At 48.2% G+C, this 68,392-nt stretch overlaps 6 protein-coding genes and 2 non-coding genes across 20 annotated transcripts; 5 read left to right on the top strand and 3 right to left on the bottom strand.

Annotated features, from left to right (window-relative positions):
* Window positions 1-15,709: 15,709 nt before the first annotated feature.
* LOC120712585 (homeobox-leucine zipper protein HOX27-like) lies at window positions 15,710-17,629 on the top strand. The gene is made up of 4 exons (XM_039998419.1): window positions 15,710-16,173; window positions 16,274-16,629; window positions 16,734-16,813; window positions 16,898-17,629. The coding sequence occupies exons 1-4, from the start codon at window positions 15,918-15,920 to the stop codon at window positions 17,322-17,324; spliced, it is 1,119 nt and encodes a 372-aa protein (XP_039854353.1). The 5' UTR covers window positions 15,710-15,917; the 3' UTR covers window positions 17,325-17,629.
* An 8,590-nt stretch (window positions 17,630-26,219) lies between these two features.
* LOC120712582 (E3 ubiquitin-protein ligase SIRP1-like) lies at window positions 26,220-29,674 on the bottom strand. The gene is made up of 2 exons (XM_039998412.1): window positions 28,356-29,674; window positions 26,220-26,490 (listed from the first exon to the last, which is right to left on the bottom strand). Exon 1 carries the CDS (start codon window positions 29,595-29,597, stop codon window positions 28,377-28,379), a length of 1,221 nt encoding a protein of 406 aa, XP_039854346.1. The 5' UTR covers window positions 29,598-29,674; the 3' UTR covers window positions 26,220-26,490; window positions 28,356-28,376.
* Window positions 29,675-29,844: 170 nt separating this feature from the next.
* On the top strand, window positions 29,845-32,994 carry LOC120712583 (probable protein phosphatase 2C 1). Of its 5 annotated transcripts, none has more exons than XM_039998414.1 (12): window positions 29,845-30,016; window positions 30,673-30,724; window positions 30,817-30,896; window positions 31,077-31,158; window positions 31,252-31,322; window positions 31,429-31,508; window positions 31,596-31,693; window positions 32,039-32,162; window positions 32,267-32,349; window positions 32,439-32,487; window positions 32,579-32,646; window positions 32,737-32,989. In XM_039998414.1, exons 1-12 carry the CDS (start codon window positions 29,901-29,903, stop codon window positions 32,815-32,817), a joined length of 984 nt encoding a protein of 327 aa, XP_039854348.1. In that variant the 5' UTR covers window positions 29,845-29,900; the 3' UTR covers window positions 32,818-32,989. The 5 variants fall into 5 exon arrangements, with proteins under 5 accessions (XP_039854348.1, XP_039854347.1, XP_039854349.1 ...); XM_039998413.1 differs by having other exon boundaries at window positions 31,246-31,322; XM_039998417.1 differs by having other exon boundaries at window positions 29,885-30,016; window positions 31,055-31,158; window positions 32,737-32,994.
* Window positions 32,995-34,258: 1,264 nt separating this feature from the next.
* TRNAS-GCU lies at window positions 34,259-34,340 on the top strand. The gene has a single exon. It is a non-coding gene; the product is annotated as a tRNA-Ser (tRNA).
* Window positions 34,341-34,892: 552 nt separating this feature from the next.
* LOC120712581 (activator of 90 kDa heat shock protein ATPase homolog 1-like) lies at window positions 34,893-39,018 on the top strand. Its single transcript, XM_039998411.1, has 3 exons — window positions 34,893-35,903; window positions 38,407-38,486; window positions 38,632-39,018. The coding sequence occupies exons 1-3, from the start codon at window positions 35,007-35,009 to the stop codon at window positions 38,723-38,725; spliced, it is 1,071 nt and encodes a 356-aa protein (XP_039854345.1). The 5' UTR covers window positions 34,893-35,006; the 3' UTR covers window positions 38,726-39,018.
* Window positions 39,019-41,349: 2,331 nt separating this feature from the next.
* On the top strand, window positions 41,350-41,425 carry LOC120639375. Its single transcript, XR_005661380.1, has one exon. It is a non-coding gene; the product is annotated as a small nucleolar RNA snoR117 (small nucleolar RNA).
* Window positions 41,426-41,819: 394 nt separating this feature from the next.
* LOC120712580 (protein PHOTOSYSTEM I ASSEMBLY 2, chloroplastic-like) lies at window positions 41,820-44,357 on the bottom strand. Of its 3 annotated transcripts, XM_039998408.1 has the most exons (6): window positions 44,125-44,357; window positions 43,820-43,893; window positions 43,020-43,197; window positions 42,462-42,554; window positions 42,032-42,200; window positions 41,820-41,928 (listed from the first exon to the last, which is right to left on the bottom strand). In XM_039998408.1, the coding sequence occupies exons 1-5, from the start codon at window positions 44,237-44,239 to the stop codon at window positions 42,070-42,072; spliced, it is 591 nt and encodes a 196-aa protein (XP_039854342.1). In that variant the 5' UTR covers window positions 44,240-44,357; the 3' UTR covers window positions 41,820-41,928; window positions 42,032-42,069. The 3 variants fall into 3 exon arrangements, with proteins under 3 accessions (XP_039854342.1, XP_039854341.1, XP_039854344.1); XM_039998407.1 differs by having other exon boundaries at window positions 41,843-42,200; XM_039998410.1 differs by having other exon boundaries at window positions 41,843-42,200; window positions 43,823-43,893.
* Window positions 44,358-47,308: 2,951 nt separating this feature from the next.
* On the bottom strand, window positions 47,309-64,410 carry LOC120712579 (putative receptor-like protein kinase At3g47110). Of its 7 annotated transcripts, none has more exons than XM_039998401.1 (6): window positions 64,051-64,410; window positions 57,146-57,978; window positions 56,833-57,056; window positions 54,987-56,730; window positions 47,927-49,561; window positions 47,309-47,801 (listed from the first exon to the last, which is right to left on the bottom strand). In XM_039998401.1, the coding sequence occupies exons 4-6, from the start codon at window positions 56,335-56,337 to the stop codon at window positions 47,428-47,430; spliced, it is 3,360 nt and encodes a 1,119-aa protein (XP_039854335.1). In that variant the 5' UTR covers window positions 56,338-56,730; window positions 56,833-57,056; window positions 57,146-57,978; window positions 64,051-64,410; the 3' UTR covers window positions 47,309-47,427. The 7 variants fall into 7 exon arrangements, 6 of the variants coding, with proteins under 6 accessions (XP_039854335.1, XP_039854339.1, XP_039854334.1 ...); XM_039998405.1 differs by having other exon boundaries at window positions 57,146-57,198; XM_039998400.1 differs by having other exon boundaries at window positions 56,833-57,978.
* Between the last annotated feature and the right edge of the window lie 3,982 nt (window positions 64,411-68,392).

Below are 68,392 nucleotides of genomic sequence, written 5' to 3'. Positions count from 1 at the left end.
CGGACACGTGGCGGCTCCGGACCCCCTTAGGTGGGGTGTCTGTTCCCTCCCCGCTGAGGGGTTCGGATAGTATATGGGGGTCCGGGACCCCGTGAGAGGTCCGGGGCCCCGGCTGTTTTGGCTCAGTGCTCCCCTCTCCGGGACACGTGGTGACACCGGACCCGTTCCCGTGCGGGAATCGGGTCCGGGACTGTTGGTCCGGTGTGGTGGAGGCAGACCCCAGGGGTCCGGTTGTTCAGCTCCTTAGAGCGTAGTTATAGATAACTACGCGAGTCTTGACATAGCACGAGGGGGTACCCTAGTCCAGAGGTACCGACAGTGGCCCCCGGGCCTATCTTGGGGGAGGTACGAACCTGCAGGTGGGGCCATTATCGTGACGCAACCCTGATTGCGTTGTCTTGCTCATGTTGAGAGCGGGTGCTCCGGACCCCTTCAAGGCCGTAGCACTTGTTGCCAGGTTCAGGTACTAGAGCTCTCTCCACAGGGCGGCGAAGGTGCAGGCTTAGGGTACGGAACCAAGCTAAGCGGCTACACGGACCTCGATCCGACTAGAGAGCGAGCACCACTTCCCCGGACCCGGCTCTAGGCGACCGTGGCGAGCGGTCTCCGCCGAAGCTGGCCACCGGAGTGGACTTCGAGCGACCATGGCGAGCGGTCTCCGCCGGAGCGGGCCACCGGAGTGGACTTTGAGCGACCGTGGCGAGCGGTCTCCGCCGGAGCGGGCCACCGGAGTGGACTTCGAGCGACCGTGACGAGCGGTCTCCGCCGGAGCGGGCCACCGGAGTGGACTTTGGGCGACCGTGGCGAGCGGTCTCCGCCGGAGCGGGCCACCGGAGTGGACTTCGAGCGACCGTGGCGAGCGGTCTCCGCCGGAGCGGGCCACATGAGTGGACTTTGGGTGACCGTGGCGAGCGGTCTCCGCTGGAGCGGGCCACTGGAGTGGACTTTGGGCGACCGTGGCGAGCGGTCTCCGCCGGAACGGGCCACCGGAGTGGACTTGAGTTGTCACCAACGATCAACGAGATACGTCACCGGTCCTCGTGGCAAGCCATAGGAAACCATGCCTTATACTAGAAAGGAGTCCGGACCCCTAGGTACAGCAGCCTCAGATACTAGGGCACTCGTAATAGGGTAGTGAAGTGCATAGGCTTCGGGTACATTACCTGGCTAAGCGGCTACGCAGAACTTCTCCACCCCAGGGTACAAGCACTACTTCTCCGGTGCAGATCCCTAGGAGTTTGGACCGCCTCCCAGCTAGAAGGGGTGTCCCAACCTGTCCACAAGCCAGTAACTAAACTTGGATTGTTAGCGACAATAAAAGACTCCGTACGGAAGAAGGAAACGTGCAAGCTGAATGGACAAGTGCCTTTTAAGTTAATGTAAAGATAGGACTGAGAAAGCAAATCTCCTTCATTACTTGATTCGTGGTGTACATCAGAGGTCGGGATTACGAGGGCGGATCTCTACCGCTCTGGACCACTTGCTGGTGTCGCCTGTTTGTGCGATGAAGCCAGAGATCGGGTTTACAAGGGCGGACCTTTACCGCACTGGACCACACGTAGGCACCATATCATTACAAAAGGAGAAACACACTCAATCCTATCTAGTGGTAACCTACAGCTGTCATTCGTAAGGCATGCACTTTCCAGCCGGAGTGGAACTGCCATCTTGGAGATTCCTCAGTTGTTGGGGGCAGGGGCGCCCTGGACGTGCTTATACAGCATCATCCAGCATCACCTCGGGAGCTTGAAGGGCCCTCCTTTGCTCAAGCGCTGTTTCATGCTTAGTTTACATGAGAACAACTTCTTTGGCTTTGAATGGGAGTGGCCCTGCCGTTGCCTCTGCCGTCGAAAGCCAGCCCGATGGCCGCTCATAGTGAGCTGAAGCCAGCTTGACACCCTGGCGCAGCGGATGGACGAGTGCTCGTTTGGACGAGCACGGAGCGTGGAGAAGGGCAGTCGTTCGCCAGCTCCACCTTGGTGCTGGCACAGGGCCCCCGCGCCTTACGGTGGAGGTTGATGCCTGTCTGCAGCAGCTCCATGGAAGGCTTGAGCCAGGCGAGGGAGAAGGCGACAGACATCCTTACCGAGCCACAGCCATCGGCTCCAGCTCCATCTTGAGAGGAAACCTTGAGCCGACGTCGTGCCGACGGAGGGGGCTCCCGGTGGATGCTTGAGAGAAAACCTTGAGCCGACGCTGGGGTGTCGCAGGGTGACACGCAGCAGGTGTCGCCCCTGCGCGCCACCGTGCCGGCACTGAGGTGTCGTAGTAGCGACGCACAGCAGGCGCCGCTGCCGTGCGCCACCGCTCCGAGGACACTGCTGCCTCGGTGTCAGGGCATGCGGCGTAGGTGACGCCGTGCCACTCTTCATCTTCTCGTCGTCGTTGCAGAGGATGAGCTCAACCTTAGAAACAAGGAGGTGAGCGGAGATCTGGCCAACGCTTGCGTGTTCCCCACGGACGGCGCCAGATGTCGTGGCTCAAGGAGGAGGGCCACAGCCGGGTGGCGTAGTGCACTCTCCTAATCTCGGAGGGTGGTTTCTCGGGGAAGTGCAAGCTATTCCTCAGATCTACTCATGAAGCAAGAACACAAGAACACACAAGGATTTAGAATGGTTCGGGCCGCCGGGGCGTAATACCCTGCGTCCACTGAGAGTTCTATTGTTCTAGAGTTCGTGGATGAGTCTATCCTCTGCCTCTAAGCCCCTTTTGAGCCTTGAGTCATTCTCTAGCGGGCGTCCCCCTTTTATAGCGCAGGGAGGACGCGTACACAGGCGTTGGACCCCGACAGGTGGGCCCAACAAGGATGTATATTTTACTATCAAAAAGACACTCATGGTACTACAGTTGTTGAGAATCTCTTCCTGGATACGCTTCATTGCACTGTAGACTTCTCTGACCGAAGGGAGTCTTCACTTGTCCCATCGGCGAGGCGCCTGTTGAGGCAGTGTAGGTTGCGGTGTAGACTGTTGGGCCTACCGCGTAGGCATTATGCTACTCCGTTGCTGAGCTATCGTGTTTAACTGGCGTAGCAGACTGACGCGCGTGGCGTGGGTGGTGCCAGTGGCTGTATTGTGCATCTTGGTAACGCGCGATCAGCAGTACAGCCTGGCAAATGTCTCCTCGGGCTCTGCTGTGGTCCGGGAAGCGGGAAGCGGGTCCGGGACTGTTGGTCCGGTAAGATGGAGTCGGACCCCAGGGGTCCGGCTGCTCAGCTCCTTAGGGCATAGTTACGGATAACTACGCGAGTCTTGGCACAGTAGGAGTGGGTACCCCAGCTGCAGGGTACCGACAGAGGCCCCCGGGCCCGCCTCGGGAAAGGCAACGCACCCGCAGGTGGGGCCACTACTGTGAGCAACTTGGCTGCTTCTGACGCCCAGCGGTGCGCGCCGCAAGGGTTTTATCCTGCGTCATCCATCCTTTGGGTCACCTGCTGCATCATCATGTTTGGACCTGTACATGACTCAAGGTAGATGCTTAGTAGCGTGCCCACGGGTCCCAAATGCTGTTGGCTGTGATCCTTTGAGATAGACAGCTAGGCTCAGTGAATGGAGCTCAAGGGGCCGGCCTTTAGGTCAAGAGAAAGCCCGGACCTCCAGGTTCCCAGTCCTAGGTACTACGGCACTCATTCACGGGAGGTGGTGCGTGTAGGCTTAGGGTACGGAACCAGGCTAAGCGGCTACATGGCTCCGGACCTCCCCGGAGAATGAGTGCGCTTCCCTGAACCTGCAGGTTCCCAGGGGTTCGAACCCCTCTCTTCCATAAGGGGTCTCGAGCTAAGTCATTAACTAGCCAACTCAATTCGGACCATAATCACCGCACAAGAGTAAGAAGCCATGTAGGGGTTAGCGCAAACAGAATGCGTAGATTAAAATTGGAATGTAACATCCTTAAAGGCGAACTGAGAATAAACTTTTCCTTTATAACTAGATGTACATGAGATGTGCGATGTAAGCCAGAACACGGGTTTCTGAGGCCGGAGCTATTCGGACCTCCGGGCCCCCAGTTTTAGGTACTACGGTACTCGCCCTAGGGAGGTAGAGCATGCAGGCTTAGGGTATGGAACCTGGCTAAGCGGCTACATGGCTACAGACCTCCCCGGAGGGTGAGTACGCTTCCCTGAACCTGGTTCGCAGAGGTCCGGACCCCTCCATGGGGGAGGCTCACCGGACTGGACCACACGGAAGTACTACTTAGTTACAAAGAAAAAGGTTTATTTCCTGCTGGGCCTCTAAGGGTAGGACTTACAGAGATGTAGAGTTGGGGGTGCGACCGGAGTCGGCTTAACATTGGAGAAAGCCACCAGAGTCAGCTTAGTGCGACCGGAGTGGGCTTTCCGCCGGAGCGGGTTTGGTGCGACCGGAGTCGGCTTTCCGCCGGATCGGGCTTGGTGCGACCGGAGTCGGCTTTCCGCAGGAGCGGCTTGGTGCGACCGGAGTCGGCTTTCCGCCGGAGCGGGCTTGGTGCGACCAGAGTCGGTTTTGCACCGGAGCGGGCTTCCTCGCATGAGTGAGGTTTGCTGCGAGCTGGGATTTGTTGATCCGCCGCTCGCAGCTTGTGAGGGGGCCCTTGACGGGCACCCTGACTCTCACTGACGTGCAGCGTGCGCCGCCGCCGACGGTGGCTGCTCCACGGGCACGGTTGCCCCTGGCGCAAGAAGGCGAGAGGTGCGTGGCGCGGATGACGGCACACCCTCCGTCATCTCCACGTCGTCGTCGTGGTGGGAGTGCTCAACCATCCGAACCATGGAGATGAGCAAGAGATGAGCTAAAACTAGCTAAAGCCTCCCCTACCTGGCGCGCCAAATGTCGTGGTGTGGCAAACCACAACCGGGTGGCGGAATGCACCCGCCTAAGCCCAGAGGGTGAGTACTCGGGGGTTAGCTAGGACTAGTTTGATCTCGCTCAAGAACACGATGAACACAGCAGGTTTAGAGTGGTTCGGGCCGCCGGAGCGTAATACCCTACATCCACTGTGTGTTGTATTGCCTTGCCTCGAGAGAGTCTGTGAGAGCTTGGTGCTGAGTCCAGCGTGTGTCTGTGTGTGCTCTAGTGAGCCTGTGTTCTAGCGGGCGTGCTCTCCCTTTTATATGTCCAAGGAGAGCACGTACACTGAACGGGGCTCCGACATGTGGACCCGGCGATGTATTATAACTACACTTTGGCCTTCAATGCCTCTGATCCGGAGATCTTGTCGTCGGCTTCCGTGCGTAGCTTCTGACCAGGGGCGGTCTTGAGTTGTCCTGTCAGAGTAGAGTCTAGCCTCTGCAGCCGCATGTCGAGGTCATGATGAAGCGCCGAACTACTGACTCAGTCCACTGTAGCAGCGTGCACTGTTGCTTCAGTCAGTAGCTGGTCATCATGACTCGTCGCCTATGCGCGCGCTGAGTCTTTAATGCTTGTCTTGGTAACTGACGAGCCGCCTCGGTAACTTGCGATCCACAGTGTGGACTGACAAAAGCTGCTCCGTGCCAAGAGGCAGCAGAGCCTGCCTCAACCACTCGCACTTAATGCGGGTGGGTGAGGGAGCTTCCAGCGGAAGGCTTGCGCCCACGCCCGCGTCTGCGTGACACGTGGCGGCTCCGGACCCCTCCCGAGCAGCTAGCTGAGCCGAGAGCTCATGGGGGGTCCGGATAGGCACGTGGAGATCCCGGACCCACCTGCGGGGGTCCGGGTCCACGGTCACAGGTGCTGAGCATTTTTCACCTCTGGGACATGTGGTGACACCGGACCCGTCCCCGAGCGGCAAGTGGGTCCGGGACCGTTGGTCCGGTGAGATGGAGTCGGACCCTAGGGGTCCGGCTGCTCAGCTCCTTAGGGCGTAGTTACGGATAACTACGCGAGTCTTGGCACAATAGGAGTGGGTACCCCAGCTGCAGGGTACCGACAATGCCCAAACAGGGAGCATGAACAGTATGAAAATGACAATGAAAGTAGACACTTGATTTTCCAGTAATAACCAGAAAATTCAACCCTTTACATTGTGGAGAAAGGGGGCTATTTATACCCCTAGCCCTCGGCCAGGTTTTCCTGAATTGCCCCCTTCCAACCCATTTACAGCTCACTTACAGCCGGTTTCGGGGTAAAATTATAAGGTGAGAGGTGCACAAATCCGACCTTCTCACGTATTCACGTTTTACACGCATGTCCTCTACCGATGAAGGTCCTGATGTCCTTCGTTTGGGTTGCATTATGTCCCCAATGTCCTTCGGGTGCAGGGATCCTTCGCAGATCCTGGTCCTCAAGCTCGTGCTTCTGAGTGACCATTCGTCACCTTCGGTCACCCGAAGGTGAGCTCCTTCATTCACCGCAGGTCTTGGTCTTCAAGCTCGTGCTTCTGAGTGACCATTCGTCACCTTTGGCCACCCAAAGGTGAGCTCTTCATTCATCGCAGGTCTTGGTCTTCAAGCTTGTGCTTCTGAGTGACCATTCGTCACCTTCGGCCAACCGAAGGTGAGCTCCCTGGCCTGGGACGATCTCGCGAGCGACCGTCGCCCTTCGGGTGTGCTCGCCTTCCTTTGTTGGAGCCCTGCAAACGAGTTAGGGAGCATTTCCGAGGGTGGGATCTACCTCCGGGAGACTATCCGAAGGTCCAATCCCCAACAGTAGCATATTTCATTGTTATTTGACAAATAATATCCAATCATAAACTAATTAGGCTTAAAAGATTCATCTCGTGCTAATTAGTTAGACTGTGTAATTAGTTATTTTTTTCAACTGCATTTAATGCTCCATGCATGTGTCAAAAAATTCGATGCGATGGGTACTGTAGGAAAATTTTTGAGAACTAAACAGGGCCGGTTCATATCTATTTCCTTCATCCCAAAATAAATACAATTCTATGACCGAGCACGCAAACCAATGGTACATGTAAAATTACTAAAATATCTCTTGTCTTTTACGAGGAGTGGATAGGATGTTAGTTGTCTTTTGTGAGAATCTTCCGGAAATTATCTTATCGTTTGTGGTAGGTGGGTCAAAGTTTACATTCTTTGTAGGACAAAATTTAAATTCTAGAATTACATTTATTTTGGGACGGAGGGAGTACGTGTAGAAAAAAATGAAAAGAGAGAAAAGAACGAGCGTCTAGCTACACGCCCGCTGCGACCGGCAAAAGAGGAGCGGCCCATGCTGCTATTGGCTCCATCAGCATGCACCGTTAAATAGTAGCGGACCTGCTACCATTGCGGAGGCGTTGCCGCCGGCTGGCGAGAAGTGGGCGAATCTATTAGACTTGCTCTTAGACTATTAACACTCGTTATATTTTAAATCTATTATTTAAAAAGAATATTTTATTCTAGTCATCGAGATTTTATCATTTGTACTTAATTTTCCTACAACTATTACCCTCTGTACCAACTACCCGCCGTAGGGCCCACAAGTCAAGAGACATGGAAAGAAAGACCTTGCTCGGTGTCCAAGGAAAAACTTAGGCAGTTACAGTGGAATTTCATTGAGAATTTCATGATATTATATATCATTAGTTTTGTTGACATAATAAGAAAAGAGAATGATATAGTTTCATAAAATGTGAGAAAAATTTCATCACTGCTATCTAGTTCTCAGTTTAGATAATTATATCTATAAAATTCTCAATAAAACTTGCCTTAATGAGCGAGTATCCGCTCACTCGAACCATCATTCCGCACTCGATAGGCGCGGCTGGTCCTCTCCTCACACCGGCACACGCTGACACGGCGCACCGTCTACGCCAACGCCGATCATGTGGTGTTGCCCAGCGCGCACATATCGCAGCCCCGCCCGCCCGCGTCACGTCGTCGTCCAAATTAGAGTATATTTGGAGGGATCAAAATTGAATGCTAAACTTTAGCATCCTTCAACGCAAATGTGTTTACTAAAATTTTCACATCTTATGTAAACTTCAGTTGATCTATTAGCACTTCTATTTAAATACACTAGTATTAAAATTTAACACTTTCATCTACTAAAATTTGGATGTAAATCGAATTCTAGACCGGCCCGCCGCCCTTTTCCATCAACCGCAAATCCTTTTGTTTTACCGGAATCCTCCCCGGGGTTCCACGCGGCGTGCATCACTCTAGCGCCGGCGGCAGGGTGAGGGGGAGAGACAATCGAGGCAGAGCCCGCTTGGGTCCTGGCCATAGCTGCCTTTCAATCCGGCATGATCTACCCCGGGCAGAAAGATCTCCGGCGCTGCTGCTACTAAGGCCTCCTCCAACGCCTGACACAATGCCGGCTCATGCAGACTTTTTAACCGACGTGGAAGAGAGAACGCGAGAAAGCAACGCGCTAGCGCGCCTGCAAGAGCTAGCTCGCACAGCTCCCCGTAAAGCCCACTGTCTCTGATAAATACTGTGCAGCCGGTGATTTCTCTTATTTTATTCTCTCTCTCCGCCACGTCGAGTAGCTCATGGCTATAGTTGTTGGAGGCGGCCTAACATCAACCGTGACGTGACCGAACGAGCAGTGCGGCGGCATAGCCCTGCCTCAGGATGTAGGCAGGTGCGGGCCGGCCTGGTTGCCTGCAACCGCCGTCCTGCAAAAAATCCATTCCAAACACCTGCCATAGCTCGGATTTTGCAAATTGGCCTCAAATGTGCAGCCCGCCAAGCCTAGTGGGTTCTGCAGGCCAGCTCTCTTCCTTTACGCTTTCCTATGCATCGGGGGCTCGGGGCGACCAGCAGACCATCGGCATCGCGCCTTGCGCGCCGCTGCCGCCGCCGCCCCCACCCTCCCTCCCGGCTCCTGCAGTCCGTGCCTGTTGTCGGTCGAAACCCACCGACGAGCAGCGACATGCAACACGAAGAGCCGGGAGGTTGCCGGGGCGCTGGCAGGCACTGCTCCCTCGTCGACGGCCCGCAATTCCAGCAACGCGCCGCGGCTTGTGAAGACGCAGGGTGTGCCACCTGACCTATACCCGATCAGGAATGTGCGGACGTGCTTGCGATGATTGACCTGCATACACAAACACGTGGAAACGTAAGTCCGAGCCATAGTCGGCTCCCCGGGACGACTCTTGCATCGGCTTTAAAGAGCCGATCGAGTCCCGGTGTCAGATGTGATCTGTTTGCATCCGGATGTTGACAGATAAAGCAAATAACTATAAAACTGCTTCAATTAAATCTAATTAATCTAATCCACAACGGTAAAAGCTTCACTGCTAGATTGGAACGTCCTACACGTAACTGGGCCTAATAAACGTAACAGATAACTAAACCGTAATCAAAACAGAGGCCTAAGAACTAACAAGAGCCGATTCTCGGATCAATTCCCTGTTAAAGCTAAGAGCAGAGCATCTAATTACGCCACCGGATCGTCCAACCCGTTTGCAAGGCCTAACCTAGCAGATATTACGCCAACTCTCAAGAATAAGAGCAAACCGTAACAGATCAGATCTACTAAACATAAAAGAAGCAGAGTGTTGCATTTACGCAGCTAACTCTATGCAACAAGAGCTAGTATAAGATGATAACATGATTGCGTAAAGACAACATGATATTCGTAGACAATAAGCAACGAAACACGATAGATCTACTAAAAGCCATGCTACGAACATCAGGATAACTAGTACTACTCGCCATAAAAAACGCTTCAGTATGAGTAATACCAAGGTAAAAGCAAGAACAACGCTGCCCTGATCGCAAGAAGCAATCAGGGAAGCATGGCGCTTACTTGGAGAGAACCCTAGGATTAGGGATGGCGGTGCGCCGAGAGTTGTTGTTTGTGAGACGTGATGACATTTTTTTTTCATGAATAACATAGGGTACATATTTATAGTCCGGAGACTTGGGAAACAATCTAAACTAATCTTGTCCCGATCGGACTCTATCTCTAATCTTAAACTAAATCTAAGATACATGGCCCATGTGACCCAAATACTCACGCAGGAGCCGATTTACAAGCCTTATTCAATCTTCTGCTTTAAGCCCATCCTGCTTTCGGCCCATAAATTAATCATGTTAATTTACGGCGATAACAGTGCCGCCTCCTCCCTCCCTCCTGTAGTCCGCGCCGCCCCCTCCCTCACTCCGACGATGCAGAGCTCTACAAAATCCGCGGCGTCGCCCTCCCTTCCTACCTCCCTGCACTGCGCGCCGGCCATGTCCCTCCCTCCCTCCCCTGCAGTCCGCGCGGCTACCCTAGCATCTGTACCCACGCCGTCCCGTGCGCACCAAGCCGAAGCACGGCCGCCTCTGATTCATGGCGCCGCCATGCCCTCCGACCCGCGCCACCATTACCGGTTCAAGAACTGGTAAGTTAGTTTGTGGATGCGTGGGTTCTTAGATGGGTGGATTCTTTCTCTAGATTTTTGAGATCCTAGATTTAATTTATATATATATATATATGACAATACGCAGTTTACTGAATTTTTGAGGATCCATTGGAAGCATGATAGGTTAGTTTTCTGTGGTCCTGTGCAACTGGCCAAGAATCATTACTTAGGGCCTGCTTGGTCCAGCTCCAAAATTTACCTTGCCAACATGAGGGCATGCCAAATTTTTTTGCCAAATCTTTGACAAGATTTTTTGGATGGCACTTGGTTTGGTGCCAAAATGTGTCAGCCAATATTTTGGCCACTGATTGGTTTGTTGTTAACATACAATTGCCAATGCCCATGATTTATGCTATCATATAATATTAAAACATGCAGCTTGCATAACAACAGTTCATTACTGATAATATTTTTACATATAATACAAATGAGTTCATCAAGTGCAGCCAACATTCATCTGAGATCAGCACAAAATAATATCCCTTATGTTAGGAGTACATGTTTCTTGACCACCTTCGACAGTTCTACACTAGCACAAGTTATAGCAACATGTTCCTACCGTCATCTGACAACACATGCAAAATAGCTTAAGCAAAAGCATGGATATGCTGTCCACTTAGAGCACCTCCAAAATACCACATGCTTCAGGATCCATACTCACTCAGAGCTGCCATATTCACCTTCATACTCACTCATTTATGTATATAAGTTGTTAAAAAAATGTCCATGCAGTGCTGAGAGTTACCTCAAAATGGATGGGATTGCTTCAGTCATGCTACCAATGCAAGTACTAATAACTGAATTTTCCCTCGTAAGTTACTACCCTGTTTTTGCCAGTGGTGGCACATTATTAATTGCTAGCTATTAGGTCAGGTTAGTGCCACTGATCCACTCTAAATTGATCTGGATATTACATAATTGCTGTAAGAGTTTGCTGATAATAAAAGCCTGCAAGACTGCTAGATACAATAAATGAGCTTTTAGATTGTTCTCCCTAGCTGATGGTAATGTTGCATTTTCTTCTTTGCAGATGGAGTTGGCATCACAATCTGTACGTGAAGAAGTTGGGGGCTCAGGTGGCGCACCTTTGATCAGCTCTTCAGCAAAGAAGCATAAAAAGCCTCCTGCTATGGGAAATCAGAAAAGGCACCTGGTTGCAAAGCGGGCAGAAACGAGTCAAAAGAAGCAATCGGCTTAAAAACGAGTGAATTCTCCTGCAATGGGAAATCAACAAAAGTATCCTACAAGCTCTCCATTAAAGAGGCATGCAGAAATAAGTAAACAGAGGCCTGCAAAGCGGTTCAAGCCTCCAATGGTGGGAAACAAATCTCCGCTGGTGATAAGGTATCCGCTAGTGACTGGTTCTCCAATGATGAGGTTGGTTGTGTCACCTGTGGTGATGGGGCCAAGGTCGACATCACGCAGCCCGACGAGTCCTGTATTGGCACCACATGCTCCAGAGAGGTCCCCATCCCGTTCCACATCGCCATCGCCAAACTTGGATGATCAAACAATATCAGTGGATAATCCTGGTAATAATAACTAGACTAGCTTTCCATGCCATGCTTTATCACTATCTAATCAATGTGATTGTCTAGCTTCCATCCCATGCTTTCCACTGACATCTCTCTTACACCAATGCTACAGATAATTCCACTTCCTCTAGAAGCAAACCACGCAAATTGAGATCTGAAATATGGAATGATATGGATCCTATTTACAATGGTGGAAAACTTATGCAAGTCTTATCTAGCTTGCGGTTGCGGCGGTTGAGTGCCAAGCCTTATCTAGCTTGCGGCGGTTGCGGCAGCCTGCAGGTGTCCGGCAAGGCCTAGCGGGTCAACGCAGGATGAAAGTTTTTAGCACACGGGCTCCTGCAGAGCAAACTGCATGTGCGCGCGGCAGTTGCGGGTTGCGGCGGCCTGCAGGCCCTCTGCAGACCGGCCCGCTTACATCCTGAGCCCTGCCGCGCACCCACCGCTACGGCCTGCCCCTCCTCTCGCCCCAGCGCGACCGCGGCCGCACGATCGGCGGATCCAGCGATCGACGGGCGGATGATACGGTGGGGTTCCGGCTCCGGCTCCGGCCCCGGCCCAGCGGCGAGCATTGGCAGGCAGGCATGGTGCACGCCGTGCTGTAGGGCTCCCCCGTGGGGCCCCCGCGCGTCACCTGTGCTCCCCAGCCGGGCCAGGCCCCTCCCCGCCGCGCCGCTGCCTGCCTGCCTGTCTCGGGTCTCGACCGAGCGGCGCGCTGCCCGGCCGCCGTCTGAACGGCCTCCGGAGCGCTTGATTGCTCTGCGTGGCTTCTTTTTTTTTAATAGACTCTGCGTGGCTTCAATAATTGCCGCGGCCGGCCTTGGCCGCCTTGCATTGCCCCCGGTTGGGGGGGGGGCGCCTGCCCTGCTGAGCGTAACGCGCGTGGCGCGGCGTGAAATGAAAGCTCGAGCACGAGTATTTTGGTTTGGGAACTAAACGGCCCCCACGTCCAACAAACAAGATAAGGCCAGACGACTGACACGGCCGAGTAACTGCACGCTCTTCTCTTGCATGCACCCACGTCCATCCGTCTATATCTGTCCGTGTTAACGTCTACTACAGTAGTACCACAGTAGCTGCTGCTGCTGAGCATGGAGGTGGAACAACCAACCAGTCGGGACAGCACAGGCGCACAGCAACGCGCTGCCGCACATGCCGTGGCCCTGGTGTCCGGCCCGGCCGCATGCATGCATCCATCCATGATCCACCCCGCGCTGCTGGTCCGCGGCAGCGCGGCGGGGCCCCGAGGCCGAGGGGGGCAAAGCAGAAGGAAAGAGTGGCACCACCCACAGGGGCGCGCGCATTGCCGCATGGACCACCGCGCGAGCTGCAGCCTACCCTGCAGCTAGGAGCTCAGGGCTCGGGCAGCAGCAGCTCGCATCGCACGGCGCGGCGCGGCGCGGCGCGGCGCAGACAGGGGCGCGTCCAGCCATCCGTGCATGGCGCCGCGTTAAATGCGCGGCGACAGACGGGGTTGAGCAGGGTCGCCGCAGCAGGCGAGCGGCCAGGCGCGAGCCCGCGCGGTGGATCGGCACGCCCGGCGAGCCGGCAGCAGGGGGGTCCCGCACCGGCCGAGCATTTACGCGGGGCCGCGTCGTCCGTGCCCCCACGCCACGCCACGCCACACCACACCCTGCCGTGCCCCCCGCGCGTGATCCCGTCACGTAGCGCGGCCGTGGTGGGGGACGCCCCGACGACGGCGACCGCCGTGGGCCGTGGCCCGCGAGGTGTGCTGTGCGGCGACGGCAGCGCGTGCCCCGGATAGCCGGATGGGCCCACTGCTGTACGCAGCGGCGCGCTTGCTAGTTGCTACGCGCCCTTGCGCTTCAACATTGCTATGATCTGCCATCGGCCGCTAGCCTAGTTGGTGGCACCCTGCCGCAGTTCGACATTGTTTGCTGGAGGTGGTTTAGTTTATCTGCGCGTTGAAATAAAAACATCTCATCTCCTCCACTTTAAAGCACAAGTCTAAGGCCGGTTCAGTCTCACTCGACTGCGGTACCGTTGTGTATGAGTGGAGTGAGAGTTTGGAGATTTTATCAACCTATATGAGAGATTGTCTTCTACATTAATCATAACGCTTTCGCGAATTTCTTACCCCGCGGGTCGAGTTTTTTTTTTCTTTTTTTAACATTGCTATGACGTGCTGCTAAGTTTAGCCGCTTCTCTCGGCTCTCGCGATGAAAATCAGGCGCGGCGTCTCTTTCGCCCGGAAGTGTCTGTCTCACCTAGCACCTCCTGACAACACACAAGTGTCTCTTCTGCCACGGGCAATAACAGCTTATCGACAGGGGTACTCCTCCTACGTACAGTACATGCGCGCAACAAACGCTAGCTCCCCATACGCAAAATTAAGGAGTAGCACGCCTACGCCTACGTATTCTTTGCACGCACGCAGCAGCAACCACTGGCAAGGCGGCAAACAACACTTCTCTTAGCAGTAGTACTAGCATCAAGTGAATGCGATCCATCATCCATAATGATCCATTGCGCATGATTGTGTTTTTTGAGTTTAATTCATAAATTCCGTCACATCGTATGTTTAAACATCAATTAGTAGTACTGAACATAAAATTATTACAAAACTAATTTCATAAGTCCTGAAGTAATCACGAGACTAATATATTAAGCATAATGAATCCATAATTTCACCACTAATTACTACAGTATTTATACGATAATCATATATTAATTATATTTAACAGATTCGTCTCAAGCTTCTGCAAGTATTTTATATTAAAACGTAATTATATTAATTATATTTAACAGATTCGTCTCAAGCTTCATCAAGTATTTTATATTAAAATGTAATTCCAACATTCAAATTGATTCGATGTGACGTCTACTTGCACAACCAAACGAGGTCTGATATGCCACGGCCACAGGCGACCACCATCGTACCCGCCCCGCGTCTGGCCGCGCGCCCGACCACGGCGAGCACGGGCGCGTCCGCACGCAGCGCCCGCCGGCGCGGCGACACCATGATGATTGGGGCGAGCCAGCTGACGCGTCGGCTTGTCTTTGTCCCCAGCGCGATTGGATAGCTTGCGTTGCAGCGACCATGATGCATGGGCATGGCGTCGGATGGACACAGGGGGCTGGCTGATGGCCGGCCGTAATCATGGATCCGCGCGCGTCCGTCCGTCCAGGAAACGGTTTTGGCCCGCTCCGTGCTCTTGATTCGTGTTCTCGATCCACTACAGCGCCAGGACTACTAGTAGTACCAGCCCTTGCCCGTTTGGACACTTGAGGAGGGTTAGGGTAGGGCGACATACCTGCGGAATCATTGCGCGCTCAAAGGCAGTGAGTGAGCTATCATTATCAAGCATGCCGTGGGCTACCGGCTACTTACATGCCGACAAAGCTTCATTTGGTGTAACTGTGTAAGTTAGGAAGCCAATGTTTCAGGGTACTCGCACGTTAATACCACCGTGTCTTTGTGGGGAGTAGCAAAAATAGGAGTAGCGAAAAGGAGGGAAAGCTCTGGTACAAGTTGCCCATGGCAGCACCTGGGACAAAAACAATACGCTCCCCAAGAAATACGCGCATCCCGGCCGGGCCGAGCCGAAGCCTCAGCAGCCGAGCACCAGACCACAGCATGCACGCAGGTGCGCGCCTGCGGCCATCAGCTTTCTGGTAAAGATCGTGGGGCGCTACTAACCAAAGGGGAAAGATCCGTCGCCCTCGCCCCGCCCATGATTAACATAATTATTAGCCGCTGCCCGCCGGCCCATGCTGCCGCCGCTGCCGCGCTCGCTCGCCGCTGCCGGCGGCTCTGCTGCTACTGCTGCCCTTGCATGGCCATGCCAACCCGGACCCATCCGGAAAGGAGAGCACGGCTCGGCCGTGCCCATCCAACATCCATGGCCCTGCGCCCCTGCGGTTTTTTTTTTTAATCCTGCCCTCATGATTCGATCCCCGCCCCTGCCTCTGCCTGCTCCCTTTTGCCGGGCCACTCACGTGCGCTCGTCAAACCCATGTCCCGCCGGGTCAAAACCGAGCCCCCCCGCCCGGAGGGACACGGACACCTCCTCTGGACTGGTCCATCCCCGCCTCTCCTCAGCCTCTCCTTGCTCGCTCGTAGCTAGCTCCCTCACTCTCGCTGTCCCTCACTCTTGGTGTGGTGGGATGGAGCTGGGGCTGAGCCTGGGGGAGCCGGACGCCGGGAGGGCGGCGGCGCCGGAGCTGGGGCTGGGGCTCGGGGTCGGCGCCGCAGGGAGGGGTGACGATGCCCGGAGGGGGAGCGGCGCTGCGGCGAGGGCGGGGGCGGGAGCGAGGTGGTGGGCGGCGCCGGTGGCGGAGCCAGAGCCGGCGGTGCGGCTCAGCCTCGTGCCCAGCTCCAGCCTCGGCCTCCACTGGGCGCCGCCGCCTTCGTCGGACTGCGGTGAGCGCCCCGCCGCGTCCTCGCGTGACTTCTCCTATTCGCATGCCCGATGGTGCTGTGCCCTGACGGCGGCGTTCTCCGTTGTGTTCGTTGCGTGCAGGGGGCCGCTCCTCCGAGGCGCCGGCGCGCGGGTTCGACGTGAACCGGGCGCCGTCAGCGGCGGCAAGCGCGTTCGCGGCGCTGGAGGAGGAGGACGACGACGAGGAGGACCCGGGCGCGGGGGCCCTGTCCTCGTCGTCGCCCAACGACAGCGCGGGCTCCTTCCCGCTCGACCTGGGCCGCCGCGCCGCCGCCCACGCCGAGGCCGCCGCGGCGCGGGCCTGCGGGGAGCGCTCGTCGTCCCGCGCCAGCGACGAGGACGAGGGTGCCTCCGCCGCGCGCAAGAAGCTGCGCCTCTCCAAGGAGCAGTCCGCGTTCCTGGAGGAGAGCTTCAAGGAGCACAGCACCCTCAACCCCGTAAGCACCCTTCCATTCCAAAGCTTCAGCATTTCTGATCGCGGCAAACTAGCTATTGGTCTCGACGCTGACGGAGCCTGCCGCCGGCGGCGGGCCGCGTGCAGAAGCAGAAGGCGGCGCTGGCGAAGCAGCTCAACCTCCGGCCGCGCCAGGTGGAGGTCTGGTTCCAGAACCGCCGCGCCAGGTGCGGTGCATGCACAGAAAAAAAAAATCTCTGCGGCTCATCAGGCTCGCTCGGCTAACCTTTGTCTTCTCCGGCAACGGGCAGGACGAAGCTGAAGCAGACGGAGGTGGACTGCGAGTACCTGAAGCGCTGCTGCGAGGCGCTGACGGAGGAGAACCGGCGGCTGCACAAGGAGCTCGCCGAGCTGCGCGCGCTCAAGACGGCGCCGCCCTTCTACATGCACCTCCCGGCCACCACCCTCTCCATGTGCCCCTCCTGCGAGCGCGTCGCCTCCAACCCCACCTCCACCGCCGCCTCCACCTCGGCGCCCGCATCGTCCGCGCCACCGGCTCCAACGGCCGCCGCCACCAGCAGCAGCAGCAGCGCCGCCGCCGTAACGGCAACGGCAACAGCCGCGCGCGGCGAGCCCCGGCCCTCGTCGTTCGCGGCGCTGTTCGCGGCGACCCGCAGCTTCCCGCTGGCCTCCCAGTCGCGGCCGCCGGCGCCGGCGCCGGCGAGCAACTGCTTGTAAATACGCGCCCGCCCCGCGCGGCTCCCGCTGGCTGGTTGGTTCTCGTGAGAATTTTTGGGGTTTCCGAGGCCGTCCGTCGCCGTCGCGTCGACGGCCGGGTTGGATGCGAGGAGCCGAGGTTGTTTCTTCCAAATCCAAGTGCTCTCCTGTTTAAGAACACGGAGTGTTCGTGGTAACCACGAACGGTTCAGGGTTTAAGCTCTGTCCAGGGCGAAGAAATTGGTTCCATTTTTGTTTTCTTGGTTTGCTCGATCGGCAGCTCGGATCGAAGGACGACGGTGTTGCCGTTGCCACTGTTTCATGAAGTGCGTTTGCTTCGCAGTTCGCGGTTCGTACGAGGGGGCTTGCAGATTTGCGAAATTATGGCGCCGCACGGGTCCCGAGGGATGGAAATTTTCTCGAGATTTTGCCCGCGTACTCCACCACCGGCGTGCTGTCCGATCGCTTTATGAGCGCCGGTGGCCTTGCACTACTAGGGCCTTGTTTGCTTTTAAGATTCCAAAATTTTACAAGATTCTTGTCACATTTATTGAATATTTCAATATATGTATAAAGTATTAAATGTAGTTAAATAAAATAATTAATTACACTGTTTATTTATAATTTGCAAGACAAATTTTTTAAGTCTAATTAACCTATAACGAGATAATAATTACCAAATACAAACGAAAGTGCTATATAGTATTTTACACTTAAAAATTTATACATCTAAATAGGACCTAGCTTGTACCGTACTCGTACTCAGTAAGGGTTGGGAGGAATAGGAGGATTTCACGTGGAACGGTACGGTGTAAATATTCAAAAATCAACGGGTGCAATTTGGAATGTTTGGGCTCTCAAGTTGAGGCCTCGTTTGATAGTTTAGTTCAAAGTCATAAGTTTTGTCACATCTCATGCTTTTTATCGACGCGGGGCACCACCCATTTCCATTACAAAAGCGGAAATACAGAGTTTAAGTTTCACAGAGAGCGGAAGAGGGAGGAGAGAAGGGGGGTGGGGGGGGGGGGGAGGTTGCCGAACCCAGAATTCCCAGATCACAACCCGCAGTTATCACAGAGTTATCAGTTTAAGAAGCTTGAACAAGATGGATAGATAAGCCGATGTGCCACAGAAGCCCAGACTTTTTCGCGATCCCTTCCCATACATCTTCAGTTGGGGGCGTTCTTGTCCTGCGCATCATCAGAGGGTGAAAGGAAGTAGCCGCACTGCTGACGAGTTTCTTGGATGAGTCGGCCAGCACCTTGTGAGCACATGCCAGAAGTTGTTGCACACCGTCTAGGATCCTCTCCTGCGTCACTTCATTGTATAGACCTGTCCAATATGTTAAGAAAGAACAAGCACAGATTATAAACTCACTTAGATTTTTTATATGTTTCTTATCAAAGCATGCTTTGTTTCTGCATTTCCAGATTGTCCAACAGACTGAAGCACACCTGTTACTATATATTAGTTCTCCTCCTGGCAGCCACTTGGCTATCCAGATTTTATACTGGTTTAGGTTCCTGAGGATGCCATTAGCCCCAAAGAATCTTCCAATGATCCCCCAGGTAATTCTGGCCATTGGGCATCGAAAGAACAGATGTTCAATTGTTTCATTTTTTGGACAGAAAGGACAAGTCGGGTCCCCGTCACATCTCATGCTTAAATAACAATTTGAAGTACTAAATATAGATTATTACAAAATTAATTTTATAAGTTGTAATTTAATCATGAGATGAATGTATTAAATCTAATTAGTCCATAATTTGACCACTATTTGCTACAATAACTATCCTTTAATTATGTATTAATTATACTTAATGGATTCATCTAGAGCTTTATTGCAACTTATGGAATTAATTTTATATAAAATTGGCATTCGAATATTCGAATTGACATCTGATTTTTTTTATGTGACGACTACTTAAAAACCAAACGAGATGAATTTTGGAAATCTCTAGAGAACTGTACGTTGAATTCTAATCCGGATTAATTTAATTAAATGGCATTTGGGTGGAACTGGAACTAGACAAACGAAAGCTCACATTTTCAGTGGCAGGAGAAGGTTAGGTTACCAATGACATTTGGAGGGAGATCGGACGGCTTGACAGTTAAGGCAATGCCTCGTGAGGTGACGGAGGGATGGAGCGGCTAATCGCTTTGAGCAAGAGAACAAACAAGTTTGATACAGCGACATCTACGGGCGAGGCTTTATATTTTGGATAGGGTTTATGATCTAGATGGCATCCTCTGGTCTTAGAAGGATGAGCAATGAAAGCTTATTGGTGTTTTTTTTTTCAATTTTTTCATGAAATATTTGAGAAATACTACATATGCAAATTTTTTGGTTAAAAACAATGGGTATTCAGTTGAATACCTTCACTTTCACCTGGGCCCGCCCCTGTCGACGCGCCGCCTGACTAATAGCTGTAGTTAGCAGATCATGGACCACTCCAAAACTCATATTTTAGCCGACCAGGTGATTACGCTGAGCGTGACTTGACACTGGAATACAAAAATGAAGCAAGATAATACTGTCGTTAAGCATGTCTGCGCCTTATAATAGATCATGATTATGCTGTGTAGGGCTGACCCGTGACCGGTAGACAGGGCTTTCGCAAGCGTTCCGTTTAATCATTTATTGTTGCTTCCAGATGAGAGAAGCGCGCACAGGCAGGTCCTGTCCTGTCACACCCGGTTTACGAAGGCAAACCGTATGTATCTCTTATGTGCGTCAGGATCAGTTTATACACATATGATTGACTATAAAGCGAATATCATCACAAGTGCAAAGCGAAAAGAGAGTATTAAATAACTTTATTACAAAACCGAATGTCATAAGCAAATAAGTAAACGTCTATAGAGTAGCAACAGAATCTTCTTCAACACAAGCAGATGACTGAGAGACATATGCCTAGAAATCCTCATAGTCTTCAAGATACTCCGGATAATTGTTGTGCTCTGAGCAGCAATTATGTAAGGGTAAGTATACTTATGGTTGTTACTCAACAAGTGGCAGGAAAACAACTATAATACATGCAAGGCTAGAACAAGGAATAGCTGACACGGTTTAACTGCACTCAACACTTTTAATTGATCAAGTTTTATTAGCAAGCATTAATTAAATATAAGTATATACCATTAAACCTACAAGATAAGCATATATGAAGATAAAGAATATACCCATAAGTAAAAGCGTGGATTTAGATCAACTTCAAGTTCAATTATCATGTGAGGGTCCAAGCCGCTCTTGACTGAGCACGGCTGATATATCAGTTTTACATTCTGCAGAGGTTGTACACTTTCACCACAATTCGCGTAAATGTTCAAAGAACTTTAAACCCAAACATGCAAGTGCGGGCCGGACACCATATCACACTTCCTTAGGTATGACTACATAGGGATGCTATGAGCCCTTTACAAAGATTCCCTAACCTATGACAATCTGCTAAGATTTCAAGCTAAAGCGGCCATAACACTTCCTAATAAGAGTGACGCCTTAGCCAGGTCTACACTACTTAAGAGGACAGAGCTATACCCAACGATGCATCCCCTCTTGCTCTTTCGGCAAGATTGTCACAAGCCAGAGTTTCTAATTAATTAGCTAAGATCAGAGCCATGTAATATTGTGGTTGCTCTGTTTTCTTGGGTGGTTCTCCATGTTCCAATTAACACATATGATCTTGATTAACAACATTAAGCCATCATGAACATGAAGTAAAACAAGTATAACATTTGTCTCATCATAAACCAACCATAACCAAGGTATAGCATCTAGCATAACTACCCAACATGAAATTAAACCCAAGTTGATTAAGGAAAAAGGTAAACAACACTAGGCACATCCTTAATTCGGGTCCCATCATATTATAGACACATGCATGCACACAAAAAGTAAATGTGATTTGTTTGGTGTTTCATGGGACAAAAGCATGATCAAGGGTCCACTTGCCTTCCTCAAACTGCTGTTGGTCCGGTCCTTTGAAGCCTTGGTCTTGATGCGGTTCCTTGAACTACGGATCGTCTATCGCACCAAACACGCACATACAAGAAAACAAGTGCAAAAGATAAGAAACAATACACCAAATAATATAAACAGTACAAAAAGATTGCTAAACTATTGTACACGTTGGGATCGGGCGGGCGCAAGATTCGTCGAAAACGGATTAAAAACAAAAAAGTTATGTCTAAAACAAGTTTAAGGGCCAAAACGTAATTAAATCTTAACTCAGGGGTTAGCTCAGAAAAACTAAGGACGGCGGGTTCTATTTCTGAAAAACTGAGGGGTTTATTTGCAAAAAGACACGGTTGACCGCTACATGGCTGAGTTGACTCAGATGGATCTAATCTGGGCCGTCCGATCTGGATCTAACGGCTTCGAGCGGTTCAGGGGGTTTGGGCGGCGGTGCTGGCTGCCGGCGGCGAAGCAGTCGGTGGCGGGATCGCTGGCGTAGGCCGTAAACGGCCGTCCGGGGCTCGTTTCGAGCATGGCTGGCACGAGAAGCACGAGCGTGACTTCGCGAACTCGTCTGGACGGTCCGCGCGGGGTAGAAGCGAGCGGAGCAGAGCTTGCGGCGGCGCATGGCGGAGCGGCGGCGCCGGCGAGCAGTCCCGGGCGAAACAGAGCGAGAGAGAGGAAAACAGATCCCGCGTGCTTCACTACCTCGGCGGGAAGTTCCTGGAGGGCTTGAAGTCGACGGGAAGCGGCGGAAACGGCGGCGTCGCGGAGCTCCGAGCTCCCAACAATGGCGCGACGGAAGCTAGGGTTTGCGAGGGCGAAGGCTGCGGCTTTGATTTGATGGGGTTCTAGGATTCTAGGGGGCGCTTTATATAGGGCGGGGCAGGGCCTCGGCGCTCGCCGTAGATGGAAGGCGGAGGCGTGGGGGCGGGCGGCGCTTGCACTCTACTTGAGTCCGGGCTGCGCACGGGGAGGGGGATGACCCCGACAGGTGGGGCCCGCCTGTCGGTGGCTGAGAGAGAAACGAAGGAGTGGAGCGGGTTGGGCCGGGAGGAGAAAAGAAAACGGGCCGGCGGGGTGGTTTTGGGCCGCAGGGGGGAAAAGGAAAAGGAGGGAGAGGGAGAAAGAGGTGGGCCGGCTGGGCTGAAAGGGATAGGGAAAAAGGGAAAGGTTTTCCATTTTCTGAAAAAGGCTCAAACACAGTCAACTCAAATTCGAATTAAAGAATTCAAATTCAAACTGAACCACAAACAAAATAAGATGCAAAGGCAGCATGAAAATGCAACACAACCTATTTCCCTTATATTTCTTTTTATGGCTAAGTATTTTATTTAATTCCCGATAAATGCTCTAAATTCAAGATAAATTAAATAAAACCTTATCGAACCTACAACAAATCTAATTAAATTTATTTAGGTTCCTAATTTGAAAAATTACGGGTGTTACATGTCCCCTCCCCTCACTAGTCGCCTCTGAACCCTTCAGAATCCTTTGTTTGAGTTGTGGCTTGCCATGAAGGCCCAGTGGTTGCGCATCCTCTGATCCTACTGCACACGGTGCAGGACTGGAGTACACACTGTACACTGTTCTCATCTTCCTACTGTCATTTTGTTTCTCATCATTAGGGATGTAAATAGTACGGATATTTTCCGATCGTATTCGAATTCGATCCGGTCTAGAAGGAGTTTTATCCGTCCGTATCCGATTTCGAGTATCCAATGTCCGTAACTGATCTGTGTCCGAATGCTCAAAAGTTACATTTTTATGATGTCGATATCCATTACAGTTTTATCCGACAAAAACTAACAATATCTATATCTGACTCCATATTCGAACACAAATATGAAAATAAATACGATATCAGTAATATCTGTTCGTATCCGATCCGTTTACATCCCTACTCATCAAGGATGGAAGAGGGTAAAAAAAATGATGGAAGGGCAGTTCTTGGGTGCATCGTCTTTGAAAATGCCTTAATGTCAATCCTTCAAAAAAGGGAAAATTCGATTCGTGCCACCACAACTCCGTGAAATTGGGTGTCACGTTCAAAATCATGCCACTCAATGGCATGGATTTCAACATGAAATCCAACTTCAAGAAATTGTAGTGGCATGGATCAAAATGACCCAAAAAAAATGCCTTAATGTCTTGCACATATGCCTCGTAACTAAAAAGCTTTGCACAGATGCAGATGTCCAAATTTGTTCCCATTAAAGGCGGCAAGGAAGACAAATTTCAGCTATTGCATCTAAAATTTGTCATTTTGCATCTTTTAAAATGACGGAATTTGGACTTAGGGTCTTGACTGTACATAAAGGGGCTGATTGGTTCGTTGCTTCCGGGAGCCTGGCTCGCACCAGCCATCCAGGCCCGCGCTGGCCAGGCTCGTGAGCTGCACCGTACCTTTGTTTGGTTCACGTTTCCACACATTCAGGCCAATAGGAGAAGCTGATTGGTTGCGCCTGGTGCATGAGCTGGCCTTGCATCGGTGCTCTCTGATCGTAGCTCCTGCATGCACACAACTCGCACGCGCCGAGCCAGGCTCCTGAGAAACGCCCGATTTGAGCTTCTTCTCCCGCGAGCCTGGGAGGCCTCTGCTGCATCTCTAGGGCCAGGCTCTACCCCTTAAGCAGGTATCCAAACATAGGGACCCTGCATCCCGGGAGTCTGGTTCCCTCATATGCAGGGAACCAATCACTCAATCAGGCTCAAAATTTTGATGCATCTGTATCTAAGCAAAGTTTATTCGAAAAACACTTTGACTTGTTCTTAAACTAAATTTCACCATTTGTTCTAATATTTATTCCATTTTCACAATCACACGAGATGCCCCGGAGACTACTCAGCCAATGGACGGAAGTGATTCCGCGATTGACATGACACCAGCAACAGCAAGTGCTTCGCCCGGCATGGTGATGAGCAGCGAGGACGACGGCCGAGCAGGAGGGGCCCCCATTGCTGCGCCGGAGGCAGGCTCGCCGTGAGGCTCCATGATTGCTACATCTTGCTGCCTGTCCTCCGGCGTGTTCTGTTCCCCCTAGCTGCCGCCACGACCGATCTCTGACGCCCACTCGCCGCTGCCTGCCTCCAACTGTTTGATTGGATTTGGGATTGAATAAACTGTTTGATTGTCTTCTTGGAGCTGGGCCTGCTGGGTGATGGCCTGATGGACCTGCTTTTCCTACCCACGCTCTTTTCACTCATTCCCTGCCTCTCTCATGGGGTCCAGGAAGCTGCCGCTGTTTTTTCTACCCCTTCAATCTTGGGCTCTTGGCATGGCACGAAGTCTAGTGAGATCAGTCACACACACACACACACACACACACACACACACACACACACACACACACACACACACACACACACACAAAGTCTAGTGAGATCAGTGACCACTGAGCAGCCATGATTCCTAATGCTCTGCAATGTGGTACTGCAGCATCAAGCGTTTGTTGGAGGTTTAGTCAGACACACACATAACTTGTTTTGAACGTTTAGATAGCTATGGAGAAAGGCACATGAATTGGAGTGCGTGTGGCAGTACTGAATCCTGAGGCTCATCAGTCCTTGTGCTACCGTTATGAGTCAGAATATTCAGAGTAAGGGAATGTGCTGCAAAACTCTTACCCGCAGAATGTTCTGCCGATGAAGAAAGTTCAAAGGATTTCACGGGAATAGAATTTTCCTTACAACTACATGGAGACCAAAGCATCCCATTACAAATTGTATGAGCATCCAGGAATTATTATGGCTCTAGGAAAGACAATCAAACCTTCTGTCCCCATCAGCTAGTACAAATCAGGCAACTTGACTAGGCGTCTGGGCCCTTGGACCCTTGTCCTTGTTCACGGCATGGGAATCTTTTTTTAATAATAAAAAATTAAAAGATCAAAAGATTCTTATCACAGCTATGCCCATGATATGCTTGATACGCGCAAAATATGCTCCCAACGTTAAGGCTCCATATGCTTTCAAGCGGAGTGCGACCGGGTATGCGTCTTAAACTTTTTGAGATTCCATTTTCTTGGTCAACTTAACTGGTTCACTAAAATTCTTGCGACCCAAAGGCTTCAGAAGCGTGCTAGAACGCAGTTCACGGCAGTCATTTCCTGCGATCCGGATAGACTCGTTTCTTGTTGGCTCCGGCCATTTGACTCAGGCAATGGCTTCATTCGTTCCTGTTTTTTTCTTGAAGTCGGGCGCACTGATTCTGCCGCATTGACCGGAATGCTGTGCCAAGTTTACAAGTCAGGCAACGACTCAGGTTCACCGACAAATGCTGTGCGCCTGTGCCAAGTCTTCCCTGAAGTCGTGCACACTTACCTGCCGCATTGAAACTGTGAAGCCTGAATCTAGCTCTCGGAACCGGAAGGCTCGTTGATGTTTCTTGGAAACAACTGCATGACTCCGCGAAGCAGTTTCTTCCGGGAACTTGTTTGACTCGAGTTGAGGAGACAAGCTTGCACCTGATGAAACTCCAATAAGCGTATCGAAGCAGTAATGCACTGCTCAAATCAGCTAAATGGAAACAGCCGATTTCCCAGGACAAGCAGGACTTGAGCACGAGCAGTACAACAGAAGAGTTCGAGAATAATTCTTGGATCAGTATCACAGCACGATATTGGCAGGGATATCCTGCTCCCGAATATATGCTCATAAATATGCGACGATCTTTATCACAGTATCCACAAGAACAGTACAATCGAGAGAATCCCACATCCTTTTACTCGAATACATTGAATCACTTGTATTCCTACATTTCTCAAGTGGTCAGACCAGCTCATGTGCCGGCACTCAAATCTGCTTGCAACACTTACAAGTAACCACCAGGCATGTCATTGTATGCCGAAGAATGTGTAGTTAATTTGACCAGATGAAACCTTACCTTCCATCAAACATAGCATCAGAGGCCAAAATTTTCTTGCTACAATGCTACTGTCCCATCCAAACTGAGTATAGTCTAGGCCAAAACATTACCTTCCCATATTTATCTACCAATGCAGGGGAAAGCAAACATCACCAACTGTACATAATTGTATTTATTAATTACGAAATAAGTTTAACCAATATACAACACGCGAAGAACCCATGCAACGAATGCCCTTGGTATCCTCAGGACAACTTAGTTCAGCATGTAACAACATGCTTATCAACAGGAACATGACAATCCGGCATATGATGGACTCCTTTCTACTCTTGTTGGCTGACAGCTAACAGCAGCTACCTTATGACCTGAAAAGGGAAGAAGAATATGAGCACGGCAACAGATAAGACTTTGCAAGCTTTAAGGAATAATAGACAGTAACAGCAAAGTCGTAATACACAAGAATGACTCTTAGGATTGTAAAGTCAAAAAGATGGCGTCGAATGGCCCTTTAAGAAGCAATCGCGGCTCACCCACAACTTTATTCTCTTGAAATGTCAGTTCAGTTCCAGATGAAGGATTATTCATTACGCAAGTTGATAAATGCTGCTACAACATAAGAAGTCCAGCTTTATTGCCTAGCTAGTTTGCCACCACTAACTACATCTCTCATTCACCAAAATGGAAATTAAGATGGACATTTCTTTGTGTCAACTAATTCTAGCGGCACAAAGGTGCTATCTGTGGTGTAAAGTGAAGTACTAGCACACTCATAAAGCACTGCACTTCTGCTTTCTTAATAGCAAGCTCACAGGAGCAACCCAAGTCAAGCAGTCCACCGTTTCTTCAAAAAAACAGCATATGTCTATTGAAGCAGTTGGAACTATAGGCCATGAGTGAATCCTACTCTATCAACCTCTTCGCTGTCGAATGCACAGAATTTCAATAAGCCAGGTACATCTCTATGCTTGCGAATGTGATGGTCAGGTTTTCGTGACCATCAATCAGACAATTAGCTGTTCCAGCATTTTTTTCACAACAAAGCAAGAATGGTGTATATGAGGTTATGACTTATGAGCAAAATTTGTTAATAGCAGAAAGACTTGACGAAGATGTGCTTATGCTATACTAAAACAATTAGCATGAAGCAGGAACAGGAAGCACAATAGAGAAAGAATGGAGGTGTAAACTAACAAACTACCAATAAAAAGAAGATAAGATATTTAGAGCTAAAAGCATGAAAAAGGATTCAGGAATTAAGGCTGTCAAACTACAGCAGCATGAGCTAGTTTCATTCATTTGAAGGATATCAAGGCAGAATCTGCAAAATCTGTTTCCAGCACCTCGTACGAAATTATACTAATCCAAATAATAGGTTCCACAGAAAAAAAATAATTAACCCAGTGAAGTTGATTATAAACATCGCCCGAAATGAACATTCTAGCAGCTTAAACCGGTTTCAAACAATGTGGTAAACAACTTAAGTCCACATCATCTTTCTTAGTTCTGTATTTCTTTCCTTCAATCAAAATTCTGCAGAAAAACATTAGTTTCCTATATTTGTGCACATCTACATCATGAAAACGGAATGCCAAGCATTAAAGTTATCTTCTAGCCTTAGACAAAAGCGACAGGATAATGATACTTCAAAACCATAGATATCCTATTCATTATTGCACAGTAATGACTACCAGCTTAGCTACGACTTAAGATATTATATCTAAGACAGAAGTAACTTGCAGATGCACATCTTAAATGATTAGGATGCTTTAATCCAGTCATGATTTGTAAGCATGCGCTTAAATTAACTGAAGAACACCTAGCCAAATTAACAGAAAGTAACAACAATTGTGTAAGAACACTTAGATGCGCATAACCTTCGACAACACATGGAGCAAGGCTCATAATCAAGAGCAGAAAGTGCCTAAACAAGTCATTGACAATAACTTCAATTTGCAGTGCTCACATAATTCAACTTCATACAATTGATTATTAAAACTCTAACTGAAGCAAATTAGCTACCCAGGCATTTGCCCGATCAACTAGCTGAAAACACACAGCAAATAGAAAACCACAATGTAGCACGACCAACGACATATTATGATCACTATTACAGAGCATGAAAACCACTGAAACTGTTTTGTTCATACAGGCTAAGCAATTCAATTCAAGCTCCAGGGATGCAAAACAAATTCAGTAAGTAAGGTTGAGAGATTTGCTTCGATTTGTTTACCTGATAATTGGAACCTCTGGCTCAATCAAAAAAGCCATCCCCCTCGCGGGCCTCCGACATGACTGCATCGGACTCAGGGTGCGGAGGCCACTCAGACGACACGGTCTCGCCGCTATTGGCAGGTCCACCAGCTCCGTCCCCGGTGACAGCCTGCGCGAGCTGCGTGGGCGAGGCCGAGACCGGAGCAGCCACCGCCGCACCAGCGTGCACGCGGCTGCGGCGGCGGGTGGCGGTCGTTAAGCGGATGGTGATCCGCGTGGGCGCCGAGTCCTGCTCCACCGGCGCGGCCCCCTCCGCGGAGGCGGACGGGATGCGGAAGCGGCAGACGGGGCAGGAGTTGTGCATCTCGAGCCAGGTGACGATGCAGGAGGAGTGGTAGAGGTGGGCGCAGGGGAGCTTCCGCGCCTGGGAGGCGAGGGGCAGGTCCTCCTTGCAGATGGCGCAGGCGGCGGCGGGCTCGGCCACCTCGACCGTGGGCAGCGCGGCGATGGACGCGGCCGGGGCGGGGAGCTCCCCGCCCCTGGCGGCGGCGGGGGCCGGGGGCAGGCCGAGCTGCCGGTGGAGTACGGCGTCGAAGGCGGCCGCCACGTCGGGGCGGTGGGGGTGGGGGTCCCGGAGCGCGGACATGGCGGCGACCGCGGCCAAGTCGCCGACGAAGGCCCCGTCGCGGGGCACGTCTCTGACGTAGCGGCGGAGGAACTCGCGCGCGGACTCGAGGTCGACGTCGTCGTCGTCGTCGTCGGGGTCGTCGGAGAGCTCGGAGGAGGAGGATGAGCCGGAGCCGGAGCCGGGGAAGGGCGGCGGCGGCGGCGGCGGCGACGGAGGGGGGTTCTCCTCGAGGAATCCGCGGCAGCAGCTCGGGCAGACGCGGTGCGGCGAGGAGGGCGGGGCGGGCGGCGGCCCTTGCAGGTCCACCGTGGCCCCGCACTCGTAGCAGTAGAACAGCACGGGCTGGGGCGGCGGCGGCGGCGGCGGAGAAGCAGCAGGAGGAGGAGGGGAAGAGTCCTCGGGGAGTCCGCGGCAGCAGTTCGGGCAGACGCGGTGCGGCGAGGCGGGCTCCGGCGGCCCGTGCAGGTCGGCCGTCCTCCCGCACTCGTAGCAGTAGAACAGCGGCGGGGACGGCGGCTCCCCGGCGGGCGGGGAGGGCGCGGACGCGGACGCGGACATGGTCGGGGCCGGCCCTCCCGCTTGGGCGCCTCCGCCTTCGGGTCCTCCTCCTCCGGGTCGCCGCCTCCTCGGCATCCCCCTTTCCTCTGCTCGGCTCGGGGCTGGGGATTTGTTGCGCCAGCGCCGCGCAGTCCGCGCACTCCCCCAGCCAGCACAGCAGAGCGTGCCGCCCGCGGCGCGCCCTCCCTTTCCGCCGCGCGGGCCCCGCTGGCCGCGTCAGATTCCGTGCCCGGAAAGGCCCTGGTGGGGCCCGCGCCGGCGCCTGCGAAATGTGATATGCCTCGCTGATGTGGCCCGTCTGCCTCCACCCCTCCATCACCCGCCGCCGCCTCGCATTCGCCGCCAGCGAGCGAGGAGGAGGAGGAGAATGAGATTGCCATGGCGGCGGCCTCCACGGCTTCCCGCCTCTCGCCCCCTTCTCGCTCCCACGTCCGTCCCCGGTCTCTCCGTCCTCCACTCCGCCGCTCGCGCTTCTCCCCCGTCCGCGCTGCCAAGTCCGCCCCTTCTCTTATCCACTTCTTTTTTCTTTACCTTTGTTGCAAGTAAACATCATGATAATTCGCAAATGTTTGGTTTCGAGCGGTTCATGGAAAGTTTGGTTAAATTTCAATCTCAGTTAATATTTGGGCGAGTGATTGTTCATGGTTGTAATAGGAATTTAAGTATGGGCAGTATGAGTGAATTCTGGACTCAGGTAGTACTCGTTGAATTTCACCTTTTTGGAGCATTATTTAAGTTCATGGTTGTAATAGGAATTTAAGTAAAGAAAGTTCAAGTCATTAGCTTGAACCAAAGGATGATGGGATGAAGGATGCGGCATAAACTTCAGTTTTTATCTCCGTCTAGTTTATGCACCTTTCCTGCATGCTCTGCCAACATCATCTGCGAGTTTAGCTGTAATTCTCTCCGTATGTCCGGTGACAGTTTATCTACGTGCATTTGCTCTGATGGCCTCTAGTTCTAGTCACTGTCAACTCACATTGTCATCAAGGTGCAAAATTAAGTTGCATGCTCCTGTTCCAGCTTACTAATGGGGCCACTGTTGGTGGCTTGGTGCAACTACTTACGAGATACGATTCTCAAGCTATGCGCAGTGCATTTCATCTGTCAGTATAGCACAGTATTCAGTCATATGAACCTGTGATTGTAGGTTGGAAGCCGTGCTGTCTATTGGAAGTCATCTAATCCCACACCCAAGAAAGGTGCTCGCTGATAACATCACTGTCTGCTTTCTCTTAATCCTTTTTACAATTCAGCTTGCCAAACTTTCATTATGTATTCTCATATTTCCCAGGCTGCTAGTGGCGGAGAAGATGCTTTCTTTGCCAACAGCGATGATAGCGGAGTATTTGCAATTGCAGATGGTGTTTCAGGGTACGCCATTTTTTAAACTGTTTCTCCCCCAAAAGTGCTGCTGTGAACTGCAATCAATGCCTTTACCTCCTCCTACATCGGAGTGTCTGTAGAACTTTCGATAAATATATATGTTGCTTTCAATAATATGCATTAACACATGGTTTTTATCCTGGTAGTCATTCTCTTATCTACTGACAGATGGGCACAAAAGGATGTCAATCCAGCTCTGTTTTCTCGAGAGCTCATGAGAAACAGCTCTAGTTTTCTCAAAGATGAGGAGGTATGCCTTGCTAAACATTAGTACTATTAAATATACACCCATTTCCTTTAGTCTATAGGCCTGCAACAAATTTACATCACATGGAAGTTGCAGGTCAATGGTGATCCTCAGATTCTTCTCATGAAAGCTCATGCTGCAACTTCTTCAATCAGATCCGCAACAGTGTAAGCATTGTTCCTACAGTATTATATATTACAGCCTTACAGTTAACTCTTTGTTCTGTTCTGGCTGATACTTAAAAATCTGTACAATTCATTTCAATGGTAATAGAATCATTGCGGTGCTTGAGAAGACTGGGACTCTGAAAATTGCAAGTGTGGGAGATTGTGGTTTGAAAGTTATTCGCAAAGGCGACCTTGAATAATATATTATATAATTTACTCATTCTGTACAAACTCTAACCTATAATTGTCTTCTCTTCCTCAATGTCATACTAGGCCAAGTAATGTTTTCTATATGCCCTCAAGAACATTACTTTGACTGTCCATACCAGATAAGCTCCGAGGCAGCTGGTCAGACATATCAGGATGCACTGGTATGCACTGTCTTTTACGTTCTAATTAATTTTTCTTTATTATGTTTAGCACCAGCAATATGACATGTCACTGCAAAAGTTTAATCTTAAAGGTGGCTAATTGGTAGAATCAACCTATTATGAAGGCCCACTATCGGATTAATTAAATTAAATTTCATGATGTGAATGATAAAAGTTATCATGCACATGTAAAGATTGTTTTATTGCCTTATTAGTATATATGGACACCTCCTAAGTACTTTCAGTTTAACGAGCTTCGTGACAATGGTCATCACACACATACGTGATCCAGGTGTTCAATTAAGACTTCTGCTTTCCAAGTTTGTAAATTTTTTGGTGTGTCAGGTTTGCAGTGTAAATCTCATGGATGGTGATATGATTGTGAGTGGTTCAGATGGACTTTTTGACAATATCTTTGATCAAGAGATTATTTCCATAATTTCTGAGTCATCGGGAGTAAATGAAGCTGGTAAATTTCTCGCTACTACAAAAGGGACCATCAGACCAAAAAAGGACCACATGTTCCACCCCTTCTAAAACCATGTTAAAGTTTTGCCTAAGCTTTTTACACAGCAAAAGCATTGGCAGAGCTTGCAAGAAAACATTCAGTGGATGTCACATTTGATTCACCCTACTCAATGGAGGCCCGGAGTAGGGTAAGATACAAACCCCTCTTATGATAGTCTCATTTACATGTCACTCTTTACAACATCAATGATGGCACATGTTTCACTCCGGCACGCAGAATTTTGACGTCCCATGGTGGAAGAAGCTTCTTGGAGCGAAACTAATAGGCAGACATCAGCTCTTTACAAGACGCCATGCTCTATATTCTAACATAGCAAGATCAATTAGCTCATTGGTGCCCAAATTTTATTACTGTAGGTGGCAAGATGGATGACATCACAGTTGTCGTCGCGCAAGTGAAAACTGTAGCTGTCCTAGAAGACGAGGTAGACCTACAAAGCCACTAAATTTTGCTACAAAAGCAACACCGATTCATCATTTTATCTTTTCGACAATGGGAATATGTGCTATTTCAGGGTGGTGACATAGAAGAACAGAAAGGGAACGAGCAAAGCATTGCTGTTGCAGTTGCGTCTGCTGAACAAAATGAAGAATGATCAAGAGCTAGCTTGAGTTCTCAACCTGCCAGCATTCCCTCCAATTTTTTTTTTCTGTGATGGACTGATGGTGTATTATACAATTTGTGTGGATAAATTGTGTGTAGTTGGGCATGTATATACATCCAGATTGGGTTTAATATGAACGAAAATATGAAGTCAATTCAGTACATACCAGCATAGGGCCTCGAGTTTACTCCTTCACAGCTCACATAAATACGCCTTCAAAACAAAATAACTGCAATATTAGAATACATATTAGCGCCTGCAGGGGCGTAGCTACGTGTGACACCGACTACTTGCGGCAAAATCAATAAGAAACTAGCTAAGGCAGGCTGCTCGCGTCTCTGTTGTCGTTCTGAATTCAGGAATCTACTGTAGGCCTGAAATAACTGAAAAATTTGGAGGCGTTCTTTGAGAGTTCAGAAGGCCTCGTTCCTGAGACGGCGAAACCTGTTCGATTTTTTGCCTGAAAACGGATGAACGCATTGCTCACTGGTCACTAGTCTTTCTATACAGTTTGCTGCGTTTCATCACCGGTAAAAAGAAATTGGAAAATTTTCTTTCTTATGGTTGGTGATGATGTGAGTTCCGTGACGCGAGTGTGCTTTAGGCCTCTAGCCTTTGTTTACTGCAAGCGTCCGGTACTGACTGAGACCATACCAGAGGTAATTCTAGATTTCACGGCCCCAAAAAATGGGTTCCAAGGTATGACCGGGCATTGCAGATGCGGCACAAGTTTGACTTCGCCTGCTCTGTTTGGAAATTGGAAGGAGGATTAGTCACCAGATGTTGGTCCGATTGCCTTGCTTTTGTCCCGGCCTGATGGATCAGTCTCGTTCGTTCAGACATTCAGATGACTGCATTTGTGAACTGTCCTCCTTTTGTAGAGGAGAAAAGGGAACATGTTAATTGCAACCGCCGCATGGCCACAGATCCACAATGCATAAGAAACGTTGGTAGATAGTCGCAAGTAATTGCTAGTACTGCTGCTGCACCTGAGCTGTGACTGATGCTACACGGTACAACACGGCACTGATGTTTGGGCCTGAGAGTACTGTAATCGTTAAGCCCAAAAACAGAGCAATTTTGGTGGGCTCGGACCTCGGATTGTGGTTGGTTCGTGCTGGCCTAGTTTCAGCCAATGAAGCAATAGAAAATGACAACAACTTAAACAAAAAAATATGAATCACGATGTGATTTAAGCCGTCAATTTTTGGCTGAAAACAAATAAGACACTTTTTTCATGAGGAACGTTTGGACAGACGCGCCGATTCAGCTTGTTGGGTTTGGCCCAATGTGGTCATAGTTTGGGTCATGTAGAAAGCTCCGAACCAAACCCAACGCCTCACATTACAGTGGTATATCCTCTTCGTTTGGGCTATATATGGCCATGAAAATGGTGGTAAAACACTCGCTGATACTCTGCCCTGCCAACAACGACGCTTTGGCCGAGTGGTTAAGGCGTGTGCCTGCTAAGTACATGGGGTTTCCCCGCGAGAGTTCGAATCTCTCAGGCGTCGTCTCTTTTTTTTTTCATTTTGCAGAATCACCCATGAACATCCATCAATTAGGACGCGTTTAGTTCTCAAAATTTTTTAGGAAAGTTACTGTAGCACTTTAATCGTGATTTAATTATAGAACTAATTACATGGATGGACGGGAAATCGCGAGACGAATCTATTAAGCCTAATTAATTCGTCATTAGAGGTTGATTACTGTAGTATAATATTATTTAATCATTACATAATAATTAGGTTCATTAGATTCGTCTCACGATTTTGCTCGGAGGTTGTTAAATGGGTTTTGCGAGTTATCTATATTTAATACTCTAAATTAATAGTCAAACATTATAAGTTAGTGAAAATTTTTGAGAACTAAAGGTCTCTTATTTTTTTCACCGGTGGGTGCTAGCCAAAGGGCCTCTTTATTTTTCCCCATTCCGGCATAGCGGTGGAAGCTACCAGACACCTTCCTCCTTTGCCCCTGGACTTCCAGAGTATTCCGAGCCACCACCGAAGCATCCAGAAGCAGCCGCCCCCCTGCTCTAAAAAAACTGCCCCCCTTCTCCGGCCATCCTCCCCGCACCACACAGGCACACCCACCACGCGCAGATCCAAACGCGACCCGAGCCCGACCAAACCCTAAGCCCCGCCTCCCCCTCCCCCCCCTCCGCCTCCGCGCGAGCCATGGCCAAGTACGGCGAGGGCGACAAGCGGTGGATCGTGGAGGAGCGCGCCGACGGCACCAACGTCCACAACTGGCACTGGGCGGAGCGCGACTGCCTCGAGTGGTCCCGCGCGCGGCTCTCCGCCCTGCTCGCGGGCCTCACCGTCCTCGACGGCGAGGGCGGCCTCACGCTCCGCACCGTCGCGCTCGACAAGCTCGACGGCGAGGCCTACGTCAACATCCGCAAGGGCAAGGTCATCCCGGGGTACGAGCTCTCGCTCACCCTCTCCTGGGAGGCCGAGGCCGCCTCCGAGGCCGGCGCCTCCAAGGTCGCCGGCGCCGCCGAGGTCCCCTACCTCGCCGACGAGAACGCCGACGAGGACCCCGACCTCCGCGTCACCGTCCGCGGCGACGAGACCCCGCTCGCGCGCCGCGCCAGGGACGCCTTCCTCGCCCGCGGCAAGCCCCTCGTCCTCGAGAAGATCCGCGAGTTCGTCGCCGCCATGGCCAAGGGCGGCCCGGCCAAGGACGAGCTCGAGTCCAAGAAGACCTCCGCGAAGGGCGCCGCCCCCGCCGCCGCGCCTGGCGCCGCCCCGGCTGCCAAGAGGGAGGAGGTCCCCGCCCCCGCGCCGGCGGCCAAGGAGAAGAAGGCCAAGGGGAAGGACAAGGAGGGGTTCAAGACGATTGAGATGACGGAGAAGTTCTACTGCCGCGCCAAGGACATATATGAGATCCTGATGGACGAGAACAGATGGAAGGGGTTCACGCAGAGCAATGCGAGGATCAGCAGAGAGGTTGGAGGGGAATTCAGCCTCTTTGATGGCTCCATTACCGGCGTCAATGAGGAGCTGCAGGAAGGGAAGCTGATTGCCCAGAAATGGCGGTTTGGGAGCTGGCCGGATGGCCTGTATTCCTCGGTAAGTTTCTCGCACGATGGATGCCTGATCTATCTATGCCAACAAGTTAGGATGGTACTGCTCGGGTGTGCTCAACCTTATACTGCATATCAAAACTTAGGATGTCGAAAAAAGTAAACGGCGATAAGTTATTCATTCAAGGATTAATATTCGTTTTGTCCAAATCCAAGAATAAATAAAAGTTTGATATGCCTAATAGGGGCTGATGTTTGCTAGGCATGGTAGCTTCCTCCCATCTGAATTCAAATTGCTAAAATCAATAATAGAATGTGAGGATTCATGCCAATCTATTTAAATGTTCACTTTGTTATCCAAATACATTTAACAGCAAATATGTCTCACCTTTAATGGCGCAGTTTTGGCTGTTCAATCTGCGTTGGTGAGTACTGGGTAGTGGGTACACAGTTTCCAAATATATTTAACAGCTAATATGTCTTAGTAATGGAATTATTCAATTTCTATCAGTGAGTGAACACTTGGGGTTGCTGAAATTTCTGCTATGAATAGAGGTTAGGGTCACCAATCCACACCCTTATTTGGCTCTTTGTGAATATATGCAACAGTGCTAGTTAGTACGCCCTATTTTTGTCACGAGTTAATTAGGCCCTGTTTAGTTTCCAAAAAATTTTCTATAGTACTTGTCACATCGAATTTTTGGACACATACATGGAGCATTAACTGCAGTTGAAAAAATAACTAATTACACAGTATAACTGTTTCATAGAATTTTTTAAGCTTAATTAGTGTATGATTGAATATTAATTGTCAAATAACAACGAAATGTACTACAGTATTAAAATCCAAACTTTTTTTGCAAACTAAACGCAGCCTTAGGAACTGAGCATTTTGTTGAAATTTGTGCATGCAACGCCTCCCTACACCGCCTTACATTTGTGGGCACATATAATTTTGAAAGTAAGTATTGTTGGCTTTTGCTTAAGGGGCCGTTTAGTTCCCGAACCAAAAATTTTTGGATGTCAAATCGAGGGTTTGACCAGACGTCGGAAGGGCTTTTTGGACATTAATTAAAAAACTAATTTCAGAACTCACCTGGAAACCGCGAGACGAATTTTTTGAGGCCTTTGACCGCATCATTAGCCTAAGTTGCACGGATACGGATACGTGTATCGGTATCGGAAGGATACGGATACGCGGATACGACAATTTTCTAAAAAACCCGATACGCGGATACGTTTACTATTTAAATAAAATAAAATAATAATAATAATGCAGCGCCACAAAGTATTTCCTCCACCAATAATAATAATGGCTTCTCCAGAATGGAGCCAATTCATGTTAGTACCTAGGTATTTCATAAGAAATATGGCACCAGCATATCAACTACTAACTGCGGGTCCCACATATCATACACTTCATTTTTTATCCACCCACTCCCCCCACCCCGTCGCACTCCACTCTCTCTCTCCTCCCTTCACTCTCCCCAGGCCGGCGGCGGCGCTCCTCCGGCCTCCCTCGCCGGCACCGGGCTAGACGGCGGCAGGCGCGGCAGGTGCGGCGGGCGGCCACCGGATCTGGTCGACGGCGGGGGCGCGGCGGCCCTCCTCCCTCGTCGCGCTGGATCCCCCTCCCTCCTCCCTGCTCCCTCCCTCGGCGGCCATGGCGGCCGCGACGCGGTTCGTGGTGTAGCGGAGGCGCGGGACGGCCCTGCTCCCTCCTCCGCCCTCGATTTGGGGCGGCGGACGGCCCTGCTCCCTCCTCCTCCCTCGATTCGGGGTGGCGGCGGCCGGAGCCCCTCTCTGGCTCTCTCTCCCCGGCGGGCGGCCTCGGCGGGCGACGAGCTCGGCGGCCTCGACGGTCTCGGCGGGCGGCGAGCTCGGCTCGGCTCCGGTGCCCCGCACCTCCATCCTCCCTCCTCCCTCTCCCTCCCGCGGCGGCGGATCTCGAGCTCGCGCGCTCCTCTCTCTGCTCTCCGATACGGCAACAGATACGTATCCAAACCTGAGTTTCAAGGCCCATTGCGGCCCAGTACGCCGATACGCGATGGATACGTATCCCCGGAGTATCCCTGGCGTATCCGTATCCGATACGTATCGGATACGGGATACATGGTCTCCTGGACGTATCGGGGTAATGGAGTCATTAGCACATGTGGGTTACTGTAGCACTTATGGATAATCATGTATTAATTAGGCTCAAAAGATTCGTCTCGTCGTGTACATCAAAACTGTGCAATTAGTTTTGTTGTTTAACTATATTTAGTGCTCCATGCATGTGTCCAAAAGGGGAGGCACAAATTTCGAGGTGAAAATTTTTGGTAACTAAACGCCCCCTAACTTGTGTTTTGTGTGCTTAACAAGCTAAAATGTTCTCACACTGTTCTGAGTGCTGCTGTCTAGCAATTGCTGTATGTCTTTTCTTTGGTAGATAAAATAGTGTGCTTATTGGACAGGATGTCTATAATTGTAACTGTGCATTTGTGGATTACCTTACCCAATTTATTTTCAGTGTCACCTCACTTTGTCGAATGATACTTGAAATGCAGGTGAGGTTGGTCTTCGATGAGCCCGAATCTGGAGTTACAATCATAAAGCTCAAACAAACTGATGTGCCTGAGGAAGACAAGTATGTTTTCATTATTCATTATGTCATTTCCTGTGCATTGAACTTCAAATCTTGCCTCCTGCATGTCTAGAAAAAAATTGAACTTCAAATCTTCTAAAATTGTGTATCTAGTTACTTATAATATCTCGCTCTGGCGGCATTGTAGGTATGGTAATTCAACTGTGGTGGAGAACACGGAGAGGGGCTGGAGAGAACTCATTTTCCAGCGGATACGTGGAGTGTTCGGTTTTGGGATCTAAAGAAGTGATACAGCCTGAGCTGGGTCTCTAATTTTTACGGAGTCGGGCCTTGGATGCCATAGTTATCCATGTTTTACTCACCCAGTTATTCCATGTTGTTAAAAGGCAAAACTCAGCATACCATGGGGGTTAAAAACATCTGTTATTCATCATGCATGCGTACTCTTGTTTGGTTGGTCAACATGATCGTGTTGTGATTGTGTTGTGTCTGCCAGTGTCACAGGATGACACGAGTAAATGGAACGTAGATAAAGAGTGCCGTGAATTGAAGTTAGGTTTACGACTGAAGTATCGCACCAGCTATTTGCTTCTTGTCTCCAGCCTCATTTACGATAAGGTATAAATGTCTGTTGTGTGTTGCGACAGATCGGATCAGAGGTTGAGTACCCACCTCTTGAGTACTGCTGGTACCTGGTAGGGTTTTTGTAAGCGTCCCTCCAGCTTACCGATAAATGGAGTGGTGAAGTGGCGCGTACAGACTTCAACAAAGAACGTGTGAATTGATCGCAATGAATTAACACATGGAGGAGCAAGTTATCTATTGAGGAGTCAGCTAGAGCCTTGATGTCCTTGCAAAACACACTGTATCAGAACACAAAACATACTACTGATGACATTAAGGGGTAGGCAACCATGAACATTTTTACTAGGGGAACATGAGAAAGAAACTACACCGATGAATCTGGTGCTAAAACTTATGTGGCAACCTCTAGAAGATGGTTGGGTTAAAATCAATGTTTGATTGTTGATGGAAGTTTTGCTGAGGCCACGGGACAAGCTTCAGTTGGTATTGCCATCTGGGACCATTTAGGACAAGTGCTATTGGGCAAGTGCTACTCTCTTCCTGGAGGTGTTTGTTACAGCGTTCCTCAGCAGAAGAAACAGAACTTGCTGTGCGCAAAAAAGGCTTGTCATTCAGTGTAGGATGGATACAAAAGCCCAGCAATGTTAGTCAAACTGTTGCACTTGCACTGCAGCTCTTTCCAAGCAAGGAATTGATCGCTCATTACACGCAAGCATTGGGTTGCGGAATGCAAGGCACTCATGAGATTGATGGGAGGTGTTAAACTTTCAAAGGCCAATAGAGAGCAGAACAAAGTAGCACTGCACATGAGTTAGCAGAACATGCTAGACGTGTATGTAGCTTAACTGTTTGGCTAGCAATAGTTGCTTATTGTCGCTCTGTTCTGCTGGCAACCAGCAACAATATTTTTCTCTCACACCAAATTAGCACCAGCCACAGCTAGCCGAACAGAGTGTGTATTGATCGTAATATACTTGAAGATGTAATAATAACCAGAGATAATCAATGAAGTTATATTTTCGCTAGCAAAAAAAAAGAAAAAGAAAGAATGTGTAAGCCATGGGTTCAGCTTGGGTCTCGGGCATTTGGATTGCCACAGTATGTCAGTATCTTCAATGAAATACTAGACAAAACATTGAAAACGACAAAAAACAATTAAACATATTTGCAATTTTAGAGAGACAGAGAGAGAGAGAGAGTAAAACTTGGCGCAACCATACCTCATTGCTTTCTCGCAAAAATTGAGGTTCAAACTCATTCTAGTTTAATTTATAAGAAAACACCAAGTTTTGAGTGCAACTGTGTGATAGACGAGACCTGAAATTCTTCATCTTCGTACGAATTAATTAATCTGGAATGATTTTGAATCTTGCGGTGTCCGAGTTACAAATTTTTTTCAATGCTTCAAAGTACGCTTGTAGTCTGTAGAGATAATTTGTCAATTTTCAGCACATAGGTCTCCTACATCGATAGCAGGGATGCTGGGTTGGCTTGAGAAAGGATGACCGTGTGCACATATATACGTGGCCTCGAGGCTTGCTGCTTCCACGGTTTGAGCTCCATGACACCTTGTTTCCACAAACCACAATTACTCTAGCGTAGTGGAGGAAATGAGGGTCTAGCTGTTGGAACAGGTGTATGGCGCCACCCAACAAACGACTCAACTGGTGTGAGGACCCCAACGAAGCAATGGCTGAGGTCGCAACGGAGGACTATAGCTAGCGTCCAAAGCTACTCTATTAAATGGACTTGTGAAAAGTAAAGGGAAGAATCACAATTTTTTTTGAAAGGAAAAATCGCAATTTCACTTCAAAATAAAAAAGGAAAAGAGAACTCAAAAAGTTAAAATGGTAAAACCACAATTTTACTTCAAAGCAACGGCAAGAACAAAAAAACTAAAATCCAATAGGTAGACAATTGAATTTGGTGGAACAGATGAAATATAATTCAACGGACTCATCAAATTAAATCAAACGGGGTAAAAAAGATAAAACTAGGTGGTCTTTACAATGGGTTATATGGGCTTTCCAATGGGCTATCTGGGCCTAAAGCGCCATAGATCAGGCACTCGGCCCAACAACGAGCGAAGAAAAGAAGAGCCCATTCTGAATGGCACCTAGGGTTAGAAGAGTGCTTGGCTACTATATATATAACGAGACCCATCCCCCACGCCCACCTGCGCCTCTCGACCTCAGGTCCGCCGCCTCGCCACAGCTGTAGCTAGATCGATCGCCGCCGCGTCGACAAGCCGACGAGGCGTCCCCGCCCTTGTCCCCTCATGCCCGTCTCTCTCTCCCTCCCTCTTTCCCTCTCGATGCGGGGCCGATGACTGGAGATCTATTGTCCGTACCATCTGATTTTCTGATGCATCGAATTTGCCAAATTTTCCGAGGCCCCAGATCGATCTCCTCAACCCTGCTCGCTGCGATTTTTCTTCTCGCTGTTTTTGATTTGGTGTCGCCGTGGTTAGGTTAGCCTTCGCTTTTTTTTTTGGTGTCTCCAAAGGCAACAAATTAGAGTCTCTGATGCGCCTCTTGCCGTGGCGCATTCAGCGCTGTACGTTGCCGACAGAGATCTCGGAATAAGTTATCATGCATTGGCCGTCTTCTCGTGCGGCTTGTGCATCCCGATGTCCAACAGTTCTCTCGCTGTCTCGCATCAATGCGATCCTTGCAATCGAAAACCCTCGCATCTTACTTCTGCTGAGTTGTATGCAGGCTCTTGGTTTTTCTGTTACTGGATGAACATCTTTGTCCTGCCCTTCTCGGAGATTCAGAGAACGCAGAGACATTTCTGTGGTGGTGATGCTCTGGTGCACCACGAACGATTTAAAATCACTATATTTGTGCAATAATGTATTTGGAAATGACATTCAGAAGGCTACTTAGTCAACATATCTGTGGTAATCTGAAAGCTAAAATCCAAGCTGTAACTTTTTAACTTGGTACACAAAGTTACACTCTTGAGAGCTACATTTGTCTCGAATGATATTCCTACACGATGGTTGATGCAAAATCCTGTGGCTGCCTGCCTGTGCGCTCTACGACCTTGGCAATATCTTGCCGTTGTACATCTTGTCAAGCAACTGCTTGGCTTCTGGTCGCCGGAGGAGTCCCTTGTTGTTCGGCAGCCCAGTTCCAAGACAGACTGGGCAGACCAGCTTCCCTCGGCCTAATGGTATTAATAAGTAGCATGTTTAATACTTGAAAACAAATGCCCATACAGAAATTTCCGAAATATTCAAAGATATATATGCTTAGAAGATGGAGTGTGTTTTCAAAAATAACAAGACGAAACAGGTGGATTTTGAATGGATGTGCACCTGAAACTGATTAAACTATAGTAGTCTGTATTATCAAACTGCAAATGTTCATATACCACAATGGCAGAGCCACATGCATCCGGAATCGGCAATGCAAGGAAAGAGCATACCATAGCAATTCGGACACTCTGTGAATTCATAAACATCTTTTGCCCTCTTCCTGTTGAGCGCCTTCCATTTTCCTGTGCCACCGCACATGTCACCTGAATCCAGCTTAAAGTGAATTCACTCCAAGAAAAAGAACCACCGTTTGCAGTTTTGCCAGAACTATACTCCATATGAAGTAGAAAAAAAGAGAGGAAAAAACTTGCTACCCAGTGGACCAATATTATTAACTCAGTTGTGCAAAAAATAGCATTCAAACTCGCTCCTTTGTTGGTTGTTGTTATTACTAGAATTTAACCAAACAATTGATGTGGGTACTTGAAGTGAAACGGAAGTGCAAAGCATGACTCGCTGTGTTTGCATCTGAACGACATATGGAAGTTACCTATTCCAGTTAGTCAATAAAACTATTGTTTCCATAATTCTATTATAGAAGGTGGGTACTCTATTGATACGATTGCCAATTTTCAAGAACGCAAATCTTATATGGAGTCTATAACTGATGAAGTCATTCAGCATAAAACAGGAACACGCAAAGCGATTAAGTGATGTGAAACCCTTACATATCACAGCACCGCTGCCGTTGCAATTTCTGCAAACAGCTTTCTGTATCCCAGACTTGTTTGTCATATCTGCGGCGATTACATTTGGTGTACAAATCGTTGGGCCTGTTGCACTGATTAGGGCTACAGCACCTAGGCAGACAAGACACTTTCGTCTTGAAGGTCTAGTTTCTTCATCCTGTATAACAGATGGTGCATTAGAACACTTGGAGAAATTCAGAAAAGGGAATCCGATAAAATGTTGCTGGAAGCCTGGAAGGAACGCCAATTAGCACAAGAAAGGCGCATTCAGTAGTGGGTCTGTTTCATAACTGCTTGAGTGATTAGAACCAGCTCACTCAAAATGTAGCCCGAAGTTGTATATTCCTCAATGGCAAGATTTTGGTTGTCAAATGTCACAAGTCTGGAACCAATATAATGGGCACGGTGTCTAGAGCAATCAAGACAGCTATACCTGGGGCCTTTGATATTTTCGATTTAATGCATCCATAGATGCTTCTTACTAAGCTTGTTACACTAAATGAAACATAATCAATTATGAGAATCTAAAATGCCTAAATTCTAAAGATATGATTATAGTAAGAACCTTCCACTCACTACGACAAACAAATCAGATCAGGCTCTCTATCCTTATTCATGTTTTTTCAACTCTGAATGTAAAAGTTGGAAGAGTGAACCTACTAAGTGTCTAAGGGATGGCATAGCTTGAACATTACAAATATTATACGGGTTACTGCGATCAGATACATGCTTAGCGAACATCGCGAATTGGACATGATGAAGGAGAAGGCAACACTCACAACCTTGCCTCCCTTGCACATGTCCGCACGTCCCTTTGCATCATCACCTGAGCAACACCTGATCTGAGGTCGCACTGAAGCACAAACATGCCAAGAACTGAAAGTTAGCCTCATCAGTCACCACCAAGATCAGAACTCCTCCATTTCTCCAAGAAAACCATTTCCCTTAAAACATGCAGAGTACTACGCGTAGCCCGGTGTTTATGCAGCAGAGCATAGCACGGAAACAATGCTACATCCTGAAAATTAGCTGCCCAAGAAGGCAAGAATGAGCGCCCCGAGAGCACTCTCCCAGGAAGGCTCACCTCTACTCGGCCGGCAGGCTCCGCTGCCGCCGGCGGAGGCTCGACGGCGCGAGAAGAACTCGGGGGAGAGCGGCGAGGCCGGCGAGAGGAGCGAGTGGCAGCCGGCGCCCGCCATTGCCACCCGGCTGGCTCTCTCCGTCGCCTCTGGGTTGCTCGGTGTTTTTTTGGGTTGCTCAGTGTTGTGCGGACGAGAAGAGGAGCGAGCGAGCGGCTGCGCTGCTGGAGATGGGGTCGCAAATATCGTTTTTTTTAAACCAGGATAATATATTACATATGATAAACTTGTTTACATTCTTACAAAGACACCCTTGGGAAATAGAAAAAATACAGCTCAACCCTTGCAAGAACAACCCGGTCCTTCTCGTCACCGGCGAACGGCAGCAGCTTGAGGCCGTTCCCCTTACCGACGAAGAAACATAGTTTTTGATTGCCTCCAAGAGTAGTATATCGAAATCATCGACATACCGTAGGAACGCCGAACGCCCTGGCTGAAGATGACCGTCGGCCATCACCTCGCCGAGAAACCAGAGAGCTGGCGCCACAAGATCCACCCAGAACTCCGGCCCACCAAACGACGAGACAACCCAACAAGGAATTGAACCACCTAAACAGGTGGGAAGCAAAAATCAACCCAGTTTCTCAGTAACAGTTGGTAGGCATACCTCCTAGATCCACCGCCGACGCCGACATCAACGGAGATAAGGGAGGGACAAGCAAACCCAATGAGATCGTAGCACTCCAGCTCTTCGCTTGGACCAAAGCCCGATCCAGCGAGACGAAGAAGAGGCTGGAGAAATTTATTCCATCGCAGTAGCGTCTCCTCCATCCTAGAAACGCTACCTAGATCTAAACTACTCAAACAAAGAAGGAGTATGTACACCGGCCATCGATCCTGCAGCTCCTCTCCACCTCCGACATCGGAACGGACGCCGGATGCGAGGAGGAGCTGGCGGGGTCGACGCCGGGAGTGAGATCGCGTCTCCGCCGCCCTTTTGACTGTAGCAAGGGAACGAGGTGGAGAGGACGAGAAAGTTCTCCCGGGTCGCAAATATCTGGTCCGGTTCGGATCCGACCATGTTTGGGCCACCGGGTCCGGCCCAGAATAGGCCCAGTCCGGCTCAAACTCAACGAGGCCCAGTGCCCGACCCGAACCCATGTGACCGGCGGCGAGACAAGGCCGCAGACGCACTGCTCGCCGGCGGGCGGCGCCGCCGAGCCATGTCGTCCAGGCCACCGGCTTCCGCCTCGGGCGGCGACAGGCTCTAGGAGGAAGCCGGTGGCGCGGACTCTCTACTCGGGATTAGGATGGCTGCTCTGCTTTCAGATCTCGCGGTCGTGCTGGTGCGCAGTCTCCAGTCTCAGCTGGATCTCGATTGGAGATTTCAATCAAATTTAGAGGCTCCTATGTAACTTCTAAAAGATAATTAACCTATGTATCTATAAAGTTTATTAGATCCAAATTAAATTGAGTATTTTTTAAAAATAGTTCAACATTTAAAAATAACAGATTTAATATTTTTTTAGAAACACATTGCAACATTTTAGAAAAATAATACGTTTAACATTTTTACAAACTATCTCAACATCTCAAAAGAATGAATTCAACACTTATCAATACTTATCCAACATTTTAATAAAAAGGATCCTTTACGGCTTCTTCTTCGGCACTTGGGGCGACGGGGGCGGTGGCGCGCAGCCCAAGCAGCAGCGGGGGCATGTAGCCCCAAAAGCACTGCACGGAGGCACGCACAAGCCCCGGCAACGGCGCACGTCTAGCAGCTAACGGCGGCAACTTCGGGATCGAGCGGGAACAGTAGCAATGGCGGCGAAGATTGTGGGCGAGTGCCCTATGGAATTGGATGATGAAGGTAACGAATCGCACGGAGGGAAGTCATCTGCACGAATCTTCAACATTGAAAGATGAATAACAAAAAATCTTGTGGAAGCACCATCAAATCTTAAGAAACTGTAATCTGAAAACCAGTAGCTGTTCCAAAACAAGTATTTCAAAGCTAGTGTCTGCATTGGTGACTTCTTTTCCTTCTTAATGAAAAATGTGCTCAGATATGGTCGCGAAAAGAAAACCAGTAGCTGTTGTGCTTTACAACTGCACGACCGACTCTTCAAATTCAGGTAAGCACAAGCTTTACAAGTTACGATCAGAGTTTTTGAGCTCCAGAGCACATCGATTAACTCCCCATTTCTGTGACACCCCGGCCCAGGGCTTAATAGGATTAATAGGATACTCATACCAACAAGTTGCAACTTCTTTTCCGGAAGCCGGTCTCCAAAGAACTCCGAGGTTAAGCGTGCTTGGCCCGGAGAAATTTGGGGATGAGTGACCGATCGGGAAGTTCTTCCCGGGACTTCCCGGGTGCGCACGAGTGAGGACAAAGTGTGCAGAAAAGACTGGTATTGATCTGTGAGGGCAGTCTATGTCCTAGAAAGCAGCCAGATGTAAGCGGGCCCGGCCTCGGGGAGGCGGGACGTTACAGAATGGTATCAGAGCCGACTCTCGCGGTTTCACGGGCACGTACGGGCGTAAGTGCGGAGGCATGAGCACGGGCGCGTGGGGGCGCAGATGCCACCGGCATGTGCACGGGCGCGTGGCGGGTCAGTGCACGGGCATCTGGGATGCGCCGTTGGCACTGGACGCACGGACGTGGCACAGGGACCGTTGGCACTGGACGCACGAACGTGGCACATGGGCTGCTGGCACTGGACGTACGGGACGTGGCCAAGAGAGGATGTTCCTGGCTTGGGATTGACCGACGAGGACGTCGGTCTCTTAAGGGGGTGAGTATGTGACACCCCGGCCCAGGGCTTAATAGGATTAAGGCTTGGGATTGACCGACGAGGACGTCGGTCTCTTAAGGGGGTGAGTATGTGACACCCCGGCACAAGGCTTAATAGGATTAATAGGATACTCATACCAACAAGTTGCAACTTTTTTTCCGGAAGCCGGTCTGCAAAGAACTCCGAGATTAAACGTGTTTGGCCCGGAGAAATTTGGGGATGGGTGACCGATCGGGAAGTTCTTCCCGGGTGCGCACGAGTGAGCACAAAGTGTGCAGAAAAGACTGGTGTTGGTCTGTGAGGGCAGTCTATGTCCTAGAAAACAGCCAGATGTAAGCGGGCCCGGCCTCGGGGAGGCGGGACGTTACAATTTCACAGCACGCAAATATCTCACACTGGGCAGAAATATTATCAGAACTCATAAGTCATAACATGAACAGGCGAACGAGGTAACAAACTAAAGGTAAAGGCAGCAAAACGGAGAGCTAGTGATGCAACTAAGGGCGATCAAACAGTGGAAACACTCTGAGCTGTCGCTGATGTCGATTTGGTGTTACCCCTTTTTATCTTCTTCATCGTCACGACCACGTCGCTCATCGACATCCTTTGATCGGGCAATTCACTTGAGCAGAGCAAACCCAGCTCAAATATCGGCAAAAGAGAGGCATTCATGTCACAGGTAGAAGAAGTATCTTGCAGCAGCTGATCGTCCAGAACACAGGCAAGGTCAGCAGGACATGCTTGATGAACCCACTGCCTAATGTTTAGTACTCCATCGAACATAGGATCTGTGGGTCTCTTTCCAGTGAACACTTCAAGAAGCATCATTCCGTAGCTGAACACATCACTCTTGAGCGACGCCCTTCCAAGAGATCCATATTCTGTTCAACAAGTCAACAAGAAACAATTTAGCATGGTTGATCAACACAGTGAACCAACTATTAGCAATTAAAAATTATACAAGAACTAAATTTAGCAAGGTTAACTGTTTATAGAGTGGCAGTACCTGGCGCCATGTACCCAACTGTTCCAGGCATGCTTGCAGTGATCATGGAGCTGTCATCACCAAATAGCAACTTTGCGATGCCGAAGTCTGCCACGTGTGCAGTCATGTCCTCATCAAATAGCACATTGCTGGGCTTCAAGTCACAGTGCAGGACCACCTCGTGGTGTTCATGGTGCAGATACTCCATTGCCATTGACACATCCAACATGATGTCCAGTCTCTTGAGGAACTCAAAGTTCCTCCTACCTTCAGAGTGTAGGAGCATCTCTAAGCTACCATTGGGCATGTACTGAAGAACCAGTGCTCTGAAGTCCAGGTTAGAGCAGGTGTTCACTACCCTTATCAGGTTTCGGTGCCTAGCCATGCGAAGCACATGACACTCAACATCAAAGCTTCTAATGGCCTGTTCCAGTTGTATGTCTAGAACTTTTATTGCAACCACCAAACCGGTGCTTAGTTGGCCTTTGAAAACTTTTCCGAAGCTCCCAGCCCCCAACAGGTTGCTGCTGCTAAAATCATCAGTGGCGCGAACAAGCTCATGGTACGACAGCAACCTATGGCTCATAACAGCACCCAGATCAAAGGCAGAAACTTCAACTTCTCCTTTGTTCTTAATTTTCCTTCTGATTGTTAGGTAAAGGCAAAGAACAGTAGAACCAAATGCTATGGTGACACCAGGGAGGAGAAATTTCAGGAAGTGTTTATTACTGGAATGATACTTTTGAGGACATGGCGAAAGTCCAAGATGCGGAATGCCACATAGCTCTGTATTCCCAATCAGAGATTGTAATGTGATGTTTGAGAAAACACCTCCCTCAGGTATCTTGCCTTGTAGCCTATTGAAGGAGAGGTTCAAGGTTGTCAAGTAGTTGAAATTGGCAAGGAACTCGGGAATGGTACCAGAGAGATTGTTGTAGGAGAGGTCCAATGATATTAAGCTAGTCAGCTCTTGAAACGAGTCTGGGATCGAGTTCTCAAATAAGTTGTGTGATAGATTTAGATAAGTGAGCATCCTAAGTTGTCCAAATGATTCGGGGATTGAGTACTCAAACAAGTTGTGTGACAGATTCAGATGAGTGAGCATCCTGAGCTGTCCAAATGATTCCGGGATGCTTCCATGCAAGAAGTTGTAAGAGAAGTCAATCGTATTTGCTTGTTGTAGCCCACTAACATCAGTTGGTAGCACACCGGCAATGGAATTGTGACAAAGATTTAGCTGGACAAGTTTATCAAGGTGGAAAATGCCTCCCGGTATTGTTGAATTTAACTGGTTATGGGACAATTCGATGTATTCTAGTTGGCTAAGATTGCCAATGCTATCAGGTATGGAGCCAAACAACTTGTTTCTTTGGAGAAGCAGCCTTTGCAAGCTCCCGAGCATACCAATTTGTGATGGTATAGGGCCAAACATGTTGTTGCTGGAGATATCAAGGAACCCGAGGTTTTGCAGCATAGAGACATATTCTGGGATTGCTCCTGTTAGTTGGTTGTTAGAAATATCTATCCACTCGAGATTGCTTAAGTTTGATAATGTTGATGGAAGCCCACCAGTTAACTTGTTAGAACCAGCATAAAGCCAATGTAAATTTACTGACAGATTCCCCATAAGGTCATGGAGTTCCCCAGTGAAAGAATCTATCTATTATCTTAATACAATAGTGTTAAAAGAAGTCACCACGTTCGCCGAGAGAGTCTAGAAATTCCCACGTTAATCTAAAAAAGAGAAAGATTTGCACCGTTGGATTTTATGAAGATCTAACGGTATGTATTATTCTAAAGAATCTATATCACATAAAAAACTATATTAGATTAAATTTTATGTTTCCTATTTCCTATTAGACTTGGGCTCTATTGTTTTATTACACTCGGACTCTATTATTTCCAATCTAAAAAAAGACTCCATTATTTCCATGACGTAGAATTCGTAAGGTGTACTCCATCCTAGCTATCTAGCTATAGGAATATGTTGATGTGTAGTTTAGTTTACAAAATAGGATAAGAGTTTTACGAAGCTGAGGGCACCGATGGTGCGCTGCTGTGATCAGCGGCCACTAGAAAAGCAATTGACATCTATTTATTATATTAACTAGCATAGTGCCTGTGCATTAGTGCGGGTAATTTAAATTTTACCTAGATCTACATGAGACCATCAATTTTTTTACTCTCTCGCTACGTCTACAAACCGTGTGGCGATAGTGTGAGATATTGATTAATTGCCCAGCTTCCAGTTTTGATTCAGATTGATTTTGTTCGGGTTCCGCTTAGGATTCCGATTGCAAATCTGCCCCCATGCGTGCTACGGACAAAGTTGGTATAGGTATCAGATACATATAGTTGTCCATATTTTAATGTATAAGGATTTACGTGATTGAGTCGTGGACGGAGAAGTTGTCCGACTTGCATATGAGATGGACTAAGATCCACATGTCAATGACACAAGACAGACCAAACAAAAAGTTAAGGTGGAAACCTTGCTCGGTTTAGAAATAGGTACATATAAGAGAGTATTAAAGGAAGCCACAATGTTTATCGAGAGAGTTTAGAAATTCTCGCGTTAATTAAAAAAGATAAAAAAATATACTCCCTCCGTATAGAAAAAGAATATCGTTTTGGATAAGGTTTGGGTTAACCATTGGGAATATAAATCATGAATAACTTTTCAGTTATTGAGTTTGAAAAAGTGAAAGCCATGTAAATAGATTTTTCTTAAAAATCACATATATATATATCACTTTTCAACAAATATTTTTATAAAAACAAGCAGTCAAAGTTATGCTTTGGAGACCGTGTTGTTATCCTAAAAATCTTCTATTTCCTATATGGAGAGAGTACACCATTGGATTTTATAAAGATCTAACGGCTAAACTAACGTGAAGAGAAATTCCCAGGTTAATCTAAAAAAGTGAAGGATTTATTAAATTTTATGAAGATCTAACGGCCTAGACTAACTCGAAGAGAAATTTCCATGTTAACCTAATAAATAGAAGGATTTAAACGGTTAGATTTTAAAAAGATCTAGCGGTTCATATTTGTCGCGGGCTTTTGGGGGTACCCACAGCCGGGTGGCGGAACGCACCCGACTATTCCCCAAGGGGGAGTACTCGGGGAAGTGCTAAGCTATTAGGCCGATCTAGCTTCGGGGTAAGAATGCAAGAACACACGGATTTAGAGTGGTTCGGGCCGCCGGAGCGTAATACCCTACATCCACTGTGTGGTGTATTGCACTAGAAATGAAATGAGTCTATCCTCTGCCCCCCAAGTCTCCCTTTGGACTTGACCTTTCTCTAACGGGCGTCTCCCTTTTATAGAGCAAGGAGGACGCGTACACAGGCGTCGGACCCCGACAGGTGGGCCCAACAAGGATGTATATTTTACTAGACAGTAGTGGTGCTACAGTGATGGAGAATCTCTTGCCGGATACACTTCATCGTCCTGTAGACTCTCTAGCCGAGGGGGGTCTTCTCCTGTCTCATCGGCGAGGCACCCGTTGAGGCAGTGTAGGTTGCGGCGTAGTCTGTTGGGTCTACCGTGTAGGTGTTATGATACTCCGTCGCCGAGTTGTCGTATCTAACGTGCGTGGTGTACCTTGGTAACGCGCGGTCAACAATACAGTCTGGTGAAAGTTTCCTCGGGCTCTGCTGTGGCAGAGCGCACTTAACGCCTCCTGCATTGAATGTGGTAGGTGGCCAAGTCTTCCCGAGGAAGCTTGGCAGCCGCGCGCGTATCTGCGTCTGCAGAAACGCGGCGGCTCCGGACCCCCCCCAGGCGGGGTGTCTGTTCCCTCCCTGCCGAGGGGTCCGGATAGTATATGGGGGTCCGGGACCCCGTGGGAGGTCCGGGGCCCCCGGCTGTTTTGTCTGAGTGCTCCCTTCTCCGGGACACGTGGGGACACCGGATCCAACCCCGAGCGGGGTGCGGGTCCGAGACCGTTGGTCCGGTGAGATGGAGTCGGACCCCAGGGGTCCGGTTGCTCAGCTCCTTTGGGCGTAGTTACGGATAACTACGAGTCTTGACACAGCAAGAGGGGTACCCTAGTCCAAAGGTACCGACAATATTAATTTAAAGAATCCATACTGAATATTAGTAAATATCTAAATTAGAATTAGTAAATAGCTAAATTAGAAATTAAAATAGGATAGACCAAGCTTATAACGTCAAAGACTTTTCAAAAAAAATATGCTGGAAATCAATCTTTCATCCACGTGCTATTCAAGTCAAAATCTAAGGCATTAGGCCATTAACGTTAGGAAATAGTACTATTGGTTTTTCTCAACGCCATAGGAATAAGTCGCCTTAGCCCTAGATAGATATGGGGTAGATAGACCCAAAGACAATTCCGACCTGCCACCAGGTAATGGTCTAGAATGAAACGCACGTGTGGAGCCCTTTGGATTGAAGGGCCCCGCACCGGGGGAGGTCACACATCCCTCAGAAGTAGGGTGATCCCTTCGTGGAGAACGGTTAGCCTGGCGGCACATTTAATACATCATCTCGGTGCAGCATAACAGGGCTCGAGGATGACGTGCTTTCCCCATAAAACTGCATGATAGGGGAGGCGTGCCCACAGACGGCGCTGTGACCACGCTGGGAGGGGGGCTCCCTGGGTCACGTCACATCAACTGGCGATGGATAGTGTGGTGCCCCCAGCATCCGCCGCTTCCCATCGTGTTAGGCAAATATGGAGAAGAGCAACCGCGACCCCGGGCAAAAACTTAGGGCAAAACAAGGATCCCAATTTACCCCAGAATATCACAGGATCCCTCGGGGTACAATCTCGAACAAGAACAGGTCTGCCTTTTAGAATTGAGCCATGCCCAGACGGTAGGCACCACTTGCCGCCCCGCGCCTATCCTAGGGCATCGCGTTCACACCTAAGCATCGCACAGAAGTAGAATAGAAGAGTAATGTGTAAGTGGGGGATGCTTGGATCCTGATTTAGGACTCCCTCAGTTGATGATACCAGACTGAATATAACAAGTAGCATCGCACAGAACATAGGGTGTTACGCTTCCAAGCGGCCTCAACCTATCTAAACTCATTTGTCCACCGTTCGTCTCACGGATGGGATCTATACTGTGTGTTACACCCCTAGCCGAATCTCAAAACGGGTGTTCCCATGAATCTCTACTCGCGGTACTCACCCACCGTTAGTTTTTCTTAATAAGTAAACAATAGTAATCGGTGTATATTAATTTTAGAAAACAATTTAATTTGCAATTTTGTGGATAAAAGGCATAAGCAAAAGTAAAAAAATTATCAATCATGCGGCAGGGTATGCAAATATATATATCGTTGCCCAAAAAGACAGACTGTCTTGGCCAACAAGTAGCATCAATCAATCATGCAAAAGGTTTTGAAGGGAAGAACAATTGTACTTGAGAGTGCTCAACTTGGGGGAGTGTGACAATAACCAGCACATGGACATTAGGAGCCTATGAATGAAAATTTGGTGATGCGGCCATGTTGTACGAGAGTATCAACATGATGCATCCTAGCAAGTCATTGCCACTGCAGCATGCTCATCATCACTAGCAACTGGAATTATTCAAAAATTAAATTTTAATGATACCAGGATAGTATACATTGAGCCACTCACCAAGAACTTCTTCTTAATAAAAAAACAAAGAGAACATTTTAACCGTAACCAAACTTTCATACAAAACTATTCATGACCAGTCAAAAATAAAAATATATTCCTATTGAATATGAGAAAATAACATGTTGTAGGGAAAGAGTGGTGATATGATCCAAAGAAACCAACTCGGGACCAATATTTGACATGGATATACCTAATTATGGGCAGTCCAACCCAATGAACCTGACCCGACACATCCAAAATGCCCAATCCAACCAATATGTTGACCAGTTTGGACAGAAATTTTCGACCCACAAGAAACAATATGTTGGATAGAGCTAGACTTTTCTTACCTAAAATCCCAAAAAAAAAACGGCCGAACCCGAAAATTGTACATGAAAAATTGGGTTTAACCCGACCTAACCACATATCGGGCCGGGCTTGAATAAAAGAATCCGACCTGGTGGCCGGGTCGGGTCGAGTTCGCGCTGAAGAGAATACCGAGCTTTTCTTTGACTCAGCCCCCGATCAGGTATGTATAGTAAGTCGCGGACCATCTGAGAAGCATCTAGCTTCATTGACTAAAGTGTAGTGGGCAGAGCTTCTTGGGTGTAATTTTAGCAAATGGAACGAGCTCAAGGGTCTATACCTTGCTTGCATAACAACAAATTTATTGGTGCAGTAGCCATAAAATAAGGGGAGCATGTTTAGATCTGTTGTAGCAATTGGAGAGGCTGGATACGAAAAATAATAAAGATAATGCATCCACTACTCATTAAGTTTTTTTTGACTAATATTCAAAAACTAAATTCTAATGATCTCAGAGTAGTGTATATTAAGCCACTCATCTAAATCTTCTTCTTAAAAAAATAAGCGTAATCTTTAATCGTAACTAAAACTTTCAGACAAAAATATTCATTACCAGTCAAACAACAAATATATTTCTATTGAAAGCTTAATTTTTGTATTACTTTCAATAAATATCAAAATTATGTTTCTACGTGAGGTATTCTAAAAAATTATATACCACAAAGTATTATGGTGGAAAAAAACATAGATGCTGCCTTCCTCTAGGATATTGGGACAAAACAATTACAATGACATCACAAACAATAATATTGGCGTAAATTTCTTTTAGAGTAGAATACAAATGTTATTACATCCATTCAAAATTATTTAGCACTTTAGTTTTGTCGTAAGTGGAACATTTTTATTCACTGACCAGGACAATAAAATATATTAATTTTCATAATACCAAATAAATACACTATAAATATATATTTTATGATAGATTTAATGAAACTAATTTGACCTTATAGATGTTGGTACTATTTTCTATAAATTTAATTTGAATTAGATTAGTTTCAAGTAGAACAAAGATAATACGTACCTAATAAAGTGACTAATAATTTAGATAGAAACAGTACCATAAAAAATATCAAATATCTAGCTACCCGCGCTATTTGCGCAGGCCTCCTTGCTAGTTATCATGTATGTCAAGGATTATCAGATGTCCAAAATTGGAAAAAGAAGACAAGAAATCAAGATTCCCCTCTAAATTATTCCATGAAAGGTAAAGCCTGTTCAAATCTCGGATGTTCCCAAGTGTTGCTGGTACTGAGCCAGATAATTGATTTGCTTGTAGATTTAGAAATGACATTTCAGATAAATTTCCGAGAGAAGTTGGTATTGAACCTATTAATTGATTGAATGCAAGGTGTAGATTCGAGAGTTCTCGCATCGTACCTAATCCTGTTGGAATGTCTCCAGTCAAGTTGCAGAAAGAGAGTTCTAGTAAAGTAAGACCGGTGAGATTGCTAAGAACAGCTGGGATAGAACCAGTAAGGTGATTTTCAGCCATGTTAAGATAGGTGAGATGTTGCAGTTGAGCTAACCATGTTGGCACAATATCAATGAAAGAATTAGTAGACAAAGAGATGAATTGCAGGTATTGGCATGCTGAAAACCCTAATGGAATCTGTCCCGCAAAATTGTTCCTGCTGATGGAAAACCACCATACCAGAGGAAGCATGAAACTTTGATTGCTGGGAATTGGTCCAGTAAGATTGTTATATGCAAGTTCCATGACTTGCAACCTAGACATGTTGTAGATAGTTGCTGGTACCATGCTAGAGAGCTGGTTCTTTTTCAGGATCAAGAACTCCAGCACGGGCAGGGAACCCACACCGTGTGGTATCGGACCTGATAGTCTATTTATTCCAAAGTTGATGTACCTCAGGGAAAGAGTGGTATTGAATAGATACAGTGGTATAGTGCCACTCAGTTCATTCCCTTTCAGAGAAATATTCTGAAGGCTGTGCAGATTCTGCAGCAACTTCATTGGGATCTGATCTGAGAGGATGTTGTTACTTAAATCAAGAAATTTGAGACTTGTGAGGTTTCCTATGCTACCAGGAATGGCTCCAGACAGGCCATTTCCACCAAGGAGATACCTAAGCCTACGTAGCCTACCAAGATCGGTAGGGATGGAGCCAGTGAGGTTCGTATTTGAGAGGTCGAGCACCGAGAGGAAAGAGAGGTTACCAAGGTGGGGGGTGAGCTCCCCTTGCAGAGGCACATCTGGCATCGATAGAGCCATAACACGCTGCAAGCGTCTGCTGCACAAGACGCCGCTCCAGCTACAGAAAGACACATTGGTCGTCCAGTTGCCAGCAAGAACGCCAAGAGGATCAGAGAGCCGGCCTTTGAAAGCCAGCAGTGCAGCAAGGTCTGTGTCCCTGACATGAATAGAAGTAGAGGCAGCACTAGCTGCTCCTAGGGCTGACAGTGAGAAGACCAAGAACAACAGCATAGCCGAGTAGCTTGCAGTGGCCATAGAAGCACGCAGACAATTTGGTCAGAGAGAGTTGGGTATGTGCCGTGGCCAGCTAGAAGCATCAGTCTTTATGCAGGATGAGGAAGATTCCTCGAACTGCATGCAGGCTTTCAGCATATTAACATTGAGTGACACGGCCCAGACTGCCAGACATGGAACACTTCAGAGAGAGATGGGTAGGTGAGTGAGTGTACTGTATAAGCTATGTATTGGCAAACTGCTCTCCTTGAATTCAGTCAACAATGGCTGCATCAGCTGTTTCATCATTTTCATCTGGTGCTGGTGCAATTTCTGTTTTAAAAGCATACTCATTCTCGTGAAGGGTTTGCAGAGGATGAGGATCTCATTGTCCTCTGAGGTAATACTCTCAGCCAGGGCAGCCCCTTCCGTTATCTGAACCAATTAGTTTGTAGTAAGAGTAGATGCCTAACCACAGGAATTCAGGAATTTGACAAAACTGAAGTCACGGGAATAGATAATGATTTGAGGTCTTACCTCTTCATTTAATTATGCATGCAAGTTGTTCCAGTTGCACTTCTATCCAATGAACCGGGCAATGACTTGGTAGACAGGATAGGTAGCCCATGGTAATTTACAAGTTGTAACACGTGCTTTCAACACTGAAGAACGTACTATGCTTTCTAATAAGCAAGTTGCAACATATGCTTTCCAAGTTGGTTGGTAGTCCATTAGCATTGGACCCCAGGATAAGCACAATACTGCAACAATGAACAAATAAAAAATAAGTTCGATACTTGACAACAGGAGAACAGGACAGTATTGCTAACAAATAAGAAGGATACTGAACTAGTATTAGCATAAGCTTGGATATGCACCATTAGATTGAAAAATCAAGTGCTGCTGCAAAGGAAAAGAAGAAAAAGAATCAATTTGAAAGATTTTGAAACATATCATGCACGGCATTGCTGTAAATCATGAAAGATATTTTTATGTGCAATCTCTCAGTAACCCCACAGGCTTGTAACTGAATGGTACACCATTTTATTTAATGAGTTATCGCAAGATGTACAGTAGGTCATTGCTTGGGAAAAGATTATTGAGCAGTCGGTCTATTATCCTTACTTGTTCAATCAGAGGAAAAAAATAGTGTTATGGACTTCCGGTATCATACAAAGATGGTGTTTCTTTCCTTTAGTTCAGACCTGTTGGTATTATGTTGAAATTATCATTACTGCTTATCTCAAGTTCTTGAATTGCCATCATTCTATAAGAAAAAGTAATGGTTATTCAAAAGTCATTTCTCAGCTAGTACTATTCATCCAATATTGCTACCATTGCCCTGTCTCAGACCTGCAGACAAGCATGGGGGACATACCTGTCAATAGTCCGATGGATATGCATGAAAAATAAAAACCAAATGCCATGTCCGAGCAATGATGCATTACCAGATAGAGCATCACTTTATGGGAACAACTTGAGTTCTAATCTCGAGTAATAAATGCATGCAGGTTGCTCTATTTCCCACAACTTTCCAATAAACAGGCACCGATTTGGTGGCAACTGGCCGGTATAGCTCATGGTATTCTCTGAATTCCAATGCGTGGTCTCGTCGTGGAAGAAGGTTCCATGCTTTTTGAGCAGCTTGTGGCTTGTGCCATCTAAGGGAGATTCAATCCCTTTCTACACGCATAAAGAAACTAGTAAGTTGGGGGCAGCCAGGCATATGCTTTCACATTGTAAACTGAAAAGTAATTTTCAGTCAAGAGGCGGCTATATGTTTTTTCTTTAATTGGATATGGTTCTGACTAGGAAACTCGGCCACTATAGGCCTTTCGGTCATAATTTGCCCTGAAATGTTTGGTCACGGGGAGGGAGAAGCAGGAATACCTCAGAAGAGAGAGTGTAAAATGCCCAAATGCATACTTATTTGCTAAAAATAACTAAAAAATCACTGTGATTCAATAATAATAAAAAAACATCAGCTGAACTAGTCAAGCTGTCAGCATTCACGAATCGATTCGCGCAACTCCAAATCCCATGTGAATTGTGATTCAAGTACGCGTTTGCTTGTTTATATAGTGTGAAAGGGTGCAAACAAACCGCAGGGGAATACGTGGTGCCCTGGTTGCCTGTCGTAGGCAAAGCGTCAAGCACTTGGCGCGCAACCCTGTCATAGCCCAGGATGCGCCATCGACATGAAGAAAGCGCCAGCACGTCAGGCTTACAGAGTTACGTTTTCAGTTTGTAATATCACACTGTCATGTGGGCCTTGAGCCATGGAGGAGTGCGGCTATAAGCCTTGTACGAGACGAACTCGAGACCCAGAATCCAAAATACGAAATGAACTCTCGGAAGAGGAAGCTGTCCTCGTTCCGTTCCCGAGATCTGTTTTTGCTGTGAATTTCTCACGCCTCGTTCGATCGTTGGCAACGGGGGGGTTACAGTGGTATCAGATTCAGGCTATCCCGGCGCGATTCCGCTTGATTCGTCGCCTTATCCCCCAGTCCGGTCCGCCGCCACGGCGACTGCGACTCGCTCCGCCGTGAATCGCTCCGATTCCGGCGTCCTCGCCCCGTCCACCGACTCCCAGTCGGCGACGGCCACCGCCACGCGACGGTTAGCTGCTCCAGCGCCGTCGGCCACAGATCCAGTTACGAGCGCCGCTTAGGGTTAGTTGGGGATTCGGGATTTTTGTGTGGTGGTGTTCTTCGTCTGGATTCACCGCATCTTCCTTCCGCGGACAAGTTTTTCGACGAATTCCACCACGGCGCCTCCAAAGCCCTCCGCGCAGACCCAATTCATCCTCGATGCGATGGAGTCCTTCTCTCAGCGCGAGGATTCTCACTGGGATCAGATGACGGAGAGCATCGACTTGTTGTTCTCTCGAGTCGGCAACATCGAGCGGGTCCAATCCCAGATGTCTGCGCAGATCGACTTGAGTGCTCAAATCATGGATCAGGTGTTGCGGGATCATATTACCCTGGCCAAGCAGTTGGAGACTACAGGTCAGACTGTTTCGCGTCTCACCCAGCGATTCCCTACCACCGATTCTGGTCCAACTCGCCCTCCGTTTCAGTCATCCATGAATGCATCTGGTTCTGGTGAGCCGCCTTTTCCCCACTCTTCCCCGGGTTTCCATGGATCTGGTCGTGATTCATCTGCATTACCTCGTCATTCTGTTCCTAAAATGGCTTTTCCACGATTTACTGGTGAAAATCCTAGAATCTGGAAGGATAAATGTCTTGATTATTTTCACATCTTTAACATACCGGAGTCTATGTGGGTTACATCTGCATCCATGAACATGGATGATAACACTGCCAAGTGGTTACAAGTGTATAAACTGAAACATGGTTTGGGGACTTGGTCGGAATTCATGGCTGCTGTGGAAGATCAGTTTGGGTCTTATGCTTATCGTGATTCTATCACCGATCTCATTGCATTAGAACAAGATGGTTCTCTGGATGATTATGTTTCCGCATTCACTGATTTGCAGTATCAAGTTTCGATGCATAACACAGATTTAGATGAGATTTTCTTTGTCACCCAGTTCATCAAAGGGTTGAAGTCTGGATTGCGTGCTGGAGTTCAGTCTCAAGTTCCTAAAACCATCAAGAAAGCTGTTATGTTGGCCAAAATCCAACACCAATTATGGGAGGACAAGAGATTCAGACAGTCCAAATTTCCCACTTCCTCGAAGTCTTCTCTGTCTGCTACTAAGTCTGATACTCGCTCGACATCTTCTTCTGTCAGCCCACTCTGGAGAGAACGACAGTTGCGTGATTATCGCAAATCTAATGGTCTTTGCATGTATTGTGGTGATAAATATGATAAAGCTCATGCTGCATCTTGTACTAAATGACCTCAGCCTCAGGTTCATGCCTTGATGATCAATGATCTGGACCAAACATTGACTGAAGACGTGTTGACCCAGCTAGCAGTGGAGGATTCCTTGCAGGAGGAGTTTGAGCAATTGTCTCTGAATGCACTTGCAGGAACTGCTCATGGAGAGGTGCTTACTCTTCGAGCTCTGGTCCACAACAAAATGATGCTCATTCTCATTGATAGTGGCAGCTCTCACAGTTTCATTAATACTTCTTTTGTTGATTTGGTTGGACTACACACTGTTCCATCACCACCCAAGGCAGTCAAATTGGCTAATGGTCAAATTTTGTATACTGACAAGACAGTTCCATCACTGGAATGGTGGTGCCAGGGCCATACTCTTTGTACAAGAATGCAAGTGTTGGATTTAGGAGCATATGATGCAATTTTAGGCTATGATTGGCTGCAACAGAATAGTCCCATGACTTGTGATTGGGTTAATCATGTACTGGAATTCTCTAATCAAGGCCACCCCATCAAACTTCAAGGTACTGTACCAGCACCAATGACACTATCTGCAATTTCAGCTGAAAGTTTTGTCAAATGGCAACATGGTAATGATGTTTGGGCCTTAGCAGTCATTCAGATGGGTGATCCACTCTCCTCCTCTACTCCAGCACCTGAAATTGCTACTCTATTGGAAGAATTTGCTGATGTGTTTGCCAAACCTGATAAACTTCCACCTCAGAGAACCTATGATCACTCTATACCTTTGTTTCCTGGTGCTATTCCAGTAAATTCTAGGCCCTACAGATACTCTCCACTCCATAAGGATGAGATTGAGAGGCAAATCAAAGAATTGCTTACTGCTGGATTAATCAGCCATAGTACTAGCCCTTTTGCATCCCCAGTCTTATTAGTCCAGAAGAAAGATGGAAGCTGGAGATTTTGTGTGGATTATAGAAAGTTAAATGACTTAACTATCAAAAACAGATTTCCATTGCCTATCATTGAAGAAATTCTAGATGAACTATTTGGCTCCAAGTTCTTTACTAAGTTGGATATGACCTCTGGTTACCATCAGATACGCATGCTGCCTGTAGATGAACATAAGACAGCTTTCAAAACACATCATGGCCATTTTCAGTTCAGAGTAATGCCTTTTGGTCTTACCAACGCACCTGCAACATTTCAGTGTATCATGAATGAAGTGTTACAACCTTTTCTGTGCAAGTTTGTTTTGGTCTTCCTTGATGATATTCTCGTTTATAGCTCCTCCTTGGCTGATCATTTGTGTCATCTTCGATAAGTGCTGACTCAATTACGCCACCATCAGTTCTATCTGAAGACCAGCAAGTGTTCTTTTGCTCAGCCTCATATTGATTATCTTGGCCACATCATTTCTCAAGAGGGGGTTTCTACTGATCCATCTAAAACAGCAGCTATGCTTAACTGGCCTACTCCTTCTAATGTTACTGAGTTACGGGGATTTTTAGGGCTGACTGGGTATTATAGACGTTTTGTCCATCATTATGGCATTATAGCTAAGCCATTAACCAACTTGCTCAAGAAAAAGCAGTTTCAATGGAGCTCTGAAGCAACTGCAGCCTTTGAAGCATTGAAGCAGGCTATGTCTCACACCCCAGTACTAGCCCTCCCTAACTTCTCTATCCCCTTCATTGTGGAGACTGATGCTTGTACTACTGGGGTGGGTGCAGTTTTGATGCAAGAGGATAAATCCATAGCATTTCTGAGTAAAGCTCTTGGCCCCACATACCAACACCTGTCCATTTATGAGAAGGAGTTTCTTGCCTTGATTATGGCAATTGAGAAATGGAGACCTTACCTCCAAAGACAAGAATTCATCATACATACTGACCATAAAAGCCTATCTTACCTCACTGAGCAAAATCTGCAGTCTGAACTACAACGTAAAGCAATGACAAGATTAATGGGACTTCAGTTCAGGGTGGTCTATAGAAAAGGCAAAGACAATGTAGCTGCAGATGCCCTCTCTCGGGTTGGACATCTCATGGCTATCCAAGCAGTTTCTACAGCTACACCGAAGTGGATTCAAGAAGTACTTAATTCTTATCACACTGATCCTGTTGCTTAGAAATTGCTTCAGTCACTCACAGTGCACTCACCTGATGAACAAGGTTTTTACTTGGAAAATGGTTTGATCAAGCTGAAACAACACATTTGGGTTGGTCAGAATTCTGCATTAAGAACTAAGATCATTGCAGCTCTTCATGCCAGTCCCATTGGAGGCCACTCAGGCATTCAGCCCACTTATTACAAAGTCAAAAATTATTTCCATTGGAAAGGTCTTAAGCAGGATGTGGAGGATTTTGTTAAACAGTGTGTGGTTTGTCAACAGGCCAAACATGAACACACACATCCTGCAGGTCTTCTTCAGCCACTACCCATTCCAGAGGGGGCTTGGCAGGATATTTCATTGGATTTCATTGAGGGCCTGCCTATGTCTGGAAACTGTAATGTGATCTTGGTCATTGTGGACAGATTTACTAAATATGCACACTTCTTGCCTTTGAAGCACCCATTCACAGCAGGTCAGGTAGCTAAACTACTTTTGGATTCTGTCATCAAATTACATGGTGTTCCTAAGACAATGGTATCTGATCGAGATAGAGTCTTCCTCAGTGCTGTGTGGCAAGGTTTGTTTTCTCAGCTGGGCACCAAACTGCTGTACAGCACCGCATACCACCCACAAACGGATGGCCAGACTGAGCGTGTGAACCAATGTCTAGAGATGTATCTTCGTTGCTCAGTTCATCATTCTCCTAAGACCTGGAAGGCATGGCTACCCGTGGCAGAACTTTGGTATAACTCCTCTTTCCATTCTTCTTTGGGTTGCTCTCCTTTCAAGGCATTATATGGCTATGAACCAAATCTGGGCATTAATACTGTTAGTGGGGATCCAGCATCACTTGAGACTACTGTCAGTGAGATTATTCAAGAGCGAGAAGCACATGTTGCTATGCTGAAACAGCAACTGGCCGTAGCTCAGAACAGAATGAAAATTCAAGCTGACAAAAACAGAGTAGATCGCACATTCTTGGTGGGAGAACAAGTTCTACTTAAGTTGCAACCGTATGCTCAGTCCTCTGTAGCTAATAGACCATACCCAAAATTGGCCTACAAGTTCTTCGGCCCTTTTGAAATATTGGAGAAGGTGGGCTGCGCTGCTTACAAGCTGGCTTTGCCCTCTGACAGCCAGATCCACAACGTGTTTCATGTCTCCCAGCTGAAACCATTCATTCCTAATCACACTCCTGTCTATTCTGACATTGGTACTTTGACTGATCTCTCCACTCATGACACAGAGCCGGAGTTCGTACTGGATCGCTGCCTCGTCAAGAAAGGTAATTCTGCTGTGCCGCAGGTACTGGTGAAATGGTCCAAATTGCCGGCAACCTCGTCTACATGGGAGGATTTCTACGTGGTCAAGAAGGCGTTTCCTGCTGCTACGGCTTGGGGACAAGCCGCTGCTCAAGGGGGGGGGGGGTGATGTCATAGCCCAGGATGCGCCATCGACATGAAGAAAGCGCCAGCACGTCAGGCTTACAGAGTTACGTTTTCAGTTTGTAATATCACACTGTCATGTGGGCCTTGAGCCATGGAGGAGTGCGGCTATAAGCCTTGTACGAGACGAACTCGAGACCCAGAATCTAAAATATGAAATGAACTCTCGGAAGAGGAAGCTGTCCTCGTTCCGTTCCCGAGATCTGTTTTTGCTGTGAATTTCTCATGCCTCGTTCGATCGTTGGCAACGGGGGGTTACAAACCCCACCGGCAGCGCAGTCCAAACCATTAGCCGCCACGAACCGAGACGGGTGAGCGAACAAGCAAAGCAACGAGGGTTTCGTACGTGCTTGCCGTGTGGAGGAGGGACGAGGATCTTACAGTGCGGAGCCCTGCGAGGTGAGGAGTGGAAGCCGGTCCCCCGCCGTACAGCCGCGCCGGGCGCCGGAGCTCACGCGCAGCCAGCCACCAGGAACTTGGATGCCGCCAAGATGTAGCAGCTTGCTCTGCACCAGGGGCATGTACAGTCTCCGTCTCAACTTGGAGGCACCGACTGCGCCATTGGCGCAGCAACGGAAGCACCTCCCGAGAAGCTCAGGCCGTCACTGGCGGCCGCGCGCAAGGGCTCTCGGAGCCTAGATTTGACGGAGTCTCGCTCGGCCCCGCGGTGAACCAGCGGGGGCGGCGCCGGCGCCGGCGCGGGCCTCGGCGGCAGATGCCTACTGCTAACCAAGTCGCGGCTCGCCGGCCCCAATTTTGTTAAAAAAATATATATATTTACATACAGGCCCCAAATTCTGCAAGGAAAATTAACATTGATCCATTATCGCCGCTGACGTCAGGAACCTTGACGCGAACGTCGGAGCGTTTTCAGAAACAAATTTCAGGGAAATGCTAAGTGGTGATAGCTGCTGGTTATTAAGCATGTTTTCGTATGGTCACTTAGACAATGGTACATCCTGGTAAGGGATTGGGATTCTAATTCTAATGGACGTTGCTTCTATTACTCTGTTCTGCTGGCAACCACCAGCAGTATTTTTCTCTCACAGCAAATTAGCATCAGTCAGTGATGCACGGTGCGGATATTTCCGTTTTCAGCAGTGTAGAAGTGGAAGTGCGTGTGTCTCCGAGCATGTGGATATGCGCCATCGTACGGGCGAGGTGAGTCGTCGTTGATCCTGTTGCCGCAGTGTTCGCGCCGTAGTTGAAACCTTGGGCGACGCATCAGGGATGCCGCCATGCCGGCTAGAGAAACCATCGAGCGAGGGGCCGGCCGGCCGTCGACAGACAGAGCAACTCCGTCCATCTGTGCCATCGGATCTAATCTCTGAACACACAAACCAATCGTGACTTGGTGAGCGCGCCGATACGGGCTAGGATCAAGTGCACAACTCATCAGACCTGCTGCCGAGTGCCGAGTTCATCGATCCGGATCCGGGCGGCCGTTTGCCTGCCGGCCATGCGTTCAGAGTTTCAGATGCAGAGGCAGAGGCCGGGCCGGGGGGCATGCATATATAGCATATGGCAGCTAGCTAGCTAGTACTGGCGGCACTCTCTGGCATGCGCAGTGCCCATGAATAAGGCCGCGTTTAGATCGTGAAAATTTTTGGGTTACGACACTGTAGCATGTTTCGTTTTTATTTGGTAATTAATGTCCAATTATGGATTAATTAATGTCGTTAGATTCATCTCGTGGTAATCAGTCAGACTGTGTAATTAGTTATTTTTTTTAACTACATTTAATACTTCATGCATGTGTTGAAAAATTCGATGTGATGGAAAAGTTTGGGAACTTTTTGGGAACTAAACGCGGCCTAACATGCCAGCTACTACTACATGTGTACATGCGTACGTCTCAGGCTGACAGGCTCAGCTATAGCCTATAGCTACGGTACAGAACAGTGCTGTTGCCTGCATTGAGCGCCGCGTGCTGCCGCCGCAGGTGCAAGGCCTGGGATCTCTTGGCTGGCCCGTACGTACACCTCCACGTACACTAAGCTATACTCTTTTTGAAAAATTGTACACACTAAGCTACTCGATCGCAGTGTACGTACGCGTACGTTGCATCCGCGCTGTACGCCTGTACGTGCTGCTGCTGCAGCAGCAGCAGCTAGCTCTGACAAGCGTGTGCATGTATTTCATCAATTTGTTGGCGGTTTGCGTGGGCAGTTCCTGACGTCCTGACCGCCGTGCAGCGGTGCAGGGGCACAGCACAGGCCTAGCCGCGCCTGTTTAGCCATCCACTCCCTCTCTCTCTAGCACAAGTGCACAAGCCTTACAAGTTCGTAAAGAAATTTATTAAATATTTTTTTAGATAATGGAAAAGAATATCCGGTTTCACCACCCTCATCGAGGGGATCAGACCAACCTCATTACATATAGTAGCAATCACATCACGTTCTCACAAAAAATTTGAAGCATACAACATTATTATTAAAAGCCAATCCGTAAACTAAAAGGTCATCCATGGGATGCAAAGAAACGAAGAGCCAACATCTCCAGCAAACGACATGCCTGAATCAATATCTCCTTATGTTCCTCACTTTGCTGCAACTGCGCCCAATGGCGTAGCCAATGCGTTCCCCTGAATAAAACCTGCAAAAAAGTTTTTGGTTGACATTTGTTAAAAACAACATCATTCCTAGAGAGCCAAATAACTCAACACATAGCCGATATACCCGTCAATAAATGTAATTTTGGTTTATGACCCCCTTGTTTAACCAATGATTGAATAAATCATCAACATTCTTTGGTGGTGCTAAACCAAAAACTAAGTGAATTGCACGCCAAAAAAAATTTAGTGTAAGCGAAAAAAGGTGTTGGATACTTTCTTCCCGGTTACAAAAGCTGCAAACTTTACTTCCTGTCCAATTTCGTCTAGCTAAATTATCCTTTGTAAGTAATACACCCCTCTTCAAGTACCACACAAAGATTTTAATCTTTAAAGAAACTTATTAGACATGCTCATGTAGTAACTCCATCCTACGCTTCAGGCGTGCGTGAGATTTGTTTTGACAGTCGTTTTACTTGAGACAAGCAGAAGTCATCATAATATAAGGATGATTCAGCTTCAGCTTATTCTCTATCGATCAGTTGGCCATTATTTGGTTGGCCTCGCGGGGTGGTAGAGGGCCATCAAATTTGGACTAGATAATCTAAGTGCTGAGCTCAAAAAGGGTCGGATTCTAATTCTATATAATTTTGAGCTAAAAAATTGAAGAGCCAAGTTGGGCTGTGAAGTGACCGCTAGGACCATGACTCATTATCACCCCTGCCTTCGCTCCAATCCTCTCCTGGCGGGACTCCTATATATATTGTGAAAGATAGTTAAGCAAGTCATCTATAAAGCCCGTCAAAATCCAGTTGATGATCTATTTACTGAAAAAATGTTGAAATAATATTTTAAAAACGTTGAACCTCAACATTTTATTTCTCACCTTCTTCTCCGGAGCCGGCAGGCGCAGGGACCCGCGGTTGAGGCTCCTGTCTCCTCGCGGAGAAGTCGAAGCTAAACCTGGCTGCAATTTGCTAGCTAGCCTAGCCTTGGCCAAAGCAAGCGACGCATGATGTGGTACGCTACGTACGGTACACACACCAGTAAGTACACACGAGCGAGCATGCATAGGCTAGCGCTACGAGTACGTTCCCAACTCGTCAGTGCCGCAAACAATAATCACACACGTTGCAGTACATGAGGTCGATGTGTGGACTGTACGCATACGAAATTAAGTGGTCGTCATACAATGCATGTCATGGGTTCTGCTAGCTCTTGTATCAGATTAATTGGTTGCTTGGTTACATGTACATGTAGGAGTCCGGGTCCGAATGTGTGTGGCCCTCTCTTGCTTGGCAGTGTGGTCCTTCTTTCAGGCTTTTGGGCATTATTTGCGTACATCGGTACATACACATGATGATGATGTTAGATTTGTATTTATGTATAAATTACAATACATGATGGAAACAACTTTGCATGCATTTTGTGATGCGCGTAGGCATGCATGCATATGCTCGGAGATGCACTTGTGGATATGAAAAAAAGAAAGTAAACAAAACAAGCATCAATCATATATAAAAAACAGGCAGTTTCTGCATGTCCCATAGTTTCGTGGTAGCACCATATATACGTTCCTGCAATCCTGCTACTAGATGTTTGGGAGGGGCAATGGCAATGTTGGCAGCTAACATTACCAACACGATGGACATGACAGATTGACAGGACAGCACCCTCAACATGAATACTGTTCATTCTTGGTTCACTGCTTTAGCCTGCAATTTATTCTACGCCGAGTGTTACATTATTGCGTAGCACATTGCCTCTCATTAAAACTCAAATGTAAGAATATACATTTTTGAAAATATATTGATGAAAATGCTGATCTCAGTGAATTAATAATATGATCGCAAAGTATGGACTTAAGAGTAACATATGTCAACATGAAATGCAATAGCTTTTGTTAGAAAACTATCACCTGATTAGAGAAGTTGTACTAGATAAATTTAATTTGTTGTTAACCAATAAGGGGTGTGCTTAGTTCTCTGGGTGTAAAGTTTTTAAAGTATACAGACATATATTGGAAGTATTAAACGTACGTAGACTCATAACAAAACAAATTACTGATTCCGCCTGTAAACTGCGAGATAAATTTATTAAGCCTAATTAATCAGTCATTAGCAAAATTTTCTGTAGCACCACAAATCATGGCGCAACTAGACTCAAAAGATC

The sequence above is a fragment of the Panicum virgatum genome, chromosome 6K (genome assembly GCF_016808335.1).
Source record: "Panicum virgatum strain AP13 chromosome 6K, P.virgatum_v5, whole genome shotgun sequence".
NCBI lineage: Eukaryota > Viridiplantae > Streptophyta > Magnoliopsida > Poales > Poaceae > Panicum > Panicum virgatum.
The sequence above is the reverse complement of the archived record's forward strand: the minus strand, read 5'-3'. Positions and strand labels throughout refer to the sequence as shown.

What these genes read in the sequence shown, in the direction of transcription:
- LOC120712585 (XM_039998419.1), top strand. Translation starts at nt 15,918, where the DNA reads ATGGAGCTGGGGCTGAGCCTGGGGGAGCCGGACGCCGGGAGGGCGGCG. An exon ending in AGCACAGCACCCTCAACCCC is followed by an intron (nt 16,630 to 16,733) that starts GTAAGCACCCTT and finishes GGCCGCGTGCAG; the next exon opens with AAGCAGAAGGCGGCGCTGGC. An exon ending in TTCCAGAACCGCCGCGCCAG is followed by an intron (nt 16,814 to 16,897) that starts GTGCGGTGCATG and finishes GGCAACGGGCAG; the next exon opens with GACGAAGCTGAAGCAGACGG.
- LOC120712582 (XM_039998412.1), bottom strand. Translation starts at nt 29,597, where the DNA reads ATGCCGAGGAGGCGGCGACCCGGAGGAGGAGGACCCGAAGGCGGAGGC.
- LOC120712583 (XM_039998413.1), top strand. Translation starts at nt 29,901, where the DNA reads ATGGCGGCGGCCTCCACGGCTTCCCGCCTCTCGCCCCCTTCTCGCTCC. An exon ending in GTTTTCTCAAAGATGAGGAG is followed by an intron (nt 31,159 to 31,245) that starts GTATGCCTTGCT and finishes ATCACATGGAAG; the next exon opens with TTGCAGGTCAATGGTGATCC. An exon ending in TCTTGGAGCGAAACTAATAG is followed by an intron (nt 32,488 to 32,578) that starts GCAGACATCAGC and finishes TTATTACTGTAG; the next exon opens with GTGGCAAGATGGATGACATC.
- LOC120712581 (XM_039998411.1), top strand. Translation starts at nt 35,007, where the DNA reads ATGGCCAAGTACGGCGAGGGCGACAAGCGGTGGATCGTGGAGGAGCGC. An exon ending in CGGATGGCCTGTATTCCTCG is followed by an intron (nt 35,904 to 38,406) that starts GTAAGTTTCTCG and finishes CTTGAAATGCAG; the next exon opens with GTGAGGTTGGTCTTCGATGA. An exon ending in GATGTGCCTGAGGAAGACAA is followed by an intron (nt 38,487 to 38,631) that starts GTATGTTTTCAT and finishes GCGGCATTGTAG; the next exon opens with GTATGGTAATTCAACTGTGG.
- LOC120712580 (XM_039998408.1), bottom strand. Translation starts at nt 44,239, where the DNA reads ATGGCGGGCGCCGGCTGCCACTCGCTCCTCTCGCCGGCCTCGCCGCTC. An exon ending in AGCCTGCCGGCCGAGTAGAG is followed by an intron (nt 43,894 to 44,124) that starts GTGAGCCTTCCT and finishes TTTGTGCTTCAG; the next exon opens with TGCGACCTCAGATCAGGTGT. An exon ending in CGGCAGCGGTGCTGTGATAT is followed by an intron (nt 42,555 to 43,019) that starts GTAAGGGTTTCA and finishes AGCTGGATTCAG; the next exon opens with GTGACATGTGCGGTGGCACA.
- LOC120712579 (XM_039998400.1), bottom strand. Translation starts at nt 56,337, where the DNA reads ATGGCCACTGCAAGCTACTCGGCTATGCTGTTGTTCTTGGTCTTCTCA. An exon ending in AATCCTTGACATACATGATA is followed by an intron (nt 49,562 to 54,986) that starts ACTAGCAAGGAG and finishes GATAATAGATAG; the next exon opens with ATTCTTTCACTGGGGAACTC. An exon ending in AGTTGGGTACATGGCGCCAG is followed by an intron (nt 47,802 to 47,926) that starts GTACTGCCACTC and finishes CTTGTTGAACAG; the next exon opens with AATATGGATCTCTTGGAAGG.